The sequence below is a fragment of the Molothrus ater genome, chromosome 2 (assembly GCF_012460135.2).
Source record: "Molothrus ater isolate BHLD 08-10-18 breed brown headed cowbird chromosome 2, BPBGC_Mater_1.1, whole genome shotgun sequence".
NCBI lineage: Eukaryota > Metazoa > Chordata > Aves > Passeriformes > Icteridae > Molothrus > Molothrus ater.
This window is the reverse complement of record NC_050479.2, coordinates 9,875,498-9,947,586: the sequence shown is the minus strand read 5'-3', so window position 1 is coordinate 9,947,586 and position 72,089 is coordinate 9,875,498. Positions and strand designations below refer to the sequence as shown.

The 72,089-nt window shown below is 39.7% G+C and overlaps 1 protein-coding gene across 1 annotated transcript; it reads right to left on the bottom strand.

Moving 5' to 3' along the window:
- Positions 1–26,503: 26,503 nt before the first annotated feature.
- On the bottom strand, positions 26,504–49,634 carry TMEM47 (transmembrane protein 47). The gene is made up of 3 exons (XM_036379761.2): positions 49,183–49,634; positions 35,911–36,051; positions 26,504–30,143 (listed from the first exon to the last, which is right to left on the bottom strand). The coding sequence occupies exons 1-3, from the start codon at positions 49,406–49,408 to the stop codon at positions 29,965–29,967; spliced, it is 546 nt and encodes a 181-aa protein (XP_036235654.1). The 5' UTR covers positions 49,409–49,634; the 3' UTR covers positions 26,504–29,964.
- Between the last annotated feature and the right edge of the window lie 22,455 nt (positions 49,635–72,089).

The following is a 72,089-nucleotide window of genomic DNA, read 5'->3' as shown; positions in this document are numbered from 1 at the left end:
AATCTGTGTTGCAGACTCCTCTCTCAGACAGCCCTGAGAGCTAAATAAAGGTTCACTTCTTTATGTAATTTGAAGAAAGAATAGCTGGGATTCTACAGAGAAAACTCACCTCCCCTGCTCAATCTACCCATTCACATCTGCAGAGGCACCAGTGACTCGCACAGCTGTTCCCTACACAGAGCAGAGCACCTCACAAAATCATTCAGCCCAGTTTCAGGAGAAAGTGTTTTCTTCCTGCTGTCTCTTCTTCCAGACAGCAGGAAGAAAATATTAAAAAAAAAAATATTGTCATTTCAATATATTTGCACACGTAAAGGACCTTTTCTGTGCTGTCTTCTACCAAAAGCTTCTGTCCACTGGCAGTGACATGATAAATCCTGTAAAGTGACTTCCTGCACATCCACAAACAGGTAACACAAAGCATCACTAAGTGGTATTTACTCAGTTAAACCTTTCTATATGGGTTTCTGGGAAACTATTGTGTGGAAGTGAAAGCTGTCTATGTCCTTTACAAATATTTACTGGGCTTGGAGCAGCACCACGTGGGACAGATGTGGGCAGGGCTACACTCAGGATTAATGAGCTGCCTCAGAAGCTGTGCAGTGATGAGTGACTCACTCAGTATTTAGGTGTTCACAGGTGGGGTGCATCAAATTAAACAAAGAGCTTTACAGCTGAGCTCTTAGGGCACGAGTTCTCAAGTAAGAGCCTGAAGTAAATGACAGCAATTGGCCCCCAAATTTGTCATTTATTTCCTTTCACTAGAGAGATGATCTATTTTGTAAAGCTCTAAAATAAATCAGATGAACCCTGAGTGATTGCAGTAAGAATATACAGGGGGGGAGAGGGGGTTGGGAGTATCTATCTTTAGAAAGGTAAGACACTTGTCTTTACAGATGTCCTGAGTGTGATGTTTAGCTGCCTCTGGATATCATGGATTGAGTACTGGAGGCAGAGCATCTTCATTAGCCTTGCCCTCTACCAGAGATAATCAGCCCAGGTGATTCAAAAACACAAACTACAAACATAGCCTTCAGGTCAGCAGCTTCAGTGGCTGTTTCACAATCTCCCAGGCAACTAAGAATCTCATAAATGTAGTCTTGAAGCCATTTTGGTTACTGCTAGAGTCAAATATTAACTTTCTTAATGCAATTACTGGAAGGGATAAGGGGAAGTAGTAGCTGCTTTTAGTAAAACACAAAACAAGGAGCCAATTTTTATTAATGTTTTGTGTGTGAAAATTATGATAGTTTAAATTATCCTTAGCCTGCCTTTGAGGATAATAAAAAGCACTACAGCAAATGCTAAGTACTTGAGATATTCTCTCTCTACTCCATGATTTTTCATTTCACAGACACTTATGAATTCCCACAGTTATTTCACAGCCTCAGTACCTGTTCTCAACAGCATTATGGAAGGAAAATAATTTCCAACCCTTCTGGTATCGCGGTGGATGTGCACTTAGCATGAAGAGCATTCTATGTATTCCTTAATACACTTGTATAGGGTTAACTTGAAGTGAAGAAGAGTTTGAGAAACTGTTGGCATGCAATAATGCAGCACAAAGTAGAGAATGTCCTTCCCATCAGAAGTGGGCGAGTGTAAGATCTAAGAAAGAAACACCACAAACCAACCCAGACGATCTGGTCACTTCAGCAATCTTCTGGTGAAATTCTCAGCTGGAATAAATGGGTAGGATCTACCGAACCTCCTTCCTTCTTTTGCCTTCAGCAGTGGAGTGGAGCCTCTCTTCTAAATTAATGTTGGATTGTGGAATCAGATCTGTTGCGTGAGTTAATCCTTTTCCCCAGGGAATGCTTAAATCTCACAGCATACCACTGTCACAAGGAGCAACAAGTTTGTCCCATAAGATCTCAAGTAGAATACCAGCATCCCTGCACTGAGACCAGGAGGGAGGTCACAGCAGGGCAAGATACAAGAAAAGGAGGAATATTGCTAGGATGAGATTTCTGCCCAGGGTTCACTTCTGCTGGATGACTGTACTGCAGCAGAACAGAAAGAAAGTCTCACTCAGAATTCACAGGAATTTCTTTTTAATCTGTGGTCAGGGAGCCAATGGTCAAGTACCTTTCCACCAGTCTATGAGATGGGTTTTGGTAGCTGTGAAATTACTGTCAGAGGTGAGGCAGGGGAGCAGGATCTGCTCACCACTGCTGGTTAAATGAAAACCCAGGAGCACACTCTAGCTCACACTGCCAAGCCTGCTTGTGGAGCTACTCTCCTCTATCCTGGACATCAGCAAAGCTTCCCACCTTCTGACTCAGAGGCCGCCCTAATGCTTGGGAGCTGGGTTCTCAGATGAACCCAGTATTCAAGAAAATATACATTCCAACACCATGGAATATGAAACTTCTAATTTCAAAATGCTTAAATGTTTTTTCTTTCTTCTGCTGAAACAAATTTACACTTCTTCCTTTAGCTTCACAACATTGTTCCTGTTACCAATAATGGAACAGATCTTTAGTTAAATTGTTTTCAACAATGTCCATTCTTAATCAGTCTTTTCTTAAATTTAGCATAGAGGCATTAAACTAGTCATTTCCTTTGAAGTAAACCAAAAATATTTATAAATATTTTCTCCAAAGCTCACAGTAATTATATTGAAGTTTTTATTTGGTGAGAAATAGTTGAGGGAATTTGATAAGACACAATCTTATGTCTTCCTTTATCCAGCACTGGCTACCATAACTCCTGCTTCCACCACCTCAATTTCTATTTCAGAGCTACTACTGGCCAAAAAAATCTGCAGAAACTGTAGATGACTGCTATCATGATACTTTTCTAAGAGACACTGGAATTTCACAGTTGTGTAAAAAGGATAAAAGAAAAGAAAAATATCCACAGAAGTCAGAGAAAATTTCAGCAATACACAAATGTGCTAAGAGCCTGGTTGTATAGAACCAAGAAAGTGCTTTTCAGCTGCATTGTTTTCAAACATTGTTTTTCAAACATCGTTTTCAAACAAGTGCTTTTACTTAAAAGCCATTGGAACAGAGATTCCTAAATCTTTACAAGAATGAGAAATTTAAAAATTACAAAACCTAAGAAAAGAGGCAAGAAATACCTAAAGCAAACAGTAAAATTGATGGAGCTATTAAAGCTTTTCACCTATGCCAAATTATAGGCAAAGTTGAGAAAATAAGATCTTGTTTGCAATATGGAAAAATGGGCACCCTGGAGCCAGTCAATGGATTTTAGTCAGTTAATTGGAGCAATTCCTATATAGCATTTTTTATTTCCTGAGTTTTCTTTATGAAAATATTGCAGAACTAAAAATCTTCATTGAACATAACAAATTCAACTTTAGTAGGTATTGCTTGAGAATGGGTCCCTTGAGAAATATTACTTCACAATTAAATGAAGCTCAGGAGAACTTTTGTTCATTAAAAGTTCAATTAATTCCTTAAAATATGACATTTATTTCAAAAGCACAACTAGCACTGGAATCAACAAGTTGGCAATTAAGTACTTACACCTTTGTCAATACAATGATAAATTATGGTTTATTTTTCTAACAAAGGGATATTTTCAGTAAACGTGAAAAAATTATGCTAAGTGCTACGAGAAAAAGATAATTCTTGAGATTTTTAGTTAATAAGTAATCATCAAGGCTGGTTTTCTTTCCCAAACATGAGCTCCACATATATTTCTTGTTTCAAAAAGGTAGCTGATTTATACCAAAACCTGGCGATTTTGAAAACAAGTTTGTTTGGATGATGTAACAACTTTCCAAATCCAAGTCCTGGTGATTTCCTATTGCAAAAACTGGACCATGCTCATTTCCCAAAACACTGCATTAGAAATGGAGGTGTAGCAAATTTGAAGCATATTTAAACAAACTCCATTGCAAGGGGACAGGGGAGGAAGTATTCCTCCTCATCATCATCCTTCATATAAACACAGTGATGCTGGTTCTGAGCCTCTCAAAAACAGAACACCACAGAAAAAATGTCATCAGGGAGCCCCCCCTGCACAGCTAGCAAATTAAAGAGCAGCTATTACATGAATTATGGACCCCAGCTACATCTCTACCACCAACCCAAAATACCCAAAATGGTTTTAGTTGCCAAAAAACAATTGTGTAACTGATATAGAGAGGGGGAAAAATCAAAATGCAGTCTGATTTTCTGCTGGCTTTCCTAACAAAGTGTATGTGTTAATCACCTTTTTAATAGTCTCATAAAGAAAACATCAAATTGTCTGCACTAAGGTAGACTCCATGCCATATTTAGTGCATTTAAATGACAGAAGCAAAACTGTCTGGGTTGTCACTGGCAGGTATTTTGTTCAACAGAAAGCTGAACACAAGGACATCTGCTATCCAAAACCTGGCATCAGTCAGTGACCCTTGCAGACATGCAAATGATAGATAAGGCAAAGTTATGGTGGGAATTGGCACCATTTTGTGGCACTTACCCTGCACATTTTAGGGTGAGAAGCAGAACTTTGGCTGCAGCAGCCAAACAGATCAATTTTTCTCCGTTTGCATAAAGTCAAAATAACCACACTCCCATGGGGAAAAGGTGATGTGCCAAAACGGGGGAGATCAAAGGCAACAAGTTTGACATTTTTGCCTCCAGACAAGCTCAGGCAGACAAGAAGCAGGGAATTAGGGAGACATCCTGGGACACAGACACTGCAGGTCCCAGGTGACAGCACCTCTCAGTGATGCTTGTTGGTGTCCCGCAGAAGTTGGCATCTCAGGCCTGTCACACAGTGTCTCCTGCTGCTCCTCTTGTCTTTCTTCACAATATTTGGTCAGCCAGATCCAGCCAACATTACTGCTGCTGTTATGTTGGCCTGGCTACAAGGAGGCTGTGGGCTGAGCAGGTGAGAGCAAATCTTGTGCCAAGTCAGATCCCAAAGCACAAAGCAGACTCCTAGCTTTGGAATAAGGTGTCACATCTGGAATAATGGGTGTAATATGCCCCCCATCAAATCCATGTCAACATCTAAATCATGTTAGCCAAACTTCTAAATTTCACTAGTGATTTTTCAAGATTTGTAATAAATCCAAGCTCTGTACCCAACAACAGCCAGCAGTAATTGTTTGAAAAATGCAGTGACTGGGGAAGGGTAAAACTGAAATAACTGAAATGTCTCTTGTTAGTAAATAATGGAACTCTGCATGTTATGATTGGAATAGCTCAGTGCTGTGACAGAAGTCTAATGTAAAATGAGGGGGAATTCTCTCTTTTCCTTCACCTTCACTTGACTGGATTGCCAGTCTTGCTCTTGTTTTGGAGCCCTAATGACAAAAGCTGGGCAGGAGAATAAAAGTGAAGTATCTGCAACAGATAAAAGTTGGCTTGGATGGTTTTGGGCCTGAAAAAATTATTTAACTGTGACTCCATACATCTCTTTTCTCTTCCCTGAGAAGGAATATGCAGCAATTACAATGAGTACCAGCCTTTTTTTTTTTTCCCTGATTGAGATAATGTTCTGGTTTTAGCTGAGATGGAGTTAATTTTCTTTACAGTAGCCAGTATGGGGCTGTGTTTTGGATTTGTGCTGCAAACGGTGCTGACAACACAGGGTTGTTTTCACAGCAGATAAACAAGTAAGAAACAAAGTTACTGCCTACTTCCAAAGCTGTAAACAACATCTGCAAATTAACATCTATTGACCATGACCCTTGAAGATACTTTTAGATGGCTTTTACTCTCCCATTCAAAATGAAATGCATTCTACTGCAGTCAAGAATACAAAAGGGTTAATAGCAGTGTCTTTCCCTGTTTCCTCATGTCATATTTGTATTTCTGGGTAAGAGTAAGACAGAGTAGGGATATCCCATTTAATATTTCTTTTGTTGTAGAAAAATAATGGATAATCTCAGAAGAAAAGTTAATTTGAATTTTTTATTGTTTTGCCCCATAATGCTGAGGCTGAAGGCAGAGTAGCAAAGAAGGATACAGATACTCCAATATAAGTCATTCCTTTTCTAATTCAAATTGGATGAATTTAATATCATTAAGAATTATAGAAGGTTTTAACCATAGATTACACATGGTTTCTTGTATGACCAGTTATTCCCTATGTACTTAGATATAGCACCTGGCCTTCCCAGAATTTATACGAGATTTAAAAATCCTTAAAAATAAACAAAGCTGCTTCTGTTACATCATTTGCTTCAAGACAAAAGCAAAAATCTCGAAACATTGGGTTTGCGTTTTTTAAATCATGTAACACAGATAAAGTGAGAAATCCAAGAGACTTTCCTGCTACAGAATGGCAAGTAAGGAACTTGCCTGAGCTCACACATTTTGCACTGTGGTAGTTTTTTTCCATGGTTCAGGTGGTCAAGCAAGGTGTGGCTAAGTATGAGATCTTGTTTCTGCTCTTACCTCAGAGGGCATTCAGATGAATTCACATGGGGGTGCAAAAAAAGTGGAACATATTTAGCAATGTCTGCTTTCAGCTTCCAAAGTTGTTGAAAAGAGCCAGATTATAGCAAGAGTCAGATATTTTATATTCCCACCTCGTCCTAGATGCAGACATACAGAATAAGCTCCTGTCCATCGGAACAAAATGGCCAAGATGAAAATGTGGAGTTGGGGAGTGCCCACATCCCCCATCACCCTTCCAAAGCACCATTTTGCTGTGATAGGTTATGTAAACATATTCAAAAAAACACATCTTTTTCATGATAAACTTATAAACTAAAAAGTTAAGACAAAGATAGGAAGAATAAAAAGATACGGAGAGAAGATAAATTATTTACACAAGGAATTAGTAACAGTGTTGTTCCCACCATATTTCAAGCTTGCTGGTTTTGTTTTTGACCAAAGGAAACCCTTTCATGCTCAGGGTTGTCTCCTTTCTGCTTTAATAAAATCTGATTTTGTACATATATGTAGACTTTTCCATATAAATTTTGCACTAACCAATCAGCTGAAACAATCCAGTAATGTCAGGCAGGGATCAAAAACATTTTTGGCATACAGTCTAACACTTTATCCATATCTTACCATATTGATTGTGTGTCTTTTGAGACTGTGGACAGATGTTTCTGAGGGATGAATTAATGCTATTATTTGGGCCTCTTTTACCAATTAACCATTCAGGGGACTCTGGGTGTGGGGGTGAAGGCGGTTAACAACTGTTAGTGTCTGAATTGTAGTGAATTGTACCCCTAAAGTAACCCAAAATGTGAGGGCAGAAGAGAAAGCAGAGCTAAGCTCTCACGTGAGAGACAAATACATGAGTATGACACGCTCAAAGCAGGCAGGGATAACATCTCTTACATTTCTTGCTGTACCACAAGGTGCTCCAGCACCTCGTCAGAAACCTTCAAGGAGCTCCAAATCAGCTCTCACATGCCTGGAGTGCTGCATAAAAAAAGCCAACAAAACCCAAACAAGTTAGGATGCCAATAAAATTCCTACTTGGATTTTATGGAATTTGCTTAAAGTGAGACAGCATCAACCCCCAAAACTGTCATGTAGGACAACAATAAACTGAAAGTATCAGGAGAGTTGAAGCATCCAGACAGAAATTATGACTCACTACAGAAAAGTCAAGGGTTAAACCAATGAATCAAAAACTTCATGGGTTACTTTGCACAGGCTAAAGAAACATTAGAATAAAATGGGGAAATCACTAATTTTAAAGCTATATTTGGGGAGCTGAGGCAGGTATCCATAATTAGGCAAGCTCTTTAGGTAATTGCCCATTAAGCCTTGCAAAAGAAAGGCAAAACTGATAATCTAACACAGTGAATTTTATAAGAATTTCTGGATAAAAATCAAATGCAATCAGTGTTGAAAGAGAGATTCCCAAAGAAAATGTGTTTTGGGGGAGGATCATCTTTTTTTCATTATTGTTGTGTTTTATGTGCAGAAGAACCAACACACATCAATGGGAGGAAAAAAATGCCTGTTGGGTGATCATACCAAGTGCCAGTGGCTGGGAGGACACCATTGTGTTGGTATGCTGCATATCACCTTCTGTTTTAAGAGCCAGTTTAAAAAAGCTTTACACAGCATGCTTTGGGATCTACCCTGAATTAGGATTGATTTCTTTAATGGCCACAGCAGAGCAAGAGAAAGGGAATGACTCAGACAAATGGAGGTCCACACAACCAGAATTATATTTTATAATCCCACTGTGTACCTGCAGAGTACTCCAACTTGCAGGCAAAGCCAGTGTTAGCTATCAATTGATTTTTATATGCTGAAATGCATCTTAACTTTTAGGGGCACCACACTGCACTGTAGCAGACTGAGAGATTTGTAACCCACTCAGTTAAGTGAACTGTACTGCATAGAAAACCCTGAGGAGTCGTCATAAATCGCTCATAAACCAAAAAATTCTTAGATAATAAAGATCAAGATAATTCACTATGATGCATTAATTTATAATAAGTCATAATTCTAACATAATTAATGAACAAACTTTCATTAAGGACAAACAAGTCACCTTATCAGACAAGACACAAAAAACCTACACTATAATTCCATAATACATTTCCTCACTCTCCCTAAACTCTCATTAAGTGTATACATTTTACAGGATAACTATAATAAACAAATATTCAAGGGCATGCAAGAAAACAATTATTTTTTAACAGAGGGAGGCAGAAAAAGCTTCTATTTAAAAAGAGTTAAGGAAAAAAGAAGCTGGACAAAGCTGAGTTTATTGTGTTTACAGTCACTGGTTGCAGTCCTTTAACATCATCACCCCCATTTGGGAATTACAAGGAGAAAAAAGCAAACAAGTGCATTTCCCTCTGGCAGTGGTGTTTGTTCAGCATTTTGAAAGAGTGCATAAGATTGGATCTGGCTTCTATAGATCCAAATAAGTGTCTTAAGAATGAAATTTTACCCCAGCAACTGCATAGCAAAAGCAAAAAAAAGAAAAAAAAAAAAAGCTGTTGAAAATGTGCCCTTAAAAACAAAACTGCCTGGGGATATCGTTTGAGACAATGAAAGCTTTAGCAGAATCCAGAACCACAGAACATTCTGGGTTGGGAGGGACCCATTGGTGCTTTAGGGAAGCCAGGAGCAAGTCTGCCTTGTGTCAGGGAAGCAGGATCTGTACTCTGAGAACCCACTGGAAGGCCACACTCAACACATTTCCTTCAACACAGAGCATGCTGGAGGCATTGTAAGGACTGCAGTGGAGAAAAGCACAGGGAGGATATGTAATAGAGAAGAGTATAAATACAAGTCACACATAAAGATGTTCACAATGGGTATTTATAGTAGCCTGCAAAGGTTCTTCTACATCTATGTCACTCTATTCACCTTAAAACAAAACAAACTGAAATAGAGATGGAGATGAAGTATTTAAATAAATTTACATAGACTATTTCACCAAGTTGCTTCATTAGCAGCTACCCGGTTTTGTTTGTGGTTTTAATCTGATTGTCCAGCCCACCCCCATCCTTCTAGCAGTAGCTGGAAATGTGCCTTACACAGCTGTGGTGCCTCTGCCTGCAGAATGACCACAGGACCTCTGCCACCACTGGTAAATATAAAGAAAGCTTGCAGTCAGTGAGGCATCTGAGTAAAACTTGACTTGATGTATTGAGAAACTCTTAATGAATAATGGCCAGGTGTTTTCATTTTCAGCTCATTAGAGGAGCTGTCCACACAGAGAGCTTTGCTAGTGGTTTGTCAAGCCAGAGTGTTATTCCTGGATATTACATCAACAGCAGCCCTTCTATATCACCACTTCAATAAAATCCTTTACATCATAACAAAGAGTTTTCACAGTGACTGGTCCTAATACTCCTGAGCTATATTTGATACTCAGCTTGAGGTCAGTCAAAGTTTTTCATGGAAAGCCATATGTCACTTTCTAAAGAATGGTGTTTCTTCAGATCTCTTCAGGTGGAATTATAAGCTTTTATACCTGGAACCACTTACAAAAAACTGTAATCCCAAATTTTTAATAATGGGTACCTACAGAAAGAATGTTCCCATATTAACAGACCTGCATGAGAAGATCTAGGAACTATGTTGTTAGTTCCTTGGCCACGAGGAAAATTCACCCTCCTACAGGAGCAGACCATCACACCAGCTAACACTGCTTAAAGGATACATCAAGAAACAAGAAACTCCAAGAAACACCACCTGCCCTTCTGATAGGAAGGTTCATGGCCCACAGTTCTGGGTTACTCTCCTTCTGAAATACTTCTTCTTGCATCTAAAGCAAGGGAGGGAAAAGTAAGGATTTGTACTCATGGCAAGATTTGATTAATTTAATACGTCTTCACTGGAAATTAGACAGTATATGGATTTGTTTTATTGAGGCTGCTGCATGGCCATCTGAACATAAAGATTTTTTACCACCTCTGACTTGAGTGTGGTATAGAGCAGGCCTAGAAAAGAATGACTCCACTGTACATGAAGACACCTTTGAAACATATAGATGCCTCATGCCTGCATTTCCTTTTTTTAATGTTTTCTACCTCGAGGTACTTAGAGAAGTAGCAGCAGAGTTATTTTTACTTAAGAGAGATTCTAGAAATATACTGGGAAAAAAAAAAAGAAACAGAAATCTAAAAAAGAAAAAGTCATTTTCCAATAGTAAACTAAACAATTATTCCCTAACTGCACACGCTGTTCTGATGAAAGAACAGTGAGACCATTTGCTGCTATTACCTAGGTAACAATCATATATACAGAAATAAATCCCACTGAATTCTTGTGAGTTAGCCTTAAAAAATAGATTACACATGAACACAATCTATAGCATAAGTCATGCTGTGCAAAAGCTGAAGGAATTAATAAGGTGTTCTCAGTACTTTTGACAAGGTGCAGCAGCAGCTTGTGCCACCTTAGTGACTTAGAGGGAAAGGAAGGATTTTTCTTCCCCTCAGTCTCCTTCAAATATACTTGCTGCAGAAAGGAGGATTTGTTAACCTTATAACACTGACATTTTAAAAGTACAGATAATTATAAACAAGGTGAGAAAACCCTACCAAATGGGTTTAAGTGGAATACTTATAAGGTATCTTGTTTTTTTTAGCAGCTAAATATCCACTAGACAACTTTAATGAGGCAGCACAAACAGGAACTATCTCAAAAGACATTCACCCAGAGATAACACAATCCAATTTCTGTTTGGTTCAGAATTTAACTCACAGTAGCAAGCACTTATCCTGTTTAATTAAAAGAAACATTCATATAAGGAACATGAAGTTCTTGAATATGAATTTAAATATAACAGCCTAAGAAAGCAGTTAAGATTAAGAATGGACTACAATTACAAGTTAAATTATCTGCAATCCTTACACTTCAGAAAATTCAATAGCTGTACAAATATTATAAGCTTTGAATACAAGGTATCAGATCTCAGCTAATGCAATCTGTTCAGATCAGTTGATGGCTTATCTTTGGCTCTGTGTGTGAATAAGGAGCCTGAAATTATTCATACTGGAGTTGTTGCCAAATCCTCCAGTTACCTCTGTAGTTATGTGGCTCCTACCACAAAGCAAAATATGGTTCTATTCAGAAATAGCTCAGTAGATTTGCTCTGCCAGTGTTTAGCCAGATTTTGTAACTTTGATACCAGTTTTTTAAACCTCACTAAAACTAAGGCTTAAAAATAAAGCTTAAATTTTTGGTTCTTTCCAGGCATATCAAGAAGCTGTCTGGGAACAACCAGACAGAGTTATCAGAAATTAATCATATTTTACCAACCTGATTGTCTTCTACCAACATCTACCAGCTGGGATGACTGGTAGCATGGATGATAGGAGAACTGTGGATGTTGTTTATCTTGGATTTATTAAGCTCTGTGATGTATTTTCCTAGAGCAGCCCTAGACCAAAATTAGAGATATATATATTAGAAAAACAGACAGTAAATAGGCTTGAAAATTGGCTGGACAGCCCAGTCAAAGGTTCATCTCCAGACTTCAAAGTCCACCTAGTGGCCATTAACCAGACAAACTAATTCTTCTCTTCAGGAGCCAGAACTGGAACCAATAATGTCCAGTAGGTTTATTAATTACCTGGATTATAGGACAGAGGGTGCTCTCAGCAAGTTTGCAGATGACACAAAACTTGGAAGAACAGTAAAATACAGTGGGGAGCAGGGCTTTCATTCAGAAGGACCTCAGTAAGGTAAAGAATCTCACCAAGTTCAACAAAATCAAAAGCAAATCCTTGCACCTGGGATGGAACAGCCCAATACACAAGACACAGGATAGGAATGACTGATCAGGGAGCAGCTTTGCTAAAGAAAGCCTTTGAATCCTGGTGGACAAATTCAACAGGACCCAGAAATGGGCTCCTGAGGACCAACAGCACCCTGGGCCAGTGGAAGTGCAACCAGGAGGTCCAGGAGGGTGGTCCTTCACCTCTGCTCAACACTTGTGAGAGCACAACTGGAGCTCTGTGAGTTTTGGGCTCCCCAGCACAAGACAGGAACATCCCAGAGCAAGTCCAGCACAGGCCAGCCAGGGTGCTCCAGGGGATGGAGCACTTGGCAGAGGGAATGAGCTGAGAGATGCGAGTTTGTTCAGCCCAGACAGAAGACAGGTCAAGGGACCTACTGCAGTCTAGATCTAATTACTTGCAGGATATGAAGGCAGACTGTTCTCAAAGATGGACAGAGGAAAGATGCAAGACACCATGGACATGTTGGAATACAGGAAATCAGACGCAAGGAAAATGGGTGGTCAGGCACTGGAACAGAGATCCAGAACTCCATCCTTGAAGTTACTCAAATTTCAGCAGGGCAGCCTTGTCTAGCTGACTCTTTTATGAGTAAGGACTGGACCAGTAGGTTTCCAGAAGCCCATCCAAACCCCATGATGACCATGATTCTGTGATTCTAGCTCTGGATTCAAAAGAAGTAAATGAGGCATATCTTAGCATATAGTACTACCTAAACTATCTACAGAGGTTTTTTTTTCTAAAATTCTGGTTTGTGTTACCCTTAGGAATGGGCTCTGTCTGCTGAAATGATCACTGGGCCTCCTTTACTTTGCTTATCTGATCATGTGGTGTACATCCTCTTACTGCTGCCTCCTAAACTAATTAATTAAAAAGGTACCAAACCATCACCCCATCACAAGAGTGAGGAAGAAAAATGTGAAAAGATCCAGAGATGCTCACAGAACCACACAAGAAGATTTTGGGAAATCTTGAATTCCACATAGGCTCCCTGAATCTTTAGTGTAACCCTAAACTTAGAGGTGTTCTTTCTTCTTCAGGAGGTGAGAGTAATTTTGCAAAGGTAAAGAAACTTCTGAAAATCCACAGCTCTCTCAAATTACCCAAAAAGAAGGCAATTCAGTGGCAGATTATTGTAGGTGACGCTGTGTGACTACAATGGCTAGGGTAGGACTAGAAAATGAAGGTAGGAATGGAAGTAATGAAAAAGCAAAGTGGAATAAACACCACAGGACATTGCACATATGGCAAGTCCCCTTCATATACTTTCACAGCATTTCCAGAGTCCAGTCTCATTTTAGGCTCTGTATGTTGAATGAACCAACCAGTCAAGGGTGCCCCTAGACTGAGAGCATCTGTTTTAAAACAGAATCCAGGGGTTTTGACTCTGCCTTTCAAAGGGGTGACTGGCCCAGCCAAATGCCTGTGTAGCCCCAACCCTTTCACTACACAAGGTGATGTGAAAAGCTCTTTAAGGTAAGCTTGCAGCTGTTAGCTAGCAATGATAAATGCTTTGAGTGCATTAGCATGAATATATTATCCTCACCCTCTGATTCCCACAATAAATTAAAAACTGGATCTGTTCAAATTGTATGCGTGTGGGGAGAAAGTTCAAAATCAGCAAAGTGTGACTGTATTGTAAAGTTAAATTTGTAGGTAGTTCTCATTTAAAGTTTTATGGGCTTGCAAAGATTGGATAATATGTCAGAATAGTTAGGAGGGGATTGGGAATCCTATTTGCAGTTCTCCAGCAGGCTCAGTCCTCAGGCTGATCTGCTAATAAAGGCAACCCTTGGACCATGGAAGAACTACTGAAGCAAAGCAAGGTATGATGGCCAGATGCAGTATTAATACCAATTGTGAATTACATATTATTTAGGCCAAGTAGTGATATAAAAAAGGATCTTTCCAGTGCTGGCTAAATGAGGAGAGAGAAGAGGAAACTGCTGACTTTAATCATTACGTGGTATGCTTGGTTTCTCTGTTTATGAACAACAGGAAAAAAATATACATTTCTCACTTAAACTTATTCATACAAAAAAGGCAGGCCAATTACATCAGGATGACACATGAAAGACTGCTGAATTGTTTCAAAAAAGATGATGTACTACTAGGAATTCAATTAGAGCAAGGCAGAGACAAAGAATGGTGGGAAGTGGAACCAGGAGAAAGAGGACAAAGCTTAGAACTGTATTTTCAGTCAAATACCTGTAGTATCTGTACTATGTACTCAATATATGTGACATTAAGGTTAATCATCAGGGTGAGGGCTTGCAAGGAATCCCTTGACATTCACAGAGGGACCTGTCCAGCCTGTGGTTGGAGACAAAAGAAACATCCTAAACAAAGGCAATTCACCTCAGTGTACTCTACTCTGGTATTTCACTTCACCCAGGAAACATCAGGCTCCTCTAAACATTGTGGTCTTTGCACTGTGCTCTAGCAGAAAACTTAAAAGACTCTGCCTGTGCACAAAAAGGATTTTGCACCAGACTTTTACGAAAAAAATATTCCCAGCTCTAAGCAAGCAAGATAGGAGAAACACTATGGGATAAAGATTTGAAACAGCACACAAAGCACCAAAGCTATAAAATCCTAGTTAATATACATGGAAAAATAATTAGTATGCATTGAAGCCTTGGGAAGAAAGCAGATGCACAAGCATTTTTACTGTAGATAAACACAGTGTGGCTGCTGCTGAATGTAAAATACAGAAGACAACTTTATTTCTTCTTATCCCTCGTCATGCTTGATGATCTTGCAGCAGTTTGGGATGATAATTAAGTAACAAACTCATGGAAATTAATGTTTTACCTAGTCCATTTAATCTCATTCCTAGGATGTGAATGTATGGGATGAAATCAAGTATCCCTGTGGTGTCCCTGTTGTCTGAAAAATACTGTTGCTCTATGCTAAGAAAAGATGCAGGTATAAAGATTCTCCACATTTAGGATATGAAAAATTTCTGTGAAGTGTGTGGAGAAGTTCTGTACTAAAGATCTGTAACTCTGGCAGTCTTCATCACTGTTATAAAAGCTAATAAGAGGTAAGCATTTTAATAAAAGGTAATAATAATAATGATTTCCTTTGTTTTCTCTTCTTTCCTTGTTCATTCTTTTCCTTGTTCTCCATTGATCACATTGTTCATTATGAACTTTTGAGGGTGGTTCCAGACCATCCTCACAGACTTCCAGCCTCTTGAAAGAAAAGTGGATAAATCACTCAAGCCCCAGAAAAACCTATGGAGAAAACAATTTTCTTTACCTTTCCAGAAAATTAATGTGCAGACTACACCAGGAATAGATATGCTGAGAAGCTGCTATTATCTTGGTATTTGAACTGACTATAGATAGTCACAACATATGGGGTCAAATATAATCTTTCTCACTTCTCTTGACTGTTAGTATTGGATCCATAACTAAAAAGGGGTTGAGACATAATAGCTGCCTTCTTATCTGGCACTTACAGAACATGCTAAGCAGACGCAGGATTTGACTTGTTTCAAGACTTGAAGTGCAAGAAATTAATTGTATGCCATAGTAGAGGGAAATTTTAAACTTAGATAGAGATCAAAAGATGCAGCCTATGGCACACTGAAACACTCAAGAAGCATTGAAAATCAAAAAATGGAATTAAAGGTTTGGTCTATTCTCTGTCACTGTGGAAGATATATCAAAGAGAAAGAAATGTAGGGTCAGACTGTAGCTTACACTGGAATTAAGGTGATTGATTTTAAATCATTTGCAAGTGCTCATGTTTGAAACCCAAATTAAGTCTTGAGGTGAGGAGTTTCCATTGACTCTCCTCTTGCCTGATGAGGCTGCCCAGCATCCAACACAGCCAGAGCTCAGCTCCCCCCACTCATGACTGATGGCAGCCAGAAGAGAAGTGGAAGAGAGGTACAAACCAGCAGAGACAAAGGGCTTTTGTGTGGAGACAAGAAAGAGACAAAATGTGATTCTCTGACAGACTGCATAAATCTGACCATATCTCTAATTCCTTAGCAGCCCTGGCAAGGGGAGCAGCATCAGAGTCTGAATAGAGGATATTGCCCAGTTTGCTGTGAAAAGCTTTCCCTGTGCCACCCACAGTCCTGCTGAAAACCAGCTCTGAAATGCAATCAGTCCTCTTGCCAAAAGCATCCTCTTCCCCACAGGAGTCCAAACCTTCCTTCTCTCTCCCCTTGTCATTAAGCAAATATTACAAACCCGTTCAGGACTTTCTATTGTTGCCAGAAGAACATTTCTGCTACTGGCTTATACAGCAGAGAGGTACAAGTAGCCACATGTTCATCAGACATTTTAATTTACACTCTTTCCAAAACCAGCACGTATCTAAGAGCTCATCAGTTTCTAAAACAAATTACACATCACTTATGACTTATATCAAAACTGAAGCAAAGCTCAGCAGGACTTATCAATTCTCAGCAAAGACTAAATAGCATGGTGAGAGATTTCTAATGCCTGTTTAAAGGGCTTTTTAAAAATATGCATATGGATACCTTTAGCTAGAACATTTCATCATGAGTATCTAAAGACAAACTGCAGCTGTCAAAATCAGAGGACAAAAACGTCTTTGTGATTTTTATTGTTTAGTGATAAATTTGTCTCTTGCACACAGAATATCATATCTATCTTATCTTGCTGGTATTTCAGGGCACATTATTGTACCATATAGGAGCTGAATTCCACATTCTTTGTGACCCTTCAAGTATCAAGACAAATTTGTCCTTCTGCTTTGGGGTACAAAGAATTTTCCAATACCTTGAAATAAAATTGAAAAAACAAGAAAACCAGTGGAAAAGAGCTATCTCATGGTCTTTGTGTATGTATTGCAAAGAAGAATCTGCAATTTTGATTCAAGCTCCTGTTAGAATCAGATGCAACTCAGAGTGAAGTTCAGTAGCTCTTCCAAATATTACCTAATGTGCATTTGCTCTGGAAAAAACATCTACCTCAAGATATCAGTGGAATAAAAAAAGTAATAGAACACATATATTTAAAATTAATGTCTCTGCAGACAGCATCCATTCCCCATTGTCTGCACTTTGGCTTGGGAAGTCTCTGTTTTCCTCAGTGTTGGGCTTACCTTCAGATTCTTCAAACACAGGAGAAGATGGCTGAGAAAATAAATTCCTGCCTGCTGAAGATGTTCCAACCAGACTCAATCATAGGGGCAAAGGATACCCCTTCTGATGGCCCTCATCTCTCTTCCAGCATCCAATTATTGGTCTCACAAATATGTTTTTTTCTTCAACTATATTCTGAGCGCTGCTAGTCCAGGCACAACTCATTTGGTATAATTCAGATTAGCATTTAAGGTTAATTTTAGGGTTACACCAATATCTGGGGAGTCTCATTCTAAGGTGGTGGACAAAATTTTCCTCTAGCATCTCTTTCTGCCACAGATTTATATTTTTAAGCCCACGTTCTAGAGGCAGCCATGTAAGTCAAGGTGGGAGGATACATACATGCATCTGTGAAATTAGACTGTAGTTTTATTCTATGTGATTAGGTTCATGGAAGAAAAGGGTAGGAAATTGCTACCGTTCATTTGGGACAGAGAGAGAATATTCTTCACTTTGTTCCAGGATTGTGTAACCAGCTTACATGGACTGGGCAACTTACACTTCACAGTTGTTTGCTGCTCTAAAGCCCCTAAAACCAAAAGAAATCTTTTCGTTGACTTCAGTGGTTTTGTATCCAGTTCATACTCTACAGTGCAATCTGTATTTCCCACTCAGATCAATAAAACACAAAGCAAAATATTCACTATGTCGTGTAATCCATCCTGTTCCAGCTCTGTAGCAGACAAATGAGATGTCCTTTATTGAAGCTCACAATGAATAAATGAGACTTTCTGCAAGTTTTATATGTTCATCAATGATCATTACTTCTCAATTGATTTTCTAAGGTCTGAGATATTCTTCTACCTGCATTTAATATATGCCCTTGCGTTAGTTTTTTTGACTGCAGTTGAAAGTCTCCTGGCTCTGATTCCAGGCTGAAAGTTCCCTATTTTTAATGACTACAAGATGAAATAGTACTAATTGCATCCTTCACTAAAGAGTGGATACATTGTAACTCATCATCATTTTATAGGCAAATGGATGGGCTTACTGAACAGAATATCTCTACCGAAAAAAATTCCAATTACTATTATAGAATATTCACAGAAAACAAAAAACTGAATCCACCCATAGGATTCAAATTGAGAAATCCTCTTTTTATTAATCTTATGCATTGAATCAGGGAACAAAAATGGTGGTGCTGTGAGTCACACAGATAATTTAAATTACCTTAAAATTTCAAAGCCAAACATTCAGGATGGCCATCTGACCTGCATTTTTCAGATCAAAAGCTGCAAGAATTATTAACTAATTATTTTGAAATATAAGCTACTTTCCACATTTTCATCCACTATACCGTTTGTTGAGGCCACTGATGCAATAGCATATCAGTAAGAAAAATGACAGGTTTCCATACAAAGTGAACCTTTGAGAAGAGTACCTAGTGGCCTGTTGGGTCAGACTGTATCAGAATATCTGATTCTTGTTTCAGACACGCTGATTTTTGCTTTTTTAACATTTTCCAGAGCTTCTGTTTCATCTGCCCTGGGGAACAAATACAATCTGGGACTTGCAACAGCAGTATAGAGAATATTAATCCCGATGTTTCCGGGTCTGTCGTGCCTGGCTTCGTCTAGCCCTCGCTGCTGGACCAAAGGCAGCAGCTGCGGCGTTTTACCTCAGAGATACCTTTGGTTGGCTGGATGCTGCAGCTGGGCACTCGGAACAAATCCAGGCAAAGTAGGAACTCAGTTTACCTCTGGTGGAAAAGGTTCAGGTGACAGTGAAGAGAAAAGGAGCGGGTTCTATCATAGAGTCTTAATCCAGAGTTTTATTTCAGGCTGGCAGACCTCTGAGTGTGGTAACAGCTCCCAACAGAACCCCGGCCGCATGGTCTCATCCCCTTTTAAGCCCCAGGGACAGGGGGAGGGGAAGGGACAGGTGAGGGCCAACCAGGTGTGAGGAGGGGAAGGCTCAAGGGATACAGACGCTAGGACAGGCCAATGAGCCCGGACCTGAGGGGCATCTTTTGAACTTCTGCCAACCACACGACGCCCTTGCTGGAATGTTAAGATTGATGGACAGCTCTTAGCAGGAGGGCAAAAGGGGGAGGGGAAAGGTTGGCACACCTGAGGGGTTGGGATAGGTGAAACAGGAAACCACACTGCAACACAGCAGCAGTGAAGGAATAGCTGTTGTCTTGAGTGAGGGGTCACAGCAGAGGCTGGGGGTGTGACAAGGACAGGGCATGCTGCCTGCAGTGTGGCCACAGCTCTCTTCATAGACAGCAGCAGGCACAACTTCCCAAGGATTTTTCCTGGGAAGGCAGTGAGAAGCACAGAGAGAAGAAGAGAAAACAATTCTTATCTCTATTCACTGCTCCTGTTTTTGCACATGTGGAATGTGTTATGGAGACTGCTTACCCAAAGTGATTTGGTTAATTGGACATGGGTGAAAGTTGTTTTGAGTGATTAGCCAATCACTCAAAGCTGTGTCCTGGCTGCCTCAGACAGTCATGGGTTTTTCTTTAGTACAGTATAGTATCTCTTTAGTACAGTTATAGTATTAGTGTAATATAGTATAATTTTGTTAAAGCAATTGTTCAGCATTCTGACCCATGGAGTCAGAGCACATTATTCCCTGCATCAGGAGCTCCCTGTATCGATACAGCAGTGCAGCTGGGACCAGTTCTCCCCTGCCCCCTGCTGCAGCCCAGCCCTCCTGGTGTGCTGTTGCAATGGTCAGAGCTGACAACACTCACTTCCCAACCACTTCACTGTGCAGTGGGTCACTGGAATTATTCGAATTTACCATGCAGTCATGGAAAAATATTGTATTAGAACAGCAGAGGTTGTGGGCATGGTGTGGTGGGCAGGAACAAGAAGCCAAAGGGAAATATGACATTAGAGCCTTGAAAACAAAATCTGCTGCAAGAAATCAGAAAATGCCAGGGGACCATTTTCTATATTCTCTCTTTTAGCTTGAAAGGAATTTTTACCTCCAGATGGTAACTAATTAATCCCAAGTAAATGTCAGTAAAGGTGGCTAAAACACTTTTTGGAGCAGCCATTCCTCACACAAATCACCCTTTTCTCTTTGACCCGCACTGCCCTACTTAGAGAGCAAATCTCACTGCCATCTTAATTATGAATTTGACTGGAAACTCCACAGTACAGAGGGACTGGAAATTTTCAGGGGCTCTCCTTTGGTGTTGGTTCAGTTCTAGCACAACAGAGTCTTAGTCTCAGATGGAATGCCTAGCTATGATGAACTTACCAATAATTTAAAAAATATTAATTTCAGTAATAATAGTGCCCTTATTCTGATTGACCTCAATCCAAGAATACAAGTCCCAAAGATACCAGAGGAAAATTTAAACACTCTTTTTTTAAACAGTGCTGTTTTTTGTCCTGAAAATAGCCTCTTACAGATGCTATAAATACATTCAGCATAATGGTCAACAGTTTCTAGCACTGCTCTGTGAATCCTTTTAGCTATGTTGCTGACTCCTAAAACTGAAACCAATTTAATTTTAATTTTACTTCATTGTGCTTGGAAAGATTTTTTAACACAGGGTTTGGGGTTTTCTTTTTGTTTTGTTCTTTTGTTGTTGTTTTCTTTTTTTTTTTTTTTTTTTTTTGTAAAGCACTGCTGTTTCAGGTTTTGCTGGCAAATAGTGCTGAACTCATTCAGTCTGTTTGCCAGCGTTAAGGTCACTGCAGCTTTAGTTTTACAAAGAACACCATTTCTCTGTTTCTCTGCTAATCTTGGCCTGAAAAGACCACACAGTACCCTTCCCAACTGAACAGTTTAGCCTTTGTTCCTTTGTTTGGGTTATACTATTAATCTGCTAGGTCGATAGCAAAAACGTGTGAACTGCTGGTGCACCAGATGACTGACAGGCAATTAGCAGCTTCTAGAGAGCCCTGCTTTGAATTCCCCAGATATGTGACTGTGTTGGGAGGCAGAGGCTGCTGATCTGACTTTTTTGTAAACTTTTGCTGCAGCACTAAAAATGAGATCTTTGAAAGAACCAGTGTAACTATTCTCAGGAGCTTCAGCTGCATGAGATCCACAAAACTGAACCAGAGGTGTGAAAAACTGTAAGCAAATAATTAACCTGTATCTATTTAGATTTCTCAGAAAATAAGGTTTGCAAAGCAGCATTAGTTTTAATCTTTGCCCAAAGAGCAAGTAAAATTCCTCATTAAAACCCAAATCTGAGAAAACATTCTTCTCCAACTTTGTGGGAAAATGTGTGTAGCCCATAAACCGTGAAACTTTTACACTTGCTCCTTGTTTATGAAGTTCTCATTTTTTGTCTTCCTGTTGCTAATTTATTAAGATGGTCACATATTTTATGTTCTGTTAAGCTCTGCTAAAAACTCATAGTGTGAACAACATTCTATAATGGCATTTCTGTACTCTCTGCTGATATATATTCTGATTTTAAGTTTATACATTTTAAAGCATGTAGATGTGTTCAATGCTATTCCATTTCTCTGTATGTAGAATAAGTGTAAGACATGAGAGTTGCATATCCTCCTCTGCCAACATAATAAAATATTTTATTTCCTCAGATTTTTCATGTGGCTAAAGCTTCATCAACTGAAGTGTGTGAGTGTGGGTCATTTCTTACAGACACACGTGCCCCCGAGAATTGCCAAGTGACAATTTCATAATTTTTTGACGGGGTTTGGACTTGGTCAGTCACCACCTGAACAGCTGGTTACACCTTTACCAATTCACAGTTAACGTGCACAAATCCTCACGGAGCCAAGCAGGGGAAAACCTGCCAATCTGTGAGAGCTGCTGGCCAAAGCCCTCCAGGAGCATCAGTGCTGGATCACATCCCCTTGGAGAGCCGTGTCCACAGACATGCACAGCTCCGCATATCACTGCAGGGACACAGTGGAATTTGTGATGTGACAAATGCTACTCACTTCCAAAAATTTAGAAAGGTTAATTAAAACCTTATCAAAAATACAACAGAAGACTGAATAGAGAAAATAATATGGTGTCAGGAGCACAAGATTTCCTCCACCATGTGCTCACCCACACCGTGGAGGTTTCACCTTTTAACCCTTTTGCCTTCCCAAAGTTCCGTCCATCAATTCCTTCTTCGCTGTCCAGTGGTGGAGTTCACTTCCTCAAATCTTGATTGGAGGTCATGTGTTGCCATAGTGACAAGCTGACCCTCCCAAATGTCCCAAACCCAGGCTGTCCCCAATAATAACGCAGTGAAACATAACTATAAATCTGTAAAACTTTTCTTAACATATATACATGATATTTGCCTTTTAATTGTGAGAGTCAATCATCATATTACTCATCTGTCACAGTGGGAAGATTGGAATGGTTCCCTCCCAACCTCCTTCCCACATCTGCTGCAATGACTGCTTCTGTACAGACACACAACAGCCAAACTTTTGGGGGTTTAGCTTTACTCCATGAGACTCGAGAACCAGAAGCTGCAGAGCATCAAATTGTTATAGATGGATAATGAGATGATTGGCTCTTGCAATTAAGGGATAACTGTTGTGTGAATATTAAGAAAAGCTTTAGTGATGTACAGTTATGTTATTGTGGTTTAGATGTCCTCTGTTCTCCTCACAGTTCCCTTCCCCCCTGTATTGTTGCCATCAGACAGCCTGGGCTGTCCAGGACAGGTACAAAGAAGCTGCACAGGTGTCCCTTGCCTGGGGCAGGTGGAATGGAAAAGCTTGGGGGTGCTTAGGGGGTCAGCATGGCAACACCTGACCTCCAATCCAGTGACAAGAAAGCAGTTTCCACTGATAAATGGCACAGAAGAGCTGAGTGACAGACTTTGGGAGGGGCCAGGGCTGGCTGATGCAAGCTCCAGGGGTATAAAAGACTGAGCATCCATCCTGAAAATGAACTGATTATGTGGTGTCCCTGAGAGCAGTTCCCAGCACTGTGAATTTTTCCTTATGTAGTCCTTTTGTGGTATTTTTGTTAAGGTTTAATAGACCTTTTTAAATTTCAAAGTGAGCAGTTGTTTCTCACAAAATCTACTTTGTCAGGATGAAGGCAGGAGCTGAGGGAAGTTTGGATTTGTGTCTTTGGTTCCCTAGAGAATTGGCATTCTAAAACCTGAGGCTGAAACATCCATGTTGTCACATTCTTATAGCTTTAAAAACAGCCATAAAAATAAGCTTGCTGGAATTACAAGATGTTTGGAAGGGAGTATAATAGCACTGCACTTCCATCAGGTAAGGGCTGTTTTCAAACAAATGGAGCACAATCTGTTCACTCTTACGCTTCTCAGAATATCTTTGCCTGTTCCTTTTGTGAGCTGCATGATATTTTATGTTAAAATACCCATGTGTGAAAAGATTCAGAAAAATTCAGCAGTGTTTCTTTTAATGCAACATCTGCAAAGCTTTTCAGATGTTCCACAGTGAAAATAATTTTCTCCAGCTAGAACTTTCTGTTTCATTACAGGAATCCCTTTTGGCTTTCCCTCAAGCAAATTTTATTGATCTAATAATTTAAGTTGTTTCCAATTAGGCCTCAGAAAATGGGTGTTCTAAACATTTCCATTAGAAATTCTTGATATTAGTTTAACAACTACTTTGTTATACAGCTTTGCAGCAAGCACACTTACTTCAAAAGATAACCAGGACAAATCCTGAAATAAATTCTTCTTTTCTTGTAGCATCAAGGGAAGAAATGGGAACAGATAGAAACAAAGTGTGTGTGTTTAGGAAAGAGAGGCCTTTCTTTCCTCAGCTGCTATTCATTTCACCTTTTTTTCAGACATTTATACTATAGAGCTATCTGCTGATACAGCTGAAATTAGCCCCCCCACACTCCTGTAATTCCAAGATAAGTATACTGCTCAGCCTTGCCCTCCTATTCTCTTAACTTCCAAGTGACTCAAACGTTTGAGCTTTCTTTTTCTGATTGATGTGAAAAATAGATAAGTAGTAGAAAGGGAAATAAGAAACCAAAACCTAAAACAGATGTACCAGCCAAGAAATTATTTTAGAAGAGATGAAGTTTCACAACCTGAACGCATTTAAGTATTTTAAATAATTCCAATATTATTAAATTTCCTGAGAAAAAAAAAAAAAAACTTGACTTGCTCTCAATGAAAAACCTTTAAGAAAACGGCTCTGATTCTCCTCCTGTGACACCAGCCTGAAGACAAAGATATTTTAAGCCCACAGCAGCTCTGAGTCAGAAAGTGCTCCTCATATTGAGGAGGACATCTATGAATCCATTCATCGTTATATACCAGGGCTTCTCTCGCTGCAGAAAATCTTTTGTACCTCACGGTACCGTTACAATTTATGTCAGTTCCAGCTGGTTTCACATTCACCAGGAGTCCCAGCTGTCTGCATCTAATCTTCATCTGTGGGATCTTGATCTGTGGCAGGACTGAGGAGCAACCCAGAGCCCTCCATGTCCTGCCCAGCTTCAGTGTCCCAGCACAGTGGGACAGGGCTCTATCAGTGGTGCACAGAGAAGGGCAGAGAGCTCTCACAAGGTGCACAGTGACCAAAGGCACCCACGAGGGCAAAAGCACCAAAGGAAGCTCACATTCAGTGGGAATGCATCAAGGGTTTGAGCTCACAAAAGCCTCCAAAGCTGCTTTGCTGTCCAGTTCCTCTCAGGGGATTGAAACTAAGATCTTTTGCGTGTCTTTGTCACCCTTGAGGCTCAGCTCCACAGGCAGGAAGGTCACTTACTTCTCTCAGGTGTCTGTCACCTTGACCTGAGCCAGTGGGCTCCCTGTTTAATGCTCACTTGTGCTCCTCTTGTTCATTGTACCCCAGCTCCAAAACCTTACCCATGCCTGGCTGACGGCAGGGAAGGGCAGTCCCCTTTCAGCAGATGATCAGATCCCTCCCAGAGTGCACAGGGTAAAAATACAACTTCTCTCCCTGCTGCCCCTCTTTTACAGACCCTTTAGTGTGACATAACATACATGGTACCACAAAGTAACCACGATCAGGTACCCAAAACACTTCAGCTGCCTGTCCCAATACTCCCACTCCATGTGCTTTAAGTTACACCACTACTCAGCAGCTTTGACAGAGAAGTGCTGCATTATTACCTCCCCTCTCATTGGAGAGAGGGAGGAGGCTGCAAGACCTTGTGCCAACATGTAGAAACACAAGTTACCTAAAATTTGGGCATTAAAACAAGGTCAAACCCTTGGGTAATGAACCCCCTAAAGGCACAACTACCAGAATTTTAATGCAGATTTCATGAAATATGCCTTTCATTACCCCTGACTTGATCCCTCAGTCCCAGTGGATTCATAGTTCCCTATGAGCATCCTCTCTCAACACATTTCAAAGGAAAACAAAGCTTCAGACACCTCCCATCCTTGTTCACCCCCACCATGCTTGTTCCCCGCTCCAAGTTCTTTTCTCCTATGAGTTGATTTCCATTCTGTCACCCATTCTTGTGCCTGTACTCACTCAGCATTCATCTGCTGAAGCCAAGCAAGGCTTTTGCCTCCCATTCTCCCCTTGGTTTCTGCTGGCAGCCTCAGGGTGTTGCCCCCCACCTGGGGGATATCCAGTGATGAAGTAGATACAACACCCAATAGTAGAAAAAACACAGTACCATGTCCCTAGTGCTTTAAACATGCTTTCCCTTTTTTGCAACACCACCTTTCAGGTTCAAAGCATCTGTGTTTTTTCACAGTGAAAAGTAACACAGCTTTCAGAACCAAAATAGTCAAAAGTATTAGTTATTGGAAATTCAAGAACAAAACCTGTGTGTAATGAATAAATCCTCCCAGTGGAGCAAGGTGCTCGGTACAGATTCCCATTTCAACACAGCCTTGTTATTTACATTTAAAGCATTTGGTTTTCTGATGTTATAATGCTTGCATCTTCATAAAGGCAGTGTGGACTCTGTGACACCCAGAAACTCATCCTGTACCACTGCTTTATGGCCAGGTGAGATACAGGAACCTGCCAATGACACCCCTCCATCTCTCCCTCTCTCCCTCTGTGTATTTTGGTAAGACTCCTTTAGCATGTAATTAACTGAATACCAGGAATATTCATTAGCCGAAGGAGCCTGTTCCTCCTCAGTAAACCACACCACCTGAGCTGCATACATCTTCTATTCAGAGTAAAACAGGCACATTTTCTTAGTGTAACAATTTTTTTTTTTATTTCAGTTACTTTTTCACATAAAACTTTATGTAAGCTACAAAAATCGTGAAATGCAGAAATGGTATTAAAACTGCAAACTTAAAAGTTTAGATTAAAAAAAAAATCAGTCTTTCCCTGCTAACAATGACCATTTAAAACGAACCATATTTTGATGGATTCATTTAATAAACATACCATACACTTCTCAAAAATAAATAAAGAACAACATCAGAAAAACCAATACTATCAACAACATGAAGCATTTAATCATCTTTTTTTCTTTTCTTTGAAAGACATAAATGAAATTTCTAGGCACAGTTTTAGGCATTATAGAGGACACAGAGGCAATAGGTTAGTGTGCACTGCGCTGTACAAAAATACAGTCTGAATAAATTACATTGCTAGCCATAAGATTAGACTTCACTTACCAGTCAGTTCATTGCATGTTTAATAATATACAGTTACATGCTAATCCATATATATCATTTATATTTCAAACACATAGGTCTCTCTATATTTGTTTTTAAAATTTACAAAAGCTAAACGAAGTTGTGCAAGAAATCCAGAAGAGGTGCTGGGTATTTGTCAGCACCGGACGGTATACTTTAAGCTTAAAAAATACAAATAACTAGCCCTGCTTGCAAGTTTGCTATATATATATATTTATTCATATATATTTGGAAGAAAAAAAATGGATTTGTTGTGGGAGAGAATCATTCTGCCAGTGAGATAAAGTCAAACAACTGAAACAATGGTGACATGACACAAGCACAACATACAAAATTATTAATTTGTCGTACGTACACTCAGGACACAGACTTGCATCTTTTTTGTGGCTAAAAAAACCCCCAAGAATCAGCACAAAGTTGCATTTACCTTTAGTTCTGTTCTGAGAAACATAATGCTTGTCAAAATTTGCAATGGTAAAGAGGAAAAAAAAAGACACTGCAGTAGCAACCTAAGCTAAAGGTAGGTACCTAAATCCACGTACTGAATGCCCAAACACAAAGGTCCTGAGGAGTCTGAGGTGGGTCCTAATAGATTGCATCCCCTTCAAGAGGAAAAGCAGATGTTGGGACTGAAAATCAGATCTCTGACTCAACTGTGAATCAAGAACCTTGTCTTTAGGCATTCACGTTTGTAAATTGTTGTGCCTGAACGCCTTTCACATTAACAGCCAGTGACTTGCAGAGCACACACCACTCATTTGCATCTGCCTTAGGCCTGGCAGCTGCTTTCACTCAAACTCTACATAAAGAAAAACAATTTGATAAATTAGTGGCTACGTGGGTTCAGCATTGTACCTTCTTGTCAGCACAAAATGCCACAATGCTGGCCCCAAAACACCATCTCCTTAGAAAGGTACAGACATCTTCTCACAGTGGGCTTCTCTGCACTAATCTAATTCCCATGCCAAACTACAATGTTCTCCATGCTGCTAAATAAAAGCAGAACTACACAGCTGTTCAGAAAAATACTGAGTGAACTATATAGTGAATATCTGCCTTAAGTCAGTCTCAGGAAATAAAGCAGAGTTACAAATGCTCTCTTGGTGCCTGTGAAATAACTGGAGCCAAGTTTTCCTCTCATCCTTTTTGTTCTCCAGGCATCGCCATGCAGTCTCTTCCATGTCAAGCTGTCATTTTGCTCCGTCTAATCTAATTAATCACCACTGCAGATTCGGAATATTCTGCCACAGTAGTAAAGACTGAACTCCAGAGCATGCCAGAGTTTTATAAACCATCTCCACAAGCCAGCAATACTTGCACAGTGACTTCCTAAAGGCAGCCCTGTGGTCATTGCAGACCCTTAGCACCCTGGAGATGGTGGCCCAGCAGAAACACAAGAGATGCCATCTTAACACCCAGTAATTCAGGAGCCTTTTCCGTGGAACCAGCAAAACCGTTTGTGTAGAGGTGGATGTGCAACCCCAGCATATCTGCTTGTGTAGAGGTCCACACAGAATATATTTTAAATTTCTCCAATAAAAAAAATAGTTATTTCTAAAGATTACAATTGTATAAAAATATGCTTATAATTAATTGAAAATATCCAAATAAGCAAATTGTAAACAAAAATAAAAGTGATGCGGATTAAATTCATGTGAAGGTTCTCCCTATTTTATCTTGGGTTTCATTTCATGAGTACAGTCTCTGGATGTTTTAAGTGGGAAACATACTAAGTCAGGAGTAATCAGATGTACATAATCACCAAAGAGTCCACTAGAAACTCAGTTTTTAAAAACAAGAGATTACCTCCTGAAGTGCTAATGTTTTAATATGGACATAATGGTGTCTTAGCTGTATTCTTGATGATCAGGGACACTCACAACCTAACCAGATTTTTAAAAAATGGCAGTTTTTAAATTTGCAACACCCTTAGAAAAGAATTTTTAGCAAGTATTATATTACATATGGAATAGCAAGAAGTTATTTTTGTCGAGTTCTACCTTAACTTGATGTGAACTTTTAAGCATTTCCCATAACACAGAGTCTGTACAAGGGCATATACAGAAGACAAACCGTTGTGTGTTTATTTTGTAACACCAATAAAAATTGAGGGTACCAATCCAAGACTTTCAAGAATGTGTACAAAGTTAGTATTTTAACCACTGCATCACAGCTCATATTACAATTTTAGGATGAATCATTTCTCTCCCTCTGCATATATATTTGCATTATATATATTCATTTATACTAACAAATACCTTTCAAAAATATAACTGAACTTGTTCCATATGCATTCTTTTCATGACAATGTTTGCAAGTTAAATGGTTACTCAGGACAACTGCAATTCATTCACACATTTTAGATGTCCCAGGGACAGAACAGGTCTTTTTCTATTCCCCTTTATCTTCACCCCTCCAGCAAAACACTGAGAGCTGAGACAACTTCCAACTACACAGTCAGAAGCACATGTCTCTGGGTTTGGACTTCCTTCAACAATCTGCTACAGCTGGCACGGTGATGTCAATTACTAATTCATGAAATCCTGTGTGGGTTGGTGGCTTGTTTGGGTTTTTCTTTTTTTTTTTTTTTAATTATTCTACCAGCAGACTGTTGAATGCAGATATTAGACAAGTCATTAACCAGTTACATTCACTGCCCTCAACACAGTCCCTTGCAACTAATTCCTTAAGAGTGCTTTTGAGCAAGTAACAAGGGGCCAACTCAGCCTATTGTACACGATGCCATTGCCTGCTTATCAGACATCTGAATCCTCTATGATACAGGGAAACTTCTAAATGGAGCCCATACCAGCTGCTCCCCTGAAGGCAATAGCAGATGCAGGCATTGCATTCTCATTCCAACTAGTTTTCTCACAATGATCGCTGTCACGTAGATCCTTTTGCTTGTTGTCAGGAAAAATGAAGTTTATGTATCAGCAGCTTGCAGCATCTGCCTATGAAAGATCAGCAATCCTAGTGTTTGCAGTTCTTCTAAATGGTTGTAAAAGCTGGTTACAGTGTTCACACCCAAAAGGCAAAGGCTATTTTATCAACAGAGCAGACTGTTTGGTGCTCCACAAGTGTTCTAAAAAAACTGTGAGCTAGAAAAGATGGGGAAATCCTTTTTTTTTTTTTAATTTTTCTTTTCATTAAATGATTCTAGTAATAGTCTTCATAGTTCTTAGGGTTCAGGCAATAAAGAATGGCACCCCCAAATGAAAATATAGTTGCACCCCATGCCAGGCCATAGCCCCAGTTGAATTCATGGTATATTTTCAAGCTGACCGTTTCGATGAACTTGATTGGGTAAAGGACTAAGCTGCAGACCTGGAGAACAACTGAAAGAGAAAAAAAATACAAATGTCAGAAGAAGCCTTATTTTGCTTCCCTAAAACAAAGAAAATATCAAATAACTGAAATTCACATTTAAAATGCTTTTGGAAAGTTTTAGCTTGTAAGTGCTGCCCTTTTTAAATCACCTTCATTTCATTCACAGACAACAGAGCAGCTCTTCCATACTCCCTTGCTGATCAACAAATATTATGGCTGTGATATAATGATGATCCTTCAAATGTCCACAAAATAAACAGTGAGAGTAGTATTTCCCAAATTCTTTTCTGTTTCTCCTTTGTATTTTAGTTTGCAGTCATTACTCCTTCCCTAACAGCAAAACTTGTTCTATTGCCATTATAAATAAGTCAAAACGAGAAGCGAGAATACATATTAAGAAATGTTGCTGAGAATCAAATAATTTACTTAGCCTAGAAATAATTCATTGTCATAGGTGATATATACTTGTGCTCAGTAGAGACTCAGTGAATCACATATTTCATATTCATTACTGTGTTCTGCAAGAAGAATTAATGGCATTCTTGCACAGAATACCAAGGAAACTATAAAATTTGATCAGTCACTAAACTTCAAGCCAGCAAACTATTATGAATTTAGGGGGTGGGTCAGAAATACTGTTTGATGAAAGAAGATAATAGGTCAAATCCAAAACATTAAAAGCTTCAAAATCAATATTTCCTATAGCACTGAGATCCACAGACAAACATTGGCCATTTCACTCACACACACAGCCTTGCAAACTGGCCCCTTTCATTAGCCCTGGAGACAAATGCTCACCTGTCCTGAGAACAGGGCTGCTATGGGGAGATCATACCCCATGTTCATCAGAACCTCAGTGATAAAACTCTGTAAGGCAGTCACTGGAAATTTCAGCTCATCCACCTTAGCCTACAGAGTAGTCTTTGGACACTTACTTGAGACTGACAATCTGAATAATGTTTGCACAATGGATTTTCTGATGTGGATATCAAAATCCACAGGACTTTTATTTAATTATACACTTATTGAAGTGTTACTTAATATTATTCCATTTGATTATAATTTTTTGTCTGTCAGCTCACAAAATACTGTGCAACGTTTGAGAAACTCTGGCAGGGTACACTGGGAAAAGCACCTACTCTTATGAAAAGATTATGCATTCCAGTTCTGTATAATGAGAGCATCTTTGCATCCAAAAGCACCTCAACATATGCTCAGCTTTCAGGCACATCTTTAAGACCATTCAAGGTCAAAAAGGATTTCTGAAAATGTATGGAAATAGATGAGTTTTTCTTTAGTGCCTTCCTGCACTGGGGATGCAGCATCTCTGCTGAGTCAGTGCAGAAACTGCTCCATGTGTGTCTGTGTCAAGTGCAAACCAAGGAAGTCTCCACCTTCCACAGTGTAACATATGAAGTATGCTTAATTTCAATCTACAGATTGGACTTGTCAAAACACAACCAAAAAAAAAAGTGATTCTCTTGGAAGAGGAACATGTTGCTAAAGCAGCAACACACACAAGAGGGTTTTTTGACATTTCCATAGTGAGGGTTCCAGCTTTCCCTACTATTGATCCAGATTTGCTATTGTAGAACTCAGAGCAAGTGCTGGCAGCAAGTGGCTGGTGGGAGCAGCCACCCTCCATAGCACTGTCATCACTTTGCACTGATTTTGCCTTCTGTCATTGTTTTTCCCTGTAGAGCAGGAAGGGAGCTGTGCAAGTAGAGACAGCAGTCAGTAAAGTTATGAGAAATGACCAGCATGACCCCAAAAGATGTTGAAAGCAATGCTTGCAACTCCTGGTCTGTTTCTAATGAATTTACAGGAACTCCATGCTATGCTGACCTGCTAAGGGAAGTGCTTTACTGTACTATCTTTCTTCAGAAGCACAAGGCTTTTCCTGCAGAAAAAACAGGCTGCAAGGAAATCTTTAAAAATCTGCTACTCAAATGCTGTTCAGAGAAGACTAATCATCTCAAACTTGATTGTTCTCTTCAAATGTAGACACATTTTTATGAAGCACTATGATGTTTGCAATATGGGAACAGGAATACTGGTTTTATTCCATTCACATGAAATGTAAGCAATTATACATACTCATCATATTAAACATGCAGAAATCATAAGAAATGCTTTAAAAGTAGGAAAATATAATTTCAGTCATCTTTTTTTTTCTTTGTCCAAATGTTTGACTATAAATTTTGACGTCAAAAAAAACCCCCACTTATGATGTGGCTTTCTAATTTATCTGTAATTATGAAAATGCTGGTGCTGGCTAGTAAGTTCTGCACTTCTGTTCTCTACCTCCTGCTTATTTCAGATCAATAAAGCACTTCATTAATAAGTGCTGGGTGTTTCACAGATTACCTGAAAAAGAAGCTGTAACAATGATAGGAAAAAAAAATTCCTAAATATTCCTCTTTTCAGTGCCAAGCAAGATGGCAGTAATGAGAGTGGACACTAATCTCAGAGTCAGGATGGACATCAACAAGGAAAGAAGTATCATAAGGAGGGCAGTAAGGGCCCAGGACAACATGCTTGGAAAGACTGTGACATCTTCATGCTTGAATTTCTTCAAAACTGGACCAGACAAAACTGTCAGTGTTAGTGACCATGCTGCCTCAAAAAGGAGATTGGAGCACATAACCTAGAGAGTATTTTCCCCAACAGTATTTCTTTGATATTATGACTCTTTTTGCTGCCCTGTAGCAACCTGCACTACATTCTACTGAAATCAGTCCTACTTTTTCAGACCATTCCATCAACTTCACGAAATCAAATTCTGGTTTTCAATGTTTCCGAAATGTTTTTCCACTGTAAAATTTGACAAGTAAACTTTCATTCTGTCTTCTACATCATTAGGAAAATAGGTGATAGCACAGTACTAAGGATGCAATCCAACTGTGCTCTCTCTATCAGAATTAAAAGATACCTCCTTAAGTATTCTTCAATTATTATCTGCCACCATTTTATATTACTCTCTTACCTGTAATATTTTCACTTAGCCACTGTTTTCCCTATCTTGCATGTAAAAGTATCTTGTGAAATGCATTAAAAGCTCTCTAATGTCCCCAGGATAGTCTTCCAAACACTGTCACAATTGTTGAAACAGCACCAAAAGGCAAGCATCTTTAATTTTTCTTTTGTTTCTTTTATGGACTTTCAGCAAGCACACTTCCTATTTCTGCCCCTAAATTAGACTTGGTTAGCACTTAGTTAAACAGTAAGTGTATCATGAAACTCCTGCACTGACAAGTTTGTGAGCTTGCACTTTGAGGGCCAGTTTGATTCATGAGCTCTAAGACACCCCAGCAGGTCCATGAGCTGGAGACTCCCCTAGAGCACAGAGGCACACAAGCCAAGGTGGCTTCATGCAAAATTTCCTGCAACTGCCTCTCCATCTGCTCCACATTTTTCCTGAGGTGTTCCTCTACCTCTCAACATTAAAATACATCCTGTCAGCTCTAGGAGGACACATTCACATCTTTTCATTACTTGCTGGCATATTTTCAGCATCTAGGTTGAATTTTGGTTTTTTTGGTCCCTTTCTTTCTCATCTCTTCCAGTCCTAGTCAGCCAATCTTCTCCCTCATCTACAGAGTTGCTAACTGAAACCTGAAGCTGAGGGGAAAAAAAATCAAAACTTGAAGGAAAAAAACCAGCCTGGAGCCAACTGTTTAGACTCTTATAAAGCACCTGGAAATAACTTTTCCATTTTGTCCTTTCTTCCACACAGAGACCTTTTCTACCCAACACCCACACATCATTAAACGTCTCTGGGAAATTCATACGGTGCCCTTTTTCCAGAGGCAGCTGATAGACTCCCAACCAGAGTTACACAGAATATTTGGTCTTGCCAGCACATTCACAGGTCAGGGTGGTGTTTATCCTGAAAGATTTGTGAAATCCACAGATGAAGGCTTGAATCTATGGAAAGCTGCATAAGGCACAAACTGCTACAATCTTAACCTTCCCCTCTTCAGTGGGGGATTCTTTCCATAATTCTTTCAAGACACATCATCCATATTCATCTCTACAATTGCTGACATCAAAGATAAAATCTGCAGGAAATGTCTTCTAACAATGTAAGTGTCAAATCCTGAAAGGATTCTCCTCAGATTTGCTAGATAATGAAGAAAACTGGGGCAGGTTGTCTTGGGCTCATCATCTCTCCTCTCATATGCTTCAGGTTATGGCTGTTCAAAATGCACATGCACACACACAGAGGCAAAGGGAAGATGTAAACACCATCATAAGCTGAAGAACCAATTTAATTTCCTCTTAGATTCAAGTAAGCATTAAAACCCTTCACCATCAACCTTTTGTAGTAAAGACTAGAAGCAATTTTATGCAGAGGAGAGCACATGAAGAGAAACAGTAGGATTTGAGGAAATCTTTTCTTGTGGAAAGCCATTTCTCTTTTTAGTACAAACTTAACTACTAAATGAGCAGCATAGCAAGACAGGCATGTATGGCTGAATAATTATCAAGTTACTACATGATGTTATGAGAAATGAAGCCAAAAGCCAAACAAGAAACCAAAAGCCAAACTACAAAAATTACATAACCCCATTTCCTTCAAAGTTACCTGCCCAGCATACCTTATAAACCTCAGAATCAACACTGAATTTTAAAAGAATGGCACCAGTACCTTTATTCATTTAACCAAGCAAGCAATGCAACACACAGAACAAAACCAGACGATTTTCACTCAGGGAATCTGATCCTAGGTTGCTTTAATTTCCTAAAAGCAAACGAAATGCAATCTAGGAATGTGTCTTGAGCACATAAAAGTGCATCTTGAAAGGCTTGGCTCCATCAAGGCAATGTTATCAGCAGGGGGCAGCAGGAGCCTTCCCGGAGTTCTGCTTCATCCCAAACTCCCTCCAATTCCACGCTCTCATCCTCTCATATCCTCATAAGTGGCTTTTTTTAATACATCCCAAAGGTTCTGTCATCCTCTTCATTTCGGGCTATCAGAAGGGGCTTAAGCTGCTGGCTCCATTGCAGATGTGAGTGACAGGATGAAGGCAAACCATGGTTGGTGAATCTCAGGAGAATTTGAAACATCCATGCTGACAAAGCCCCAAAGCACCAGAATATATATAAAAGGAGATGATTTGATATTGTAATTGTACCTCACTGGACCAGTCTTACAGACAATTCAGAGTCTTAGGTCTCCCTTAAGATTTTGTGATAGTTTATATAAACTGTTCCATTTTTGTGTTTTTAAAACCAAACAGGGACTGCACTGTGACAGCTTGTTAAATTAATAACCAAGTGAGATGACACAACAAAATTAATTCCTTATGGCACAGGAGCATATATAAACACCTTGAAAGATAATCCTATTTATTTTCACATGTAGAGCTTCCAGGGTTCACCTTTGGGTATTAATTTCCCTGTTTTAAAATTGCAAAAGAGAGAACATTAAAATAAAAATGGCTTTGCACGAAGAATAAAAATGGGGGCATCAAGCAGCACAAAGTCACAGATTAAAAATGGTATTTTGAGATTTATCCTCTGTAGCTTCTCCTGCTGCATGTACTTCATAAAACAATAAATATAATGCAAATAAATAATTGTTTATGAACTAATAATAGTGCAACTGCAAAAATGATCAATGCTGTGCAGTACTTACAGCCTGAGAAACCTCACTGGAGTTAAGAAAGAAGTAACCAAACACCTCTGGATTAGTATGCAGAATGAGGCATATCTCCCTCCATGAAAGTCCAGCTGCTCTCAGGAAATCTTTTTAATGATGCCAGGGCTTACCTGCAGCAAAGAGCATGACTGCAACTGGTCTGTAGAACCGCCTCCGAGATCCCACGCAGATGGAGATCAGCCCAACCAGGAAAGCTATGAGAATAATGGCAGCCCCACCCAGCAGCAGAGCCAGAGTAGCTATCTGCCAGTCTAAGGGGAAGAAAAAACAAAGAGGGGAAAAAATAATTATACAATTTCAGTAAAACAAGCCCACAGGCCTGACAGAAACAAGAGAATATGAGGAACACAGAGGCTGCATCGAGGCTTGAGTAAATAAAGAGCTGTGTCTTGAATTTCTTTTTCCCCTAATTAGTGAATCACCTTCATAAAACAGATGTAACTCAGAAGCAAAGTGCCACAACCTCCCACGCTTACTCAAGCCTTAGTTGGCTTCGCCGGGATTTTGTCTCAAGTAAAACTGAGTAATTTGGTCCCCTGGTTTTTATCCAATTTAGAATGAGAAATTGAGGCTGGCTCAGAATCAGCTGGCGTTGGGTTAGCTGCCCCTCAGTCTGCTGTAACTTTCTCACAAAAGAGAGTGAAACTCCAACCTCTGCATGAGTTGATCAGGATGACACAGCAAGGGAAATGCACGGAGCCTCATCATACACACCTGTCCCTTGGGAAATACCAAGGCCACACAGTATGTGTAACAAAACTGAGGAGATGCTCAAAGGTTAAAAATATATATATATATACATTTTTTCAACACTAAAAGATAGCTGGAAGTCAAGAATTTCTAAAGGCAGTAACAATCATTAGCTGCAGACCCAGTCAAATACCAAGCCCATTTTAAAATGCCAGTTATCCTCAGGAGTCAGTTTTTCTTCCCCCAAAATCAACCTCTGCACTTGTCCAGACTATTTTCTAGTTATTCTGATATATAATGGATGCAGTTATAAACAACATATTTGCAGTCTTAAATCAAATAAATCAGAATCCATTTGTAAGCTGATGGCCATGATTCATGTCTACAACATCCAAAATCTAACTTAAGAGCTTCTGTGGGACTTTAGAAAGGCACAGGCTTTGGGCTGTCTCTTTTCCCAAAAGAATATCTAAGACCTTTCCTCTCTCCAGTAGAAGGCATCAGGAAAAAGAATCAGATCACTATTTACTGCTTATCACTACTATTTACTAGTTCAAGAAGATGATATAAATTCAGTTCATGGGAAAAGGACCTATGGATCATTTGCATCTCACTACTTTGAAAATGCTACCAGTCACATGATACTCAGAAAAAAATGTCCAAGTTCACAGAAAATGAGATAATTATTTGCAAATTAAATTTAGATATCTTAAGGTTACTAAAACAACAACAACGAACACTGTCTTTTGGGAATGAGTAAAAAGCACTGTTTTAAATAAACAAGGAATCCAGTTTCAAGAGGAATCTAATCTGCTGAAGATACAGACAGTGCAGCTGTGGAGTTTGGGAATGGAATGCTGGCACCTATTATCACCAAAAAGCCCTCACATATTACATGAAAAAAGATGAAGGAGATTAGAAGAAGAAAGTGGGTTGAAGAGCTATAAAAGCATTGCTTGAAAAGAAAGTGATTTTAAAGGGGGGTTTGTGCAAGTACACATGTTTATTTTCATTCTTTTCAGAAATCCAGGCATGTCCTTTACTAATAATTTAATTACTAGGTACTCAACCTTTGAAACTATTTTACTCCTTGTTTTATTACTGAACTAACCCCTGGGAACAATCTTTCATTCTATCATCAGCATGCAATCTCTAAATCTCTAATGCCAGTTTGTTGTGTGTCCCACTGCTACACTATCACTATTGGGATGGAAATATTATTTTAGGACTGGACAGAGATGTTTCAGCAAGTGTTTTTAGTATTATGAGTATTTTTAGTATATGAGCCTTCAGAAACTCCAAGAGGTTAGTGTACTGATGATTTAGAAAGGATTTTTCCAATATCAAAGTGCATTACAGATACAAAACCCAGAAATAAATAAACAGAATGGAACACTTTGGAACAATATGAAAGGAATCCTTGCACTAGAGAACTACACAGATAGACCAGCCACATAAATCCATATCACACCAAAGTTAAAAGACACATAAAATTGATTAAATAAATCAAAGAGCCAGACAGGAAAACTCAGAAACTAAAATTTTTTGAAAGTCACCACAAATAATTAAATATTAAATGTTATCTTGGCATTGATCAGGTGCCAAACTGTAATGCAAAGGGATGTGTATGACACTGGAGTAGCAGCTAAATGGAAAAACAGGTTAAGCATCCTATTGCTTTCCAAAACCACACTGGAAAAACCACCAAAAAACTGATCATAAATTAGGCAAAGATGACATAAGTGCAGGGTTAGAATAAAGTTTAACTTCCAGGACAAATATACAGATTTTAGAAAGGTTAAAAACTAAACAAATTACCTTACTATAGCACTGATGTGGGAGGCAAAAGGACAAATGAGTGTTGGGAGACACCTACACTCCTAACTAAAAAAGAACTGCCTTGAATAAACAAAATTAATTTCTTGAGTAAGACAACCTACTCAGAGATGCTGACAGCAGGGCAAAACCAAGGCTCTTACTGCTCCCCACTACCAGCTGGGGACCAGGTACTGAATGCTGTGCTCTGGGCACATCTGGAATTGCCTGTTTATTTTAGTCCCTTTCACAGGAGCATACAATGCTACCAGCCTTTGCCTTGAGCTGCAGGGACTTTGGTTGAAGAACATTGTGAAGGTCAGACATTAGTGCATGAAGAATATAGGACTAAACTTTCCTATAGTGGCTGCCATAGTAACTACATGTTTAAATCTCTGTGTCATCTTGGAAAAAATGTTAACTTTCAATTCTGAAAGCCATTTGATCTGGTGACAAAATAAAGCTTATGGTGGACTAAGAAAGCAAAATATTCTGCATGGGTCTTCTACTTAACAGCAATTTTTTACCTTTTATTTTTTTTTTAAATCCAGGCCATTGGTCTTTGCACAAAATAAAATAAAGATCCAAAGAACCACTACCTCTGAAGGCAGAGCACCCTGTAAATCAAGTATCTATAATATAAACACATAGAGCAAACAGAGCTTTTCTACAAAAAGAGCTGTAGTGTTTCTCAGACTACCCAAGAGTGATTTACAGGACACAGCATCAGAATGGGATCAGGAGATTGTTCTGTTACACAGTGCTACTGGTACACAGAACATAAACATCACAAACCTACTTTAGAGCATCCAAAATATGCTTGTACCTCTTCTAGGCATGCACCAATCTTGCAAAGAAGTAACTAATAAGAACTGTAAGTTCAGGAGCCTCAGCAGTTCAGTGAGACTGCTTTTTCTCACAGAGATAGAAATATGAAAAAACAGAGGTAAAATGGGGCCTTACAGATGATAATTATTACTCATCTGCATACAAAACACAATTGGTTACACTTGAAGAGTACACATCAGTCTTTTTCACTGTACACCACTACAGGTTTTTAAACTACACATCTATTATCTAAGAAAAGTATTAGGAACTAGTAAAAAAACTAATAAAACTCACAGAAATGTTAATAAATTTTTAGACTTTAAAAAGCACTGTGACCTAATGCCTAAATAAGATTTCCTTTATTGGTTTAGATAAACTTGAGATCTTTTCAGTGTTCCACCATTTCAGCAATACATTATGAACTACACCAGTAGTGCCACCTATCCCATGCAAACTAGAATTAAGACATTTTTGACAATTATTAGGTAACTCGAGAGATTTCTTAAGAAAAAGCTCACTTAATGTATCCTATTTTTAGGTCTGAAAATCCCCAAGAAGCATTCCAATGTCTATAACCATGAGAAAGACATACTGCAGTTCTGACAGCAATTACAGTGTTTGCATATTTTTGACTATAACAATCTGCCCATTAGTTTGGGAATGTGGGCTTCAGTATTTGGAAATATATATCAATATGAACCTAGGCACTTGAGATATATTTTCAATACATATTTGGTGAAAAAAAATTATTAAAATTACCATCTTCAGTTAAAAAAAAAAAAAAACAAAACAAAAAACCACCAAACCATGATGATACAGTTTATTTTCAGTTAGTTCCTCATACAACAGTCTGTGCCTTTCTGGGGGACAGCTTGGTCTCCTTGCTATTTGGAAATTCTGCCTGTTTCTTAGTGACCCAGAGGCACAGTGTCAACTGTACACTGACATGTCTAACTCTCGCTTCTTTCCCCAAAAGAAATGACCCAAGGCTTTGAGCTGTGATTTTTAATTAAGAGCAGTGCTATTTCCTCAATTCCTTGGACAAAATAATACTTCACTACTAGGAAAAAATCAGGGAAAGTCATAAAAGAAGAAGAAATCACATCGAAGTCCTGAAATGTCTATTTTAATAACTAGGTCCTTTTTTAATACAAGAAAGATCAATGTAAAAGGCTAGTATAGATGTCATGTTTTCAGTAAGGTACCCCAAAATTAAATATTTTTTTCAACATGATATTCTACCAAGCAAAAGAAGTAGAAGAAGTGGTGGGCATAGAAACATACTGTGGAATATGTGAAACATTGGTGTATAGGGCTATTCCAGACAGGGCATGTGAAGTGAATTAATTTCTTAAGAAACAATCACATATTCCTTCTTCCATACAATGGCTCTCCAACAAGTCTTCTCATAAAGGCTGAAGTACCAAAATGCATGCAGCTGTTACATGATGAAGGCAACGTCTGACCTTCTAAACAAAACAAAATCTTGGTAAGAAACAAAAACATAACACTCAAGTTTTTCTGATTCATTGCAATGCTTCTATTTGTCAAGTACCTGCCCTCAGACAATAAATACTCTAAGAAATTGCAATATAGCATTTAAAATCAAGAATAATGATTTTGAAATAATGTGTGAAGCAGAGAAACCTGAGGCACCCACACATAAGAAATTAAATGTAACCCACTGAGTATCATAAAATCCAACTTAAATAAATACGATAGCTAGAGATATTCCCAATTGCTTCATATTCAAACTTAGATATCAAATAGCCAACAAAAGTTTGAGAAGTGAAGTGCATATATAAAAACATAAAGGCAAACTCTAGTTCCTAAAAGTGCTTTGGTTGCATGATCAATAAGATTTCTTCTTTCTTCAGCAGGATCATGAGCAGAAGCCTCTGTGCAAGGTGAAGATCCACTGAATTCTGTGGAAAAGCTGTGGAACAGCAGGGGCCATTAAGTTCTCACGTCAAATTACTCTACAGAGGTCACCTCTGGAGCCTCTACCCGAGGCAGAATGATGGCTTTCAAAGAGCTGCTCAGAAGAATTCTGCCCTGGGTGAAGGGGATGCTGGCTAAAGCTGGGAAGCCCAGTGCCTGGAAGTTCCTGGGTCCACACTCCTGCAGAGCCAGCCTGCACGTGCAGTCCTTTGGGATCCCACAGTGGACACTTCTGTACTCTGCAGGCACAAGTGCATCCTGGCAAGATCCATACCAAACCTCCATAAGCTGCTCTGGCCACAGCTTTTCACAGTTGAGCCTTGTACAAAAATGACAATAAATAAGTATTTTCTGCTCATTGATTAGTATAGTATGTTTACTAGTGCTGGCTGCTGCAGACATACTCTGGCTTTTGTATTTTCTTTTTATTTTATGGATTGAGAGTAAGATTTTTCTAAAGTAGGAAAATTACTTGTGCATGTGGTACTCAAGTCACTCAGACACTTGAAAAGCATTACCAGAGCTACAGAAACCAGCCAGCTCTTGTTTAAAGCACAATTTCCTCGAGAGAACTCACTTCACACCAAGGCTTTCTTTTAAAAGCCATAAATTTAAACAAATGAAACAGCTACATTAAGTCACAGATATGTTATAAAGAAGGACATGACATTTTCCCTAAGAAATCTGTCTTTATCCACACACAGCAGCATGTGGGACAAAGCCCTGGGTAACCCAAGTGCTGCACAACACCCATGGGACTAACAGGAAGACTTTCCCATAGCTCCAATTCACCAGGACATTGACAACACCCAAAGAGAAATTTAAGCATTTAATGCTGGGTGCAAAAATCCCTAAGTGCCTCCTAAGGATAATTCAGAGGCTCTACATAAGGCATCAGTCATTTTGCATTTACTGTACTAGAGGCTTGTAGGATGTTGTAGTGTTCCTGATGCCAAGTGAAGAGTCACTTAGAATCAGTCAAAGAAAAAGAGAACAAGAGAGACATCCAAAAAACAGTGCAGACCCTGTGTCTTACAGAGGTGTAGAATGCTAATGGATAATGAAGGCAGCCAACCAGTGAAGGAGGAAAGGCAGAGAACTCCTTAGCTGCCATACCCAGGGGCTAGAGAGTTTCTCAGAAGCTGCAAGGCCTTTGCTTCCCAGCTCTGGCTCCAGACTCCTAACCTCACACCTCTGCCCCCATTTCCCAGTGGGATTTCCTGATTGCTAGGGTATGCTGTAACTGCCCTCCTCTGTCTGTTGGACCCAAGGCACAAAAAGATTTATGAGATCCATGAACAAATAGGTACAAGGAAATCCAGATCTAAGTCTTGCTCCAGAGAGCCTCTTATTTAACTGGTCCCTTCCAATGCTCTGTTGCTGTTGATGCAGCTTTCCCCTTCTGCACAGGAATGCTGACCATCACTGGATGGTGGCCCAGTCTCAAGGCTCTCTCACCTTTGAGGGAAAAAGGCCTTAGCAGCTCCCTACAGAGCTGCTATCCTCTTACCTGGGCTCCTCCTGTGGCTTTCCTCTTCTCAAGAGCAAGGTAACTTGTCACTCTAAGACATGAAACAACACGACGTGCACACACTGCTGTTCTCAAGGTAAAAAAGGGGAAGTTTATTTTCTGACTCCAACATTTATAGATTTCCAAAAGTGACAGTGGATTGGAGGGTGAAAGTGCCACCTCTCCAATGACACTGGACAAACCAACAGTTCATCAAATTTCTCCTCCTCCATAAAAGAATGCAAAACAATAAGTTATTTACAGAAAATGTGTGAAAAAGTTCATTACAAGAATGTAAACATCCAGAAGGCTTAGAAAATCCTAAAAAATCAGGGTGACAGTAACTGAGATGAGAGAGGAAGAGGCTGACTATTTGTAAGGTAACAAACAGCCCCACTGGCAGGGTGCTCCAGGCAGAAGGTGCTCTCCCCCCAGCCACCCTCCTCAGCCTGGAAAGAACGTGCTTGATAGTCTGGGGGAAGAACTAGCAGCCACTATTCAGACTGCTCACCTCGCCATGGAAAGCAGTGTGCCTCACCTTCCACCCAAAGATGCCATTGGGAGAGCAGGGAACAATTGGGTTATATCTGTAAAAATATGGTAAGCAACTCTACTGCTGTGGGAAAGAGACAGCAAGACAACAAAATGGTCTAAATGCCAGGGGAGGTGCAGATGCATGAGCAACTTGAAATGCAGCAGGTGCTTGCTCATCTGCCCACGGACACACACCTCTCCTGAAGAATCAAGCTTGCATTCCTTGTTTATAAGAAATATATACACTTTGCAGAGATGTGGGTTGGGATGAGGAATGTTGTATGTCTGCTCTGTGGTCCATCTTTATTTCTAAAATCACCAAGTCCTTTAAACATAGCACAACTTCAAATAAAAAAATTAAATGGTGCCATTATATAGATCTTTATTTTACCATTTATAAGCCACACACATTGCACGCTGCTTTTGCCAACAGAGGACTTCAAGACAAGCACAGCATTACAGAAAATCATGTAATCTATAATTCATTCACAGAATAGTACAGCATGTACTCAGGCATTTCCTCTATTGGATACACAGCATTCTTCTGAGATTTGCTTGTTACTATGTCATTTTAATTATTGTATATTCATTCATTCAATGAAAATAATAAAAAAACCCTCAAACAACTGCACACACCCACAACTTTGAGAACTTCACAAAAACCTGGAACTCTTAGAACTCTGCCATTAGGAAAGAAGTGTGGGAGATGTGTTATACAAGCTTTTCACAGTAAGCTCAGTATTTCTGACCTCTTCTATAAAAGCTACTACTTTTTAGCAATCTGAAATACTATGCATTGGAACTGGAAGTAACTATTTTCCACAGTTATCAATGTTCTTCCAGAAAAACGGCAATCTTCTGCAACTTTCAAAACACATTCCATTGTTCCTTGAGAAGAACAATTAGCATTTTAAAGAGTTTGAGGTGTACTTCCCATCAGAATGATGACTTTAAGTGGAACAATAAAGCAATAAAGCAATACAGCTGGCTGGACTTTACCACTCCTCCTGTTACTCTGAATCCCATGTGGTCATATTGGGCCACAAATCAGTAGCAGAGGCAAGGCCACTCTCTATGCAATTCTAAATATAAAAATCTCATCAAATATTAAAACTTCTTGCATTATCCCTAACTCCAGGGACATCATATTTAATAAACAGAACTTAAAGCAACAGGATACATTACTAATTTTAAAATTGCAATGAACAACAGCAGTAGCAATAACCCACTATAGCTACAAGTCTTTATTTATTTTTTAAGAGTATTATCACTGATAAGGTGTGAGGTGCTCTTGCCCTGACCACACAAACATCACAGATGTGCTCTAACCACATCTTTTACTGCTTGGAGAAGGGTGGCTGCAATGGCAGCCTCCACCATACTAAAAGGTCCAGACTGAACAGGATCTGCTGCTCCCATGGCCTTCGGTCCATTTGTAAGAGAGGGAACATTCCTTAAAATATTCTATCAGGGGCTGCTGTGAGGGGTAGTTAAGCCAATTCAAGGCATTCTGCACAGTTTGAAGAAGCCAGATAGGCATCAGGCATAAACAGAGTGTCAGTCATCACAGAATCAAGGATAATTTAAAGTGGGAAGGGCATCTGGAAGTCACCTAGTTCAGCTCCCCATGGAAAACAGGGCCAACCTTCAAGTCAGACTCAACTTCAAAATTAGATCAGCCTGCTCAGAGCCTTAGACACTGAGTGTGAAGTAGCATGGCTTTTGATTTTATATTCATCTTCAGATACAGTGCTGGGGATGATTATTAGAGCTAATACACAAAATGAAAGACTACAGTATTCAAAACCAGAAGGAACATTAATTCCTCCTTAGATTGTATGAGCCACTTTTTACAGGTAAGTAAAATCACATTCATTCTTCTGTTATTTCATAGCAAACTACCAGCCTTGCTGAGCTTTTTACAAATACATGTCAACATCAAATCTGAGCAATGATCCAGATTTTCTAATGAGGAAGCTGCTTTTGAGCTAGCAATTTCCCCTTGGAACAGCTCCTTAGATTCTGAACAAGGAGACACCATCCAAGAGTATTCTGGCATGTCAATTCAGATATCTGCATCTAATGTGTAATTAAGGTTAAGCCCCTTGAAGTGCTACCGAATGAACAGCCTCTGGTGCTGCTTTTATTTTAAGAACAAATTAGAACAAAATTACAAGCATAAAACTAGACTCAAGTTGTTTACTGCACTATGCTACAGGCTAAGCTTACCTTCATTGTTTGCTCATCACAAAGTTTAATACAGACTCAGAGACTCTGTTGCATGTATTTCCTGGAGACGCTTTGTTTTTCAGGAATTCATGGGCAGTTGTAAAAGGGCATAATATTCTTGAAGAAAACTGAATGTTGCATAAAGAAATCCACAGGTTGTAAAGTAACAAAGCCATATACCCCACATTCACCAAAATGAATACAGTTAATCAAAACCATTCAAATGTATTTTTATATATTCTGTTTTCACAATAAACTGAAAGGCTTCAAAGGAGCCATTGTTTTCTATGAATAGAATATACACCTATTTAAGTCAAAATAGACAATGTTCACCTGCAGGTTAAATTCTATGGAGCCCTTTATTTCTTCTACATTACATTTGTGTATCTTTGATTTAAAGAGCCATAGTGGCTGCAGTCTGTTGCAAAAATTCAAATTTACTGTTATTAATCTGCAGGAAGAAGAAAAGTACCTGTGACGGTATAGATATACCAGGCAGTTTTGTACAGAATGCATTTAATTTTAATGCTGTGACAGGAATAAATATTCATATATAACTCTTGATAAATCTGCAAATAAACCACCACAAATGAGATATAATGCATTTCAAATAAGGTCTAAAAAATAAATTTGTTTAAAGAGACACAAGTTTAAAATACAGTGGGTCTAAAGACAACTTGTGCATTAGCCAAGGTAAGCTTTGATCACAGAAAACAGCTATATGCCAAGACAGGTGGTGAAACTTCAGAGCTTTACAACTGCATTTCTGAATTTCAAGATTTGATAATGAAGCTTTCCACACTGGCAACTTTGTTATTCATCTCCTGAAGTTGCTGCTAGTGGGAGATTTACTCAGATCCTAAAGACTCCAAAAAAAAAAAAAAAAGCAAATTAAGATGAGATATTTTATAACTTTCAGGTGTACAAAAATTAATTTGACTCACTATTTTACATACTTGAACCATTATTATTGTGAAGTACTTCCACAAGTTTAAAAGTAGTATGTGAGCAAACAACACTTGCAAGTTACAAAAAAGCCATTGGAACAGTGAAAGAACGAATGTGAACACATGCTCCAAGCACTAGCAATGCTTCAGGAAAAATGAGATTATTCCCTGCTACAACAGCCAATGCAACCATGCTCTGTGCATTTCCTTCAGCTCTCCACTACCAAGTTGCCCTTCTGACAGCAGTCAGGGGTCCTACATCTAATTAAAACAGAAGTTTTTAATTAAACGTTGAATATGCTTTAACAGCTTCCAGTGTGAGCATGCCCTTGATGGTGCCACTTGAGGTGCTCTCCTTCAAGGGATGATGAAGTAAATCTCTTAAAACCATGGGTGAAGATGCTTTTTTTCCTGTGTGCGCTGCTGCTTCTCACAGCTAGCTGCAAAGCTGCCTGCACTGGTATCAAGCTAAAAGAGCTTTCCCTGTGGGAGCTCTCCACTATCTGCAAAATCCTGCTTGCTGGATTCACAATGTAGGTGGAAAATGCACTTAAAATATTAATGCCAGCACACAAAACAGTCTTAAATATGAGCCCAATCCAACTTGGTGAACTTAGTGGGAGCCCTCCTATTGGCTTCAATGGCAATTGTACCACAGTAGCAAAAGGCAAGAGGAAAACAGTGCAGTTTCTCATATTTCAGGTCTGGTCAGAATGCAGTACTCTGTGCTGAGCACAAGGAAAGTGAAGGGTTTATCCCAGTCACCTCAAGTAAAACAATCATACTAGACTGGAAAGTATTTGAGGAAAATGGGTAAAGCTCATTTAAGAAACTTGAATAAAACCGGATAGGCAGGAATTTGTGCACGATAGAAGAAGGCACCAGCAGAGGACAGACCAGATTTTCAACACACAGCATCCAAAGAAAACTACATCTCATTCCTACCCATCCTCATCCATTCATCTTCCACATCCCCACAGACAGACAGGTGACCAAGAGAGGAACAAGAGAGATTAGTGTCCTTTTATGCTGTTCCATAAGCTGTCCTGCTTCTCTCCCCGTCCCACTTTTGTGTGTGTGTGTACACACGCATGCATGACGGGAGATGGATGGAGGGGGGAGCCCAGCAGAGCGTGTGGAGCTGGGGGGGACTGGAAGCAGGTTCTCATTCAAGCCATCTGAAAAGTCTTTCTGCAATCAAGGGGATACTATTTCAGGAGACAGGGAGAAGGGGCAAAGGATTCACGTTGCTAAGGAGACACATAGAAGCTGACATTCCTACATAAATTTCCATTTATACCAGGGAAGGAAAAGAAAGCACTCCAAACTTTGTGCAGACACCCTGGTAACTGACTGAAACATGCATTTCTTTACAATTCATTTTATATTACTTAAAACAAAACCCCAAAAAACATTTTAACCCTCAAATATTACTGCACACGACAGAAAAACCAAAATAAGCACAGCAGCAAAGGAACCTATGTAATTCCAACTCAAACTGAGATCAGTTATTTTCCAGAACCTATACAAGGACTTCAGAGAACACAGGAAAACAAAACACACCAAGAATATAGTCAGTCCTTGGCTTTCCCTCCCAAAACACACATCTTGTCCCTGAATGATTTACCCAAAAAGCACAGCAATCCAAACAGATGATTTATCAATGCAAGTGTGTGTATGGACAGGGATAAAAACGATGTAGAGGGAGGCTGGCTGCATTTGTCAGTGTTTCTGTTGGGGCTCCAGAAGTTGCTATCAGGCATAAAGTAAATAAAACCACCCATGAAAACCAAAACAATTATCACACTACAAAAGAATTTACTGAAAAATATTCAACAGGCAGCTTGTTTTTATCATTCACAACCCGTTTTTGAAGTACTCCAAGAAATAGTGAAATGACGTTAAAAAAAACAACTATCTCTGATCAAAGACCTAAAAAGGTGAAGTACGAATGAGCATCAAGAAATCACAACGGGGAGTGTGGCATGAAGGCAAAGGAGCGTGAAAGACGATGGGGAGATCAGTACGTGCTAGAGAAAGACACACACAAGCACACCCGGTGTGATGGAGAGAGTCCAAGCCCAGGCGTCCCCACTCTGGACAAAGTAGCAACCGGTTTTGGTTTAGGAAGCCCCAACTTTCCGGAACCTGAGACTTCTCAGATGGGGGCTAAGGGGCAGTATAAGATACTCGATCCCAAACAGTTTCTCACTGTATAGGGAAGCCACCACACGGAAAAAAAATAATCAAAACTAGTTCAAACTCGGGATCTTTTGTGACAGTACCACGGCACATAGGGAACCAGTCACCATATGTGACTCGTTTCGCTCACTGAAGCCTCACACCTCCCGCACCCCGGGCACGATCCGAGCTCGGTGCTGCCCCTCCCGCACACGCCGCTCGCTGGGAGCGCCGCCGCCTCCGCCCCAGCCCGACCGCCGGCGAGATGCGGCTCGGGGAGGCTGGAGGAGGACGGGGAGAAGGAGGAGGATGGGGACGGGTGAAGAAGCCCGGGAAGGGAAGGGGTGCGGAGGGCGGGCGGACAAAGGTGCAGGCAGGGGACTCCTGCCTGCGCTGGGAGCCGGGCGGTGACCAGGGGCGGCAGGGGGCGAGGCAGGGAACCGGCGGGGGCAGCGGGGCACGGCCCCGGGCACTGCTCCGGTCCGGGGGGACTGGCCCCAGGAAGGGCTGGGATACACTCCCGAAGGAGACCAGAGTGAAGGAGAGGCAGCTTGAGGGATTCTGGTGGGTTAGCCACGGCACGGCGAGGGGAAAGAATTCTCAGTGCCCGGGGTGCGGCCAAGGGAACCGGAGGAGGACGAGAAGGGGGAAAGCAGCAAGGGCTGGCGGCGGAGGGGAGCGGGGCAGCGGGGGCAGCCGAATCTCACCGCTGTGCAGCGTCGACTCGCAGAGCCAGCTGTCCAAGTTGCCGGGCTTGCGGCAGGACTCCCAGAGGGACAGGTAGTACTGGTGGTCCGCCGTCACCCAGGCGGGGCTCAGCACAGCTCCCAGGTCCAGGCACAGCGCCAGAAAGATGCAAACCAGCCCCACCAGCTTCAGCGGGGTCAGCACCGAGACGCGCACCTCCTCCATGCCGCTGCCGGCCGAAGCCATGGGGCCCAGGGGAGACGAGGAGGACGCGCTGCCGCCGGCCCCGAGGGGAACAGGAGCGAGAGCCCAGCTCCGCGCAGAAGGGGCGGGCGGAGGGAGAAGCGGCGAGACCAGCGCTGTCTAACGGTGGCGAGATGCGTTCGCAGGCGGCGGCAGCGCCGCTCCCTCCCGCCCTCCTCCGCCGCGCTCCCGCCCCGGTGTATCAGGTGCAGCCGCTCTCCCGGCCCTCCGGCGCCGCCCGGCCCGGCCCGGCCTGGCGCGGCGCGCTCCGCCCCATGCCCGCCCCTGCCGGGGGAGGCCGGGCCGCGCTCCGCGGGGAAGGGGCGGGGGCGCGGCCCCTGCCGGCCCCGCTCCGCCCCGCCGGGGCCGACTTTGGGCAACTTTCAGCGGCCGCAGGCGGCGCCCGGAGCCGCTCGCATCGCCTCGCGTCGGTTCCCGCTGCCCCCGAGCGGTTCCTCCCCGGCTTCCCTGGGGCCTCGGCCGCCCCGGGAGCGGGAGAAGCGCCGGCTGTGTCCCGGCGGCCCCGCGATCGAGCCACAGCCCCCGGTGTGGCCGGGCACTGGGGGGGTCCCGGGCCGCAGCCCCGGCCCCACCGCGGTATCGCTGCAGCGAGGAACTGGGCGAAAGGAAAGGCCCCTCGGATGCAGGATTAGCCGTGCCTGACCTTGATTCTTCTTCAGGAGTGACCTTTAAATCACAAGATATTAGTAGAGGGTTTAAAAAAAATAATTCAGCGTTTCATTATTCGTGTGTAGACTTACCTGCGATTCGCGCTTCCGTCTCCCGTCAGCGGCGTTGCTGATCCCAAATTAAATCTTTGAGGAAGGATAAGTACTTTGCCCGGTTTCCATTTAGTCTCTGCTTATTTTGTTTAATTAGCACTGAGGTGCTAAGAATGTCAAGGGCAAATGTTTGGGTTAGTTATTAAACAAGGTACTAGTATAATTCACTGTCTAAAGGAGCTCTTCCTCGAGATACAAACACACACAGGCACGAAGGTGGAGTGTAATGTCCATAAAGGATTATTAAAAAAAGAAGAGCAGAAAGATTCAACCTGTAGATTTTAAAGTGAGTGTTGCTACTTACATTTGAGGGAGAGCTAGCAAGTGGGAAGATAAAAGTTAAGCCAGAAAAGCCATTATCTAGTGAAGAAACAGGGAAAATCTTGTCCATGAGTGCTAATTATTATATCCCTATTAATAGTACTTAGAGGATTTTTTTACCTTCTAACTATAGGAATATTCACATTAATTTTGAAAGGTGCAGGATTAAAACCTAGTGGTTTGCTTCCTTCCAAGTTTAATTTCATTTTGTTCACAGTTTAAGGCTGAAACAGAAAGAAAAAATATTATTTACATGACAAACTTCTCAGAGCACAAACAGCTTTGCTCTTACAGCTGCTCGTAGGAGTTAGCATATGAGGTCTAGTCCTGGTTTCTCAGTGGTGTTATGTTAGAGAACACTTACAGCATATTGCAACAATTTCTCCTTTTCATTTAGATGTCTCCTCTGCTAGAAGCACAACCACCGAAGCTCAGTACCCTGATTCCATAGCAGGTGTATCACAGTGCATATAATACTCTGATGTTAGCAGAATTTGGTGTGTTTCTAATGGGCTCTTGGCCATAGGTGTGAATTCAACTACCACCAGTCTGTAATTAATCCTGAAAATGAAACTCATTTCCATAAGCTGTTGCTGCTAGAACTTGGAAAACAATTAGAAATTTGGAGGTGGAATTTTGTGGAGTTTGTTGTTTTTTGGATTTTTTTTATGTGTGGTCTTACTTCACTAGGTATGTACCAGACACATATGTTAAACAATTTGTTTGTTTGAGTCATGTTTCTATTATGTCCCAAGACGTGTTAAGTATTGGAAGAACCTAACAAAAATAATTAAAAAAAAAAAAGAGGAAGGAGTTAAACAATAATTGATAACATAGACGTGCCAAGCTAAAGACTTCAAAACCACATGAAGTGCAGAATCATGGTTCTGATCTAGTATTTCAAATAAAAGGGAGAGAAAAAGTAAACACCTTGCTAGACTATGTGAAAACTTGTGATATTATATACAGAAATAACACTGGCACCTATAGTTAATGTTGCCAGTACTTTCTGGCAGTAAAAACTCAGTTTTTATTTAATTAAACCTTTGCTGTTTGGGCTGGAGTTGCCTATACAAGATACCTGCCTCAGGTTGATTTTTTGTTTAAGAGTTACAGCTAAAATTCAGTCATATGTAGTCTGAAAAGTAGACATTTTCACCATCTAAAAAAAAATCCCAAAGACTTCAACACTTTACTCAGTGAGAAGCAGAAGGTTGACATACAGCCTCCCCCAAAAACAGCCCCAAGCACAGCCTGCACACCTCGGTGCAGTGTGCTGTGCTCTAGAGAGATGCTCTGGTATCTTACAGTCTCCCAAGAATTCATCTGAGGTGAGTGTGCGGAATCCATTTACAGCTTCTCTATCTGAATAAATGATGTATCAGCAAATGGATGCTTGGGCAGGCTCCAGCCTCCACCTTCTGGCCACCCACCGTTCACAAAGTACCTCAGAGAGTGCTGGGGCCAGTCTGGGAGTGAAAAGGAACAGGGACATGTCAGCCCACCTCAAAGACACTCACAGATCTTATTAAAAACAGCCCACATGGTGGGACCACTTGTCCTAAGGCACCTCCCAGCACTGGGGGTTCAAGGGTTAGGAAAGCCTGGGCTTCACAAAGGGTAAGGAGGGCTGGGAAGAAGGCAGAGGCAGCATAAATGTACAAGGAAGGTTAAGTGAATAGAGGCAAAATGGGAATAGACAGCGAGAAAGCCGAAGTAGCAGAGTTCATAACAAAGTAACAAGCACCATTGCTTCAGAAATTTCTCTTTGACTTAAAGATTGTGACTATCTCTTTTCCTATGGTCAATGGATGTGAAATCAACTGCAAAAGTCTGCCCTGCCCCCCTGGGTGGTCAGTCCAGAGAAGGAACAGCCACTGAAGCTGTTAGTTCAAGTGATAGGGATCTCCTCTGTGTCCCCAGGAAAACCTGACCTTTGCTGATGACATAAGTTGTGGTTCAGTTCACAATTTCACACAGTGTGCCTTTCATCTGTACAAATAAGTAATTTTTTGAAATCTCTGAATGACTTACCTGGTTTCATCTTCGGAGCTCAAACTGGAAAATGAAATCAATTACAAGGACCTTTCTAACATGTAAGACATTAAAAGCTTGTTGAATATTTCCAAATACCAGGTGCAAAGCACTGCCCACCCTTACCATAAGTGGGCAGTTCCAATGAATATCAGTAAGTCTGTACATGGAATCTCTCTCAGGAAACAGGGAAAAATACACCATCTCTAAATCTAACAGAGATGTTCGTTACTGTATGGATTTTCTGGGTCCCCCGTCGGAGGAGGAAATGATGAATCTGACTCCATGTTCTTAGAAGGCTAATTTATTATCTTATGATATTATATTATATAAAAGAATGCTATACTAAACTATACTAAAGAATAGAGAAAGGATATAGACAGAAGGCTACAAAGAATGATAATGAAAATTTGTGACTCTCTCCTCAGAGTCTGACACAGCTTGACAGTGATTGGTCATTAAGTTAAAACAATTCACATGAAACCAATGAAACACTGACCAGTTGGTAAACAATGTCCAAACCACATTCCAAAGCAGCAAAACACAGGAAAAGCAGATCAGATAATTTTTTTTTTTTTCATTTTTCTCTGAGGCTTCTCAGCTTTCCAGGAGAAGAAATCCTGGTGAAGGGATTTTTCCAGAAAATATAACCATGATAATTACTGTTTATGAGAAACCATATGCTAAAGTCACAAAAACCATCAAAGTATGTCAAGAGAATTAATACTGTTGTATTCAATAAAAAGTCAGTATCGGGATAAAATTCAATGAATTAATAGTAAAGGTTCTAAGCCTTACTGTCTGCCTGCTTCATTTCCTTGGAGAGGCAGGGATCCTTGGGAAACATAGCTCATGCTCATGTATTAATTAGTATGCCACCATTTACATTAGTCAGAGCACATGTAGAAATGGCTGAATTAAATACATCTAAATCTTGTCATTCCCTCACTTCTAAATGCCACACTTTGGAGCAACAATATCTTTCAAAGTACAATGTATTATTCTGCATATTACTTGAAATGGAACAATTCTAATTTAAAGCATTTCCTATCAGTACTATTTTTCCAAGATACAAAAAGATGTTAAGAAAGTGAGCTGCTACTACTATTACTGTTGTACTAGTTCATATGTCTGGCACCACCATTTTTGTATCTTCAGGTCAGGAAATAGTGAGATCTTTTTAAGCCTTTACTTCTCCAGGCTCAACAATCCCATCTCTCTCAGCTTTTTTTATATAGAGTGCTCTGACCATCCTCATTGCCATCAGCAGGACTCATTCAGCATGACTGTACCTTTCCTGCACTGGGCAGCCAAAATTGTGGACAGAGCTCTCCAGAAATCATCTTACAAATCCTGAATAGAAGTGGTGAATCACCTTCCTGGACCTGCAGGCTGCATTTTTACCAAGGCAAGCCAGGATGCTGTTGGCCATCTTAGCTACAAGGGCAAGAGCCCTAAAATTAATGACACTGGTGGTGCTTGTTCACCTCACTGCCCGTCTTGATCACCAGGTCATTTTCATCCTGAGATCAAGAGCTGATCCCAGCTGTTCATACCCCAGCCTTACTGGTGTGTGGTATAATCCTCTCTAAGGTGCAAGGTTTGGATTTGCATCCTTGACCTTTGTGAGGTTTCTGCCAGACCATTACTGCAGCCTGAGCAGCTCCTTCAGAATCCCAGTCCTGCCCTCCAGTGCATTGTCTGCTCCTCCTCTGGGTCAGTGCCACCTGCAGATTTGTGGAGAGTTGCTCTTCATGCCACCCTAAGTCACTCTCCTTGTCAAGGGTCCTTCCAAGTCAAAGAGCTGAAGGAATTGGCCTGAATATGATGGACAATGCATAGGGAAAAGTGAGGGATTTAAGCTTTTCCCTCTTCTGTCACAAACACAGCTCTTACAAGGAGAGCAGTAGCAAGCAGTCAAAGCCTGGTCCCACAGCTGCCTCTATTATCATTTTTTTGCAGCCTCAATAGGAAAAGCTGTGTGACAGAGGTCTCCTGAGATGGTTCCAGCCTTGCAACCTTTAAACAAGGATCCAAGCAAGCAAGATGTTGGTTTCTGTGGGACTTCTATTCTGCATACTGTCCTAGCACCATGCCCTGTGATAGTATCAGGAGCACTGAGGCAGCAGCTCAGTTCTTTTTCTCTGGAGTGGGGTAAGGTCTGAATTATGCATGGGCTGAGGTCACTGCTGCTAACATGCATGGTTTTAAATTAGACTCCAAAGCCAAATAGCACCCAAACTGGGAAGTACAGCAGCACCTAAGAGCTGCTGCATTCCCCTTATTCACAGTGAACCTGTCACAATGTGGAAGGAGAAAACCTTGGGTGGTTTAGTATTGGCTGCGACACAAAATGCACAGTCACTATGAAAAAAATGAAGCAGATACTGAAAAAGCATGTGAAAAGTTTACCTTAGTAGGAATGGAAAATAGTGTTATGTCCATGCAAGAAAACAAAATGTGTTTTGAAAATTGTGATGAAACAGAATATGACATATCAAAGAAAATAAAAAGGTGAGTTGAAACTACTCTTTGCACCAGGTGGTACACTCATACCAAGGGGAAATGTATGATTAAGTTAGTGACAAACAGAAAAGTCAAACAGAAAAGTCAATGTGACTGATTCATCCAAAGCTAAGAAGAGGAGCATAGTTGCTGCAAATTTTAATATCCTTTTCATTTCTTTTCTTTTTTTTTTTTTTTTTCATTTTCTGCAGAGGCTGGGATTGTAGGAACATTATCTCCTGATGTATTGTCACCTCATGTGGCCAAATGAGCTACTGTGCAACATCCCAGACATCATATCTGGGAAAGTATATTTGTTCTGCTTGTTGATGCCTGTTGGAATTTCTTTCACAATGTTTTGAATCTTTCCCCAAATCGTTGTCATTTGTACATCTGACTGAGTGCATTTCCTCACTCATATATTTTAACACTTTTCATATGCCCTCGAGCATCAACAGAAATGTATTTTTCATTGGCTGAATTGATGTTGCTGTTTCTTCATTGCATTTGTAATGTGACATTTGTTTTTGTTTTGCTTTGTGTTTTGTTTTTTTTTGTTTTTTTTCTCCTAGTACTCTACTTTAAATGATAAAGTATTTAAAGAGAGCAAGCTGGTTCATTTTACTCTGCTGTATTAAGAGAATGCTTCTAACTGCAATGTTAGAGCTAATCTAATTAAAATTAATGACAAAACTCAGCATTTGAAAAGAGGGGTATATTGCTGTGCTCTTTGGTAGCATGAAGGTCACCTAGAAAACCTATCCCTCCCAGCATCCATCCTGTGGTTCTAGGTCTCCTGCTAGTGGGAAGGATAGCCAAGCCTGGAAGTTTTGCTGCTGTTCCAGGTGTGACCATCCCAGTGCAGTGCTCCCTCAAGCTTTTTTTTACACCTTCCTGTGGTCCATTTGGCATTTGACAAAGGCACCAGGTCTGTCCTCCAGCAGCAGTCCTGCAGTTCCCTCTCCCTAACCTCTAGCCTCTCTGTCCCCTTGCATTTCCTCTCTTTCTGTATTGCTCTTGCTAGAAATGCAGATGAGGAAGGGGAGGGCTGATTGTTGAGGACAATCCTATTACTAATCTAGCAAGGCTATTTTATTATAATAATATGGCAGAATTTCTGTCATAGTCTTTGTGCTGTCTTCAAAGCAAATTGTTCAGATCTTTCTCCTAAATGAGGGAAAGGACAGTCACCTGGCTGGGTTTTTTTTTTAAACCCTGTCTGGCTTTTTTTTTGATACCTTGAGAATCTATAAATAGTGTTTTCCACCCATTTTTTGTAATCTCCTTTTCTGTCAGACTAACTTCATGCATGTCTAACATTAAAGAAAAAGAAAATTGAGACCTAGCAGTTCCCTTTCCTATTTCTCCCTCCTCCACACTGTACACTCACCACTTGTTTTTAGCCAGGAAGTGGTGCTTCACAGCTCTAGTTGCTTTGTTATTCATATTATGACTGCCAGTAAAAGAGTTTCATTTGGCTTCTGTCAGTCATACAAGAAGTAGTGAAAATAAAAGTGAAGGGAAGCTTGCAATCAGAAATACAGCCAAAAAAGTTTTGCATTGAGAAGTCTCAAAACTTCATTTCTTAATAGAATTGAATGCAAAGCAAATAGGGTGATAAATTATTAGACAATTGAGAAAATAATGGATATTTACTAAGACTTTTCCCTAGATCTATTTTAAGTGTTTTTTTCCCCACCAAAATGCTTTGTTTTCATAAGGGAAAAAACCCCAAAAACATAACATAAACCAAGATTCAGAATGAAACCAGAAAAATTATTTTGACTTAAAAAATCAGTTTTAGACTAGGAAACTAAATTAAAACTCTCTCATAGAAGGTGACTTAAATTTTCCTTTAACATGTGTGTCTCTCCACCAGCTGGCCAGGTAAATTGCTCAATCTCCTAGTCCACTTAATCTGGACAGTGAAATTCCACTCTTAAAATCACTGAAAAAACAGTGACTCACTTTTCCTAAGTCTGTTTACCACAGTCCTGTGTTTCTTCCTTTTCTGGATGTCCCCACATTAAGAAATATGGAGAATGAAAGAGGCTGTCATGGTCTATTGAGAGATGTCAAGGCACCTTTGATGTTTTCAGGATCCTTGTTCACTTGAAGGAAAACATTAGTTATGAAATGATGGACCAAAGAGCTGGTGAAGCATGTGAAATTAGTAGAAAAAATGGTACAATACATCATACAAAAATTAAGTTTGTCATTCAAAAGAAAAAAAATAGCTCATTCTGATGTCCAGTGTATTAAATCTACCTTCACTGGAGCACAAAGCATGTACTAGTCAATTACTGATTAAGGGAAAAGCCATATGTCAAATACAGTATATGATAGATTGAAGAAAAATCACTTTGACTAGCTTGAAAATTAAACCCAGTCCCAGATTCTTTGCATACCCCAATCTCTTACTGAGTTGAGTAGATGAATGCATTAGGAATGCACACTAGTTGGGAACAAGCACTGGTAATAAATAACCCATACCCTTCTGGGGTATGGGTTCATTCCTTTCTCCCCTCTTATCCTGTCACAGGGGAAAATATTTGTGTTTTGGTGTTGATTATATCAATCAATAATTTTTTAAAAATTCAACTTTCTTTTCAGTTTCAGGAGTACAGGGTTGCAGTGAGGTTTTCCCTTTTCATTTATCACTTACAGAGACTTTATATAATCCCCACAGCTTTCTGTCCTTGTGGGACCACAGTGGGATGGCAGCCAGCTGCTGGCAGCGGCGTGGCTGGTGTTGCCCTTGGCTGTGAGCAGTGCCTGCACCGGCACACACAGAACAGATGTCTGTGGCATGCTGCTCATTAGAGATGAACCATTATAGACCTTTCACACTGCTCATCCAAAATGTGGGTTGGAAATTGCCTCTCTGTTTTGAGTGGGATTCGTCTGTCTGAAGAGCCCCATTGGTGTGAAGAATGAAGGGACTGATTCACAAGCAGATGCAGCCTGAATGCACAAGGAGCATTAGGAAGCCAGGGAGCCAAGTGGTGAGGGCTTGCCTCTGCCTGAAGGCAGCTGCAGGTCTGGGGCTGAGAAGAAAAGGTCCCATGGCCCTGTTACATCGTACGTCTGGCTCTCGAAAAATGGCATTTGGGACCCAAAAACTGACTAGAAACAGCGACACCATGCTAAAAGCAAATTGATTCCCACCACTCTGAAGTAAGGGTGTGTATTGTATTTGCTGGGATGCTCTGACAAAGGCAGGAATGATACATCTGACTCCATGTTCTCAGAAGGCTAATTTATTACTTTATGATACTGTATTATATTAAAGAATACTATACTATACTATACTATACTAAAGAATACAGAAAGGATACTTACTGAATGCTAAAAAGATAATAATGAAAACTCGTGACTCTCTCCAGAGTCCCAACACAGCTTGGCCGTAATTGTCCAATGAGTCAAAACAACTCACAGCAGAATCCAATGAAACAAACTCCTGTTTGATAAACAATCTCCAAACACATTCCACATGTGAGCACAACACAGGAGAAGCAAATGAGATAAGAATTGTTTCCCTTTTCTCTGAGGCTTCTCATCTTCCCAGGAGAAAAATCCTGGGCAAAGGGATTTTTTCAGAGAATGTGAATGCCACAAGTGTGAGATGGGGGTTGGTTCCAAGAGTTAGATCTTCTTTTCAGCCTACATCACACCTATCCCACTCTCATGCCTCCCCACTGAAAATAGTGTGCCTGACAGGGAATTCTCTGTGGGAATGCCAATGATTTTACATCAGTGTTGGGTCACCTTCTCACTGAAACAATTCACTTTGTTTTGGTACAGCAGAAAATACTGTCTAGCCTCTTTCTGTGCTTTATAGCACCAATTCCCACTCTGGAAGGACTACCCACGTACTTTAGGTTAGATGTGTCTTCAGTGCCCTGGCAGACAGAGGCAGATGTTTCCCTCCTTGTGCTCCATCTGCCAGGAGAACAGGGCTGGAACCAGTCTCACAAGCTGCCAGAAAAAATCTAGCAGAGAGCAGAAACTCTTAAATGCTGCAAATTTAGGCCTCACTATTACCAAAGAAAACAGAAATTAATTTCAAAGTATTTTCCCATAAATCTCCATTCCTTGCTATTTTAAGTGAGCTACAGTGTTTTGTTTTGTATGACCAAAGGTTTTAAATTTATGGGGTTGTTTTCTCTGGGATTTTTTTGGGTTTGTTTTTTTTTTTTTTCTTTTTTAATAAGTTCAGCTTTATGGAAATTCTGTGACATCCTTGGAGGCTGGGATCATATCCAAACTGTCTGTGCCATAATTATTTTCAAAACTTGCTGAATTTTGTGTCAACTTTAACTCAACGCCAATATTTCTGTTTCACACAAAAGCATCAGATGGTGCAGTGTATGAACAAGTGCATGTGGACATGATAAACTAGCACCTCCATAATGACTTGGAGCGACTCCATGTCCCTGGCTTCAAAAATATGCAAATTTGGGTTTGTCATAGTGAATTTTTCTCTTCTTCCCACTCCAAGAAAGAAGCAAGAAGAATATGAATTTCAAAATGTAGTAGCAAAATGTGTTGGTTTTTACAAATTGACTACTTAATTAAAATGGATGAATTCTATGGCAAGAAAAATACTTCCCAGTGTGAGGAAGACACAAAGTACTGTGTTGAAAATTAGAAATAGATATGCAATTTGGGGACAATAATTTCTGTCCAATATTGAAGAGTCTTCCTATCTCACATCCCTTTGAAGTGATGACTCTAACTCTATGCTTTGGTTTATTTTTTGTACTAATGAGCCATATGGATTTATTCTTGCTTTTGGTAGCTGTTATATTTGCATTTGGGAACTTTAAAAAACAACTTAATGTGTAGCAGGAGTTTAATAAGATTTTATGGAAGCTCCAGGATCAGGCTTACCTTACCTACTCAGGTGTCTGGGAACTCTGCCTTTTTTCCATGCTTCAAAACTATGTGTTTTTTCTTTGGAAAGAGTCTACAGAGAAATTAAAAGAAAATACAACAGCCTTCCAAATCCCTTTGCACTGCTAGCTATGAGGAAAGCTGATGAAATGCTGGGGAGGTAATAGGGAGAAATGCAATGAAAAGTTAAGAAGGCTGGAGTGGAAGGTGAAGATGGGTGGGGACTAAATGTCAAGGATACTGGCAGAAATTGTAAAAATGAAAAAAAAATAGAACACCAGAAATACCTTCAAAGTGATGAAAAGAATTATTATGTTCAAGGAGGTATTCAGACTGTGCAAGAAGTGGCAGCAAGGTTGAAGTGCTAACATGAAACTGCAGAAATGTCACTGCAGTACAATGGGATTTGTAATCCCTATCACAATGGTAAGAGTAGTCAGTTGTGGAAACTCAGATTCCCACAGATGTCACTGAATTCAAAGGCTTGGACACCTGGTAGTCTGTATGCTCTTTATCACTGACATGGAAAATATGGATTACTCATAAAGACGCAAAAATTAGTGCTCTTTTAATAGGTATATCATATTAAAAATGTAATGTTCAAATGAGAATGGAATGAGCAAAAAAACACGTGGACTTTTTTTTTTTAAATACAGTTCACAGTGAGACCAAGCTGTGAGTATAAGGCTTTAAGAATAACATGAGCTAGGACAGATAATAGATGAAAGGCATCCTAAGTTGTCAAAGTCTAATACTAGTGAAAGCTGTAATTCAATTGAAAGTATAAAATAAACCAAAACAACATAAAAATGCAGCACAGGATTGTAAATTGGACCATCAGAGGAGATACCTCACCTGATAACAGCAAGGCTGTAAATATGAGGATGACAGAACTGAGAGAAGCAATGGGACTAAGCTCATATCATGGCAATGAAAAGCCATAAAGTGGGAGGGCAAAGAATATTTATGGGAGGAAAGACATTGAAAACTGAAAAAGATATGGGAAGACACCAGCCTATGTTTTAAATAATAGATATGTCATGCAAAAGAGGCAGGATGAAGGAGATGAAATATTGTGCAATAACACATCCGGGTCACCCAGAAACCCACAGAGCTGCTGTGAATTAAATGCTTTTACTGGGGGATTATTCCATATTTCTTTATGTGCTACCAGCAACAAAGAAGAATGACAAAAAATGAGTCTGCATTTAGGTAAAGGTGATTAAATTTGATTTAAAATATAAAATTGCAATCTGAATAGCTGTTAACCACTATCAAAAATACCAGCACACAAGGAAAAAATATGTAAAACCCCAGTGTGACTATTCACTAGGCCATTAACAAATTAAATTTTTGTCAAGCTTTTAGAATACTAGGCAATGTGGCATTGTCTATAAGATTACCACCCATATAAATTCTTCACATATTCCCTGAAGAATCTACAAGACAGTATAAAGCAAAATATCAAGTGATGTATGTGCAAATCTTTCACGGGTTTGAAAGAAGTGAAGAAAGAAATGTGATACTATCAGCACTGTCTTTACTTTAAGCTTCCTTGATTTCTCTAATAAAGGTGCTTAGAATAGCATTTTAGTACTGAGAAATAAAATATACTTTAAAATATTTTATTAAAAATTAAAAATTATTTTATTCCATTTGCATTACCGAGGAGCTAAAAGAAAAGATAAAAACGTGTGTAGAATTAAAATGAAATTATAAAATTAAAGGGTCTTCAATTCCTTGGAAGATAAGTTAGGATTGATAGACATAGATAGAGTGAGGGACAGGAAGGAACTTTTACAAAAATAGGAAGTTTCTTTCTCAGGGGAACAAGAGCTACAGACTATTTCCAGTAACTTCTTATCTTATTAGAATGAGGCCAAGAAATAAGGACTACCCTCTTACCAGAAGACTCACCTCTCTGTTTGAAGCAGCCAAAGGAGGCTAAAAAGGAGCAGAACAGTAGGAGGAGAGGAAAATTACTATTAGCTGCATATGCCAAATTTCTGGAAGGCACATTTAGGCTCCCTTCTATATGGTGAAGAGATCAATGTAATGAATCCATGAATACTTGATTTCCTTTCAGAGGGACTATGAAGTCTAAATGACATTTTTAGCCATCCTATATCTCTAGATCATAAAGCTTCTGACAATAGCCATCTAGAATTGATGAATGAATGATGGATGATGAATTGATAGATTTCAAAATATTGTAATTGAAATTATATACATCCTCTACAGCCAGAGAAGAGGATAATGTGGCAGGAGCTTTTAATTAGAATTGGTTTTACTGCATTAACAGCTTGTTAAAAGAAACTATGGTTTCTTATATTTCATAAAATGAGACCTCTATATTGACCTCTATATTATCCATATTTTGCTATATTTAAGAGTGATAGTATAGGGACAAAAACCAATGCTAATTTGTTAGTCCAAAGTCTTTCCACAGCAGATAATTATGTGTCCTTCCTAAGAGCTGAATGTTGATTCTGCTCTGAAAACAGACTAGCAAAAGCCCTCAGTAAATAAGTATTTCTTCTATTGACTCTATGCCCTAAGAAGCTTCTGTTTGCTATTTACTGCTACCTGCATACTGAATAATTACACTCAATAAATTCCTTCCTGCTATGCTTTTCTCAGATGGTTGGATAAGATTAGTCACAGCAGAAGGTGCCTTCATCCTTTTAAAAAGGCAATCTATTTTTTTCCAGAAACACAGGCATTCATTTAGATGTCGGAACTGCCTTATAATTTATTTTAAATTACAGTGGGTTTTTAAATCACCTTTTCACATACTTATTGTTGTGGAAAACAGTGTAAATAAATGGAAAATTTCATATTTTATACTCTTACTTTACTTTTTAATGTATGTATGCACATGCATATAAAATACAACATATATGTAATATGCTTATAAACTGTGTATATATATATGTGTATATTTTCAGTGAAGGAAGAAAAGAGTCAGAAATTCATGTTCTTCTGTCCTGGTTAAAGCCCCATATGAATGCAAAATGTAGAAATAATTTAAATAGCATTGATGCCCACTATTCCTTTCAATTTACTTCATTTTGGTTCAAAATCCAACATTTCATTGAAGCACTGGTAAAAATGAATGTCTGCACTTCAGCAGGGAGGTTCTAATAGACCAACATGTACCCAGCAGCAGGACCTGCTAAAGGTTCCTGTTTATCTACATGTCAATTTTTTGGTAATTATATTCATAGGCAATGAGACTTGCTATAATTCTATTAATCTTTATAAACAAGATAACTCAAGATACACAAATCAAGATATATGGGCCTGTATATAAATGGCAGAAATTTTCACAATTGACTATTAATTTTGTAACTTTGTGTATTTTTATCAATCTCCTAAAGCAAGATCAGATATCTTCCAAAAGAGCTCAGTTGGAATGAAAGTAAACTTTAGTTTTCTTGGTAGTGGGATTATCATTGACTATTTACTGTCCCTGTGCATTTTAAAAGTGTGGGATGGAAAGCACATCTCACAGGACAAACTGAGAGGAACTTCAGTCCCTTAAATGAATCACTCATATATCTCCTTGTGACCACCTTGGTACTCTAGTCCCACTCAGATAAGTTTAGCCACAGGAAGTACAACTATTAGCAGGGATCCTGGTATTGTTATCTTCCATCAGACTTTGTCTGTCAGCCAAAGTTCTTTTACAATAGTTGAACTAATAATTTTAGATCTGAACATTGTGCATAGATTGCTATCAAATGGTTACAATAAAGAAACAGATTGCACTGCTCAGCCATGATACTTGGTGTGGCAAAAATTAATCATCATTTCTGCTAAGTGTCAGTCTCTAAAACAGTTGTGCCTTTCAGATCAGAGTCCTTTCTAAGTATTTTTCCCCATGCTAGAATCCAGAATGCCAGAGAAATAACAAAAAGTACTTTGAGTACTGGTAAAGAGGGTCACAACATTGGTGTATCTGGACCTTTTTTTTTTTTTTAATGTCAGTAATTCTGTGCAGGTAAGAGAAAATACATATATTCTTATTTTCTGGTGGTGGTCATACATACAACCAATGGTAGGCTCATTAATGCATTTCTTTTCAAGATTTTTATGTTCTAAATCTTTTTGCAGCTTCAAAAATCCTCTAGTTAATTAAAATCAACCACTTAGCAGAGGCTTGGAAGGTCTCTGTGTATCTCACTTTAAAAATATTTGTTTGTCAGATATTTATATAGTTGGAGAGGCTTAAGAATATTATATATTTAAATGCTTTCTTGTAGATGTTTAGAATCAGACTCATCATGATTAGGGGTCTAAGTCTGCTAATTTTCATAGCAAAACCCAATTAAAATAATTGGAAAGAACACCAAGTCCTGGTGGCTTTACTACAGCTTATGTATACACACACAGAAATTGCTTCATCCATCACTGATGCTCAACTGTCACTGTCTGTCTAGAGCTGGCATCACCACCAGAAAATCAGGGTTTTATTATTTGTCTTTAAGGACAATGCCCAGACTTCTTGCTGGATTAGTGGTTGCTGTATTATTTCCAGTGTTATAATGTCTTTAAGTGTACATTTTTCAATTGAGATATGATATTTTATCTCAAAAAAAAACCCCAAAAGTAGAACAACAAAAAACTAAAATAAAATTAATCTCTTCTGGAAAAAGAATGGAGTATTTTTCACTGTATAAAATAAATACAAAGAAAGTAACCATGTCTGATTATGTGAATACTAACACTGGCAGGCAAGTGCTCTATTTAGTTCCCCATAGAATCAGGATAAAAAGAATTTGCTCTGAGCATCATCTACACAGTGGGATTCTCCTTAGAGAGTGCAAGAAACAATTCTCAACCAACCCTGGGCAGCTTTAAAATGATGGGTTAGCTTTGTGTTGAAGGCAAAGGGGAAAACTGGCCCAAAAATACTGCTGGGTGAAGACATCCCCAGGCAGCCATGCAGAGAGGAGGAGCTGCAGGTGCAGGATGCGGAGCTGGTGGCTGTGGCTGAGGCTCACAGGTGGGAAGGAAGCAGAAATCCCCTTTTGCTGGTGACAGCTCTCTTTGGAGGGACAGAGCATTCTGCCCAGCAGGAGTACAGCACATCTCCTCAGAGAAGTGTCCCCAGGTACAGTCTCCAGCCCAGGGCTCTCAGGCAAACACCCCCAGCTCCAGGAAGGCAGCACCTGGGACACATCCAGCAGCTCATGGGGTGCAGGATTGAGCCCCTCTCAGCAGCAGGCAGGACTTTCACTCCTTGGAAAGGATGAACTCTTTCATAAATCCATCTGTGACCAAAACAAAAGGGCTGTTTCTCTGTAATCACTTGTCTTTTGTCTCAGTTCTCATGTTGCAGCATTTACTGTGGGGTTTTTTATCTTTTTTGCTGTGTAATAATTACCCTTCATCTGAAAATTAGAAACAAGCTTCTTAAGCGCTCAACCTCAGCTCCACAGGATTAGATATTATCACTAAATTTTCTGACATCTATTTCAAATGCTTCTTTTTTTTAACGTTTCTTCTTTGAAACCAAAGGAGAAATTTTTGACTTAATTTTCTCCTCTACTAAATGAAGAGTAATACATTAAGATTAGTGTCCTCTTGGGTCAGGCAGGGCAGCCAGCATTCCCGTGGCTTTGGACACCAGATGGTCTCTAGGAAAATGTTGTGACTTATAGGCACATTTTAGTCCTAACTTTGATGAGTTTAGAGAAAATACTGTGATATAAGCCTGGGATCTAAAAGGAGAGCTGAGCAGGGTATAAACAACCACACTGGCAGTTGACATCAGGCAATGCTTGTAATCACTCACTGAAATGGGAATTTGTGGTGTTCTACAGCAGAAAACCTTCATTTCCTGCCTATCATTTAATAGGTTTCCTGCAAAATTTGTATCACAATGCAAACCAGTCATAAAAGATACTTATTATTTCCTGATTTGATATCGTCTTTAATTTGCAACTTACAACACACATTTCAATGACACAGCTCAGGACTTGAATTAGAGGTTAGTTATGCATTTTCTAATTCCTGCTTTTGTGAATTCTAATAGTTACAGGGAGAATTCAAATGAATTTGACAGTTTATCACAGGATTTTGTGCTAATAAATCTGATTTAGTAGTATGTTCTTCAGTGCAAATGCATAATTGAGATTTCCAATATTTGGTCTGCCAGAGTATTTTGAAAGTACCCACACAGATCTAACAAAAACTACATGTATCCCTCACTTCAGCAGAAAATGCATTATTTATAAAAGGTTGGATTTGGTTTCTATGTCTAATACTTTCATTTTGTCTACTTGGGAGATTTTTTTAAATCCAATACCTATCCAGATTGTTTTTTCTTTTCTTTTTTTTTTTGTCTCCATTAAATCTCAGCCATGGCAAAGGTGATTATCATATATCATGGAGCTGGTGCACTAAGTTAGCATTACTTAATAGTCTTTGAAGCTATTAACCAGTTCCTTACATCTGAAGAGAAAGCTAAAGGAATAACAGCTTGCTTTCTTTTAAGAAATCAAATCAGAATTAACTGTTTAAAAATAAAAGGTCAGAATTAGATAAAAGGAAACATTTCTTAGCAGACAAGCGATTAGATGATGGAAAAATGCTTTCTACTGATGCACCTTAGTCACTTTCACTAATGGTGTTCAGAAATAAGTTAGGTACATTTCTTGTTGGCTTTCTGTACCGGAACATTGTGCTCCACACAGGAGCTGGTACTGAGTGATCTGAGAGATCTTCTCCAGCTCAATAATCAAAGCTTCTGCAAGAAACAGGAATCATTACAGATCAGTGAGTTTTCTTCATTTTTTTTCAAGTGGAATATAGTGATTTGCCACAAATACTACTTGAAATAATCTCATCATTTCTCATTCAGCTAGGTAAAAACTTTTGCAGTCCTTCTATATGCATTCACTTTCAGCTAAATTCCTGGTTTAACTTTAGGGGTTATAACCTGTGGTGTGTGTATAGTACTAGTGGTACAGAGGTGATTAGCTGATTCAGAAATGGAATAAGGCCTGACAAGAAAACCTTCACCCCGCTGCGTGCTGCCTGCTGCCATCACTGCTTCTAATGGTGAGAGTTTAAAAAAAAATATGCAAAGAGGTTACAGTTGGAAATTAAAATGCTAGTGTGCTGATTTTGGCTGGGGTGGAGTGAATTTTCTTCGCGGTGGCTGGTACAGGGCAGTGGTGTTGGTTTGTGCTGAGCACAGCATTGACAGTGTAGAGATTTTTTTGCTGTTGCTGAGCAGGGCTTACACAGAGCCAAGGCCTTTGTGGCTTTTCACAGTCCCACTGGTGAGGAAGTTGGGGGTGAGTGGGAATTTGGGAGGAGTCCCAGCTGGGACAGGTGACCCAGATGACCAGAGGATATTCCCGACTGTGTGAATCATGCTCAGTGGAAAAGGTGGGACCTGGTCTGTGTTCAGAGGGGGACTCTGGCACTGGGCAGCAGGTGGTGAGCAGCTGTATTGTTGTGCATCACTTATTTTTCACTTTTTTCATCATTCTTATTATCATTTACCATTTTTACTGTGTTTTACTTTGTTTCTGATTATTAAACTCTTCTTATCTCAAGGGAAAAGTTTTACTGTGATTCTCCTCCCCATTCCAGTGGGCTCAGGGGAAGAGATGGTGGCTGAGCAAGTGGCTGAGTGTAGCTTAGTTTCCAGCAGGGCTTAAACCATGACAGCTGACAATTTCTGTTACTGACATCTCTTACACTGTAAAAAGTACATTTTAAAAGTGATATTTCCAAATATCCTGTGCATTTAGAAGTTGAAAAATGAAGTATTGGAGACTCAAGAAGTTCTAATCTTTTTGTTAACTTGTGTTGTACACTAGTGACTTAAAGCCTGTCTGTCAGGAAGAGTGATGGAATTAAACAGAATAGTAACATTTCTTTGTGATAATTCTGTCACTGGGTTTTGTTTTTTTTTTGGTGTTAGAGTAATAAACAGAGATACATTTCTAAAATTTTACGTATCTGCTTTTCTTTCCTCAGTCTTTTGTATTTATAATTTTACAGCCAGGTATGGTGCATAGAAAAATGAATTGTGTGTACTAGCCTGCTTACTTATTATTTTTGCAACTTGGTAAGCAAGAATTCAAACTTGGACTCCTATGGGAACACACAGTTTTTGTCCTCAGATCAGAGAGATACACACTTTCCTCTGGCACTGGGTGTTTATATAAGTCTAAATATATGTGCAAAAATATGATTTTTTTCAGTATTTTATAAGACATCAATTATGTGATTTTGCATATAAACGTAATTTTCTAATGTTCACTTATTGTATGTGGTAAGCTACAACTCCATTAAATCTTATATTAGATACAACATGTGTACACAGAAAAGTAACAGATATAAATAGAGCTAAGTTTTCACTGAAAGCAGGGCTATAAATTTAGCAATTCAAAGGAAAAACAACAGCCTTCTTCAGTTTTGGAAAAATTGTCTTCCTGGATTTATCTTCCTTTGTGAATTATAGGAGAATAGAATATATATAGAGATAGATATAGATACAGATATTTTCACTTCTGCTTAACTATGGACTGGAAGACTTGTCCCACTTGAATATTGAGAAAGTGAACTGATGCTTCAATAAGCTTTCATTTCTGTTTCATAAAAAAATTTAGGTCTGATATCCTGTGTCCACTGCTGGAACTGAGTAGCCAGTTCCAACTGAACTGAACAGAAAGTCAAGGCACTGAAAGGAAAGTCAGGACAAAGTGAAAAACTGAATTTACTCATCAGGAAAATCAATTCTGGGGAAATCAGGAAATAATTTGATGTCAGGAACTGAAGGAGGCTTGGAACATCCTGATGCTGGCTGCCAGCACAGGTGGGAGACAGGGCCCTGCTGCAGCCCCTGGAACTCGTCCCCCTCCCAAGTCCTGCATCCCCTACAGTGGCTTCCACTCAGCCTCTCCTTTCTCAGCATAGCCACAGCTCCTTGCTGAGGGAAGGCTCCTGCCCCAGGCATGCTGGCAGTAGAAGTCTCTCTCCTTTTTCTAGATCAGCCCCAGGTTAAGAAATTGCTCAAGGCAATGAGCCCCCTCTCAGACAGATGTTCTGAGCCTCCTGTGCAGCACCTGCAGTTCACTCACCCTTCTGTTTGCACAGCAGAGGAAACTGCCCCAAAACATGAAATCAATGATGTTCAGTTGCTCATAAAATGTGGCTTCTTAATGCACACATAACATTTTTATAGGCAAATGTAAAATTTACGTGGCTCTGAGAGTGAGCTGTATTATTTGATCTATACCATGCATGCTCCCTTGCCATGGAGTTGCAGACGCTTTAGCAGCTCTGCTGAATCTGTAGTTGATCACAGTTGCTTCTGCTTTCTTATCAATCTGAGGAAGATTTTAGGATAGGAATTACACATGATTTCTTCAGCTGGAATAGCAGTTCACCCAAGTCAGACCTAGAAAACAGACACAAACTGTGGAGCCTTTAAAGCTAAAAGTTTAAAACAAAATAGCTCAACAAGCAAACATTCCAAATAAAAAGCAAAACAAAAAACCACAAGAAATCAAATCAGTCTGAACAATATGGGCTGTTTTTGGCTGGTTTTACATGAAACCTATGTGAAAATAATTCATGATTTGAGTGGAGTGTTATGAAATTGCTATAGCAGGAAGGCTAGGAGCAAGGGGAGGAGTTAATTGTGATGGTAAACGCTATAGCCTGGTTCAGAATGATCAGGGGTGGAGATTGTATTGGACATGCCTTTAAATTGTTGGATATTGTAGGATGTGAGCATGACATAAATGGTGCAGAATAAGGGATGGAGAACTTTACTCCAACCAGAAGCAGCACAACACATTCCCTGAGTCAAAATGTATTAAGCTAGTGGTGTTTGTAAGGGCAAATCTGAATTATTTTCTGCTAAGCACATGTAAGGATTTTTTTATTTCTTTTACCCAGATTATGCTGGGGCAGGATGATAAGATCAAACAAAAATACTATTCATATACACATATGGAAGATTAATCTCTGAATACAAATCTTTAGCTCCATATTTAGAATAGAATCAACATTTTCATATTTTCTTCATATGCATATATACAGTCATGTATACACATGTGCATGCACACAATTAGTACCCATAAATATTTAAGAATTTCTATATTTAGATGAGGATTTTTCATATAACAACACTTTGCAAGCCATGTTTATAGAATTACATCTACAGTGTAACCTGCAGCAAGACTGCTAATCAAGCAGGAAAAAAAACCATCTAATATTTGGTGATGAAAATTGCTTTAGAGTGACTGATTGTGCTAATCAATCTTTGCCAAGTAAATCACCACTAAAAGATAGTCGATAATTATAGGATCTCTCCCTGAAACTGAGTAAGAAGAGGAATAAAAATAAACTTGCACAGGAAAGCTGTCCTCTTCAGTAAACACAGTAGTTTTCTTTGCTTCCAACATGTTGGAAAGAAATTTGGAAAATCTGTCCAAGTTGTCTTAGCTTTCAGAAATATAATTGTTGTGTTGATTGAGCTAACAGTGGTAAAATTGGCCATTAAAAATAATGTATGCAATGATCCACACAAGACATCTACAAACAGGTTACAGTCTTACTAATTTCTTCATGATTCACAAAACTTTGACAGCTTTTATGAAAATGAGGTCACTTATGGCATTTTACAGTTTAAAAGAATTTTTCCTTTCTCCACTCTTCACAAAATTCTTAGATAAAAGTAATTGTTGGAGACCAGTTCCAGTAGGAAGAAAAAACTTTTTCTAAAATTATTATGCAGATTAAGATTAATAAGTATATATAAATAAATCAGTGAGATCATAAACCCAGAAAAACAAATTCACAGGCTTCAGTCACAAAAGATGCCCCAAGGAAAAGGATTAATTGGATTGCCATTAAAAGTACAGGACACCAACAAATTGTAAGACCTTTTGCAGACCAGAGCAGAGCCTCACGTGGGCAGGACAGAAACTCCAAGAGCTGCAACAGGGAAATGGTCTGAAGGAATTGTGCCTGGGCTCTGTGGCTGGTGAGAGTTATGCACAGCTCTGGAGCTCTCTCACACTTAGCACAGACAAAATTCTCTTGGCCCAGGCACCTGGGAATGCCCCACAGACCCCCGTTCATGTCCATGTCCCAGCACGAGGAGTTCCAGTCTGAGTGGTGACATTCAGCACATCAGGGATGGAAATGGAAGGGAGCTCATATATGGCATATTCCTGATCCAGCAGGGCTGCTGTGTTGGTTCCTCTGTGAGCTTCCTGCAGACTTCTAATGCCAACCTAAGGTTCACTTTCAACAACTCCAGCAAGGTAGGGTCAAACTAGACAAGTCTTTGACCATGATGTGTCAAGGTGGTTGCAATCTTGTGGGAAAAGTTAAGCTAAAGAACCTGTCTCAAAGTATTCAAGAGAGGAAAATGTAATATTTCAGCTGAAATATTTAGTTGATAAATGGACTTCCAGACTAATGATGACATTCAGGGTGTGCTGCAGGATTCTCTTTGGAGCAGATTTTCCCCCATTGTTAAGCTAATGGGGGATGAAGAAGAGTAAAACTGGCATGTTTACCAAAAACAAAACCTGCTAAAGTGGGAAGCTGGCTCCCAGTAAGGAACTTATTGTGCATATAAAATTACCCAGAGAATGTCACAAAAACTCTAGGGAAGGCAAAAGCTCAGAGAAACCTGCAAGCTGTATTGGCCCAACTTCATGGAAGTGTCACTTCTCTTTTGTAGTAGTGGTGCTCTTTTGATACTGTAACAGGTCTGACTTTATTGCATTGTCATCCATTACAGTGAAGTAGCAAAACTTCCAAAACTTATTTTCTTAAACCGGCTTCAAAGGTGGCTACCACCCCTACCATTAAAATGCAGATAACATTTTTTTCTGGATGAATAGCTCACACTGCACTTTTGTGTTGCTCCATTAGCCCACTTCACTTATCTATCATTCCTGGAGATGACAGGAAGGTCATACATCTTATTCCCAGCTTCAGAACAAATGCTGTCTTGGCATCTTTGTCTCTCTGTCTCCCCTTGTAATTTGTAGCTCCTGAATTCCACTGTGAAGTTACTACCTTGCTGTGTGAGGGGAAATTTCAAGTAGTGATGAGAAATATTTTCCACAGGTGAACCATCTGTGGTGAAAATTTTGAAG

Coding starts and splice junctions, on each gene's coding strand:
- TMEM47 (XM_036379761.2), bottom strand. CDS start 49,408: ATGGCTTCGGCCGGCAGCGGCATGGAGGAGGTGCGCGTCTCGGTGCTG. Junction 36,052..49,182: donor CGAGTCGACGCTGCACAGCG/GTGAGATTCGGC, acceptor TCTTCCCCTTAG/ACTGGCAGATAGCTACTCTG. Junction 30,144..35,910: donor AGTCATGCTCTTTGCTGCAG/GTAAGCCCTGGC, acceptor TTTCTCTTTCAG/TTGTTCTCCAGGTCTGCAGC.